This window comes from Pristiophorus japonicus, chromosome 9, assembly GCF_044704955.1.
Source record: "Pristiophorus japonicus isolate sPriJap1 chromosome 9, sPriJap1.hap1, whole genome shotgun sequence".
NCBI classification, from domain to species: Eukaryota; Metazoa; Chordata; class Chondrichthyes; family Pristiophoridae; genus Pristiophorus; species Pristiophorus japonicus.
In genome coordinates, this window is record NC_091985.1 from 53052620 (window position 1) to 53124708 (window position 72089).

The window sequence follows — 72089 nt, forward strand, 5'->3', positions numbered from 1 at the left end:
CAAAATGAAATTCAGTACCACCAACCAAAAGAGAAACAGTCGGTCCTGAGAGTTATCAGTGTTAGATCTAAATCAGCGAGCTGGCAAAATGGAAGGGATATGAAGGTACTTGCATATTGTTAACTGAATTCTAGATGGCCCCCTGATGGGAGGTAACACATTGAAGCATTGCATGGTAATGTCTTATCTTGAATTACTTTTCAGTGGTTATTCAGATGTAAGAGCAGGAACCATGAAACCTTCCAATAGAGGGAAAGAGAAAGAGACAGCATTGAAATAAATCGCCCCCTCTACCAATTGAATAATGAAGCCACAGAACAGGGGAAATCATTTGCCTTAATGCAATTTTGAAAACGTTTTTACCTTAAGCCAAACCACAACCATGCCCCCTCCTGATTTGCAATCGAACCCCGGTCCAGTTTTGGACCTGGTGAAAGGTGACAATTGCAAGTGCGTTAATTCCTATCTGCACTGAGTCTCCATGCTGTCAGTCTTAAATACATTCTCCAAACCATTTGCTACTCCAATGTTACAGCATTCTTTATTAAGGAAAAAATATTTTAAATCAATGGAAATACACAGAAAAAAATTAAGAAAATCTTAAACATGATTTCAATTTTATCGTAATTCCTGGATTTAAAATCAGTATTATTTGTAAAATCACTTAAAGGTGTTGTTAATAGTAATCTGGTAATACTTTTCAATCCGAAAAAAAATCATGAACCTTTCTATCCAACCAGAATTTTAAACGGTGACCCACCTGGGGGAAAAGACTCACAGAGGCACCTCTGAGAAGAAAAATGGCATATTTAATCAGCTCAATCCTTGGCCGAGACAGAGATTGTTTTATCCATCCACTAATGATATTCAGTCTGGAACTACTAAAGGAAATTGTCCACAAATGGAAGAATTGCCTTTGGGTTAATGATGTGTGTAGTCTGGATGAAATATAAAGTAGCTGGCCTTCTTCGTTCCTGAGTAGACTAGACAGAGCATTGTGGCCTCTGGTGTTTCTGAGTCTTATTATAACTTTATAAAGCTCTTCTGTTTGTTTCGTTACTCAAACCCCAACTAAACTGACCAGAGTATAGTCTGAAGTAAAAAGTCATATGATGAGTTCCTTAGTCTCTTGTACAATATACTTGATAGGATTTTTAAAAATATAATTCAGAAGAATAAAAAATTATAAATTATAAATTATAAATAAAAAATTATGCCTTTGGCATCTCCCAGAAGATCCTTCCATTAATTCTGCTAGCTGACTGGAACTAATGGTTGCATAGTGTTGTTTGAAACACCTCTTCAGAGCTGGTTGACTAAGACTCATTACAACTGAGTATAGCCTAGTATTAAGCTTTCATTTCTGCTGACTTTTTTGCTGAGAATTTTGTCACTTTGACTTTTTGGCAAATTTAACTAGGAGGTGATTTTAACTTGTCCTTATATAGCATCACTTATCCTTAAATATCGACAGAGATATATATAGAAATAACAAAGAAATCAAAGCTGTAAAATAATTGTCTGTATGATGAATATGATTACCAGTGTAGACCTGGTAGAACGATTACAATTCAAATGATCTTAAATTGCATGATTTAGACAATTCTTTAAGGAGATTTGGGTAATCGTATTCAAGGGGCCGAATGCTTGTTTTAGGTGACTACTAGTGACTCGGACCTGCTTCTGACACTGTTTGGATGCAGAAGATTGTCCCCTAAATTGATATGAAAGTGAAATGAAGGCTGGCCTCAGAATTTAAAATAAACTTATTTTCTAGTAATTGACTTTAATTGGATATTGTAATTTTCTATCCTTGTGTGCAGCTGAATACCCTTGGTGCATTGTCATGTTTGCCGAGAAGATACTTGGCCGGATAATTGTGATTTCAGAGACCCATAATGTTGGCTGATTGCTACTCTTCATCAACCATGTAATCTCAATGAGATCTATGGCACCTGAGAAATCTCATAACAGTATTATTCAACAGTCACTTGTCAAAGACCTTGGGCAAAATGCTGCATACACTAGCGTTCTGAAGTGATTGGCAAGGTAATGTATGGGACATTGGCTATTATGATTTGGCGAACATAAGAACATAAGAAATAGGAGCAGGAGTACACCGTTAGGTCCCTCGAGCCTGCTCTGCCATTTAATAAGATCATGGCTGGTCTGATCATGGACTCAGCTCCAATTCCCTGCCCGCACCCCATAACCCTTTATTCCCTTATCTCTCAAAAATCTGTCTATTTCCGCCTTAAATATATTATATGACCCAGCCTCCACAGCTCTCTGGGGCAGAGAATTCCATAGATTTACAACCCTCTGAGAAGAAATTCCTCCTCATCTCAGTTTTAAATTGGCGGCCCTTTATTCTGAGACTATGTCCTCTAGTTTTAGTTTCCCCTATGAGTGGAAAAAGCCTCTCTGCATCCACCTTGTCGAGCCCCCTTGTTATATGTTTCAATAAGATCACCTCTCATTCTTCTGAACTCCAATGTGTATAGGCCCAACCTATCTTCATAAGTCTATCCCCTCAGCTCCGGAATCAACCTAGTGAACCTTCTCTGAACAGCCTCCAATACAAGTATATCCTTCCTTAAAATGGAGAGCAAAACTGTAGGCAGTGCTCTAGGTGTGACCTCACCAATACTCTGTACAGTTGTAGCAGGACTTCTCTGCTTTTATACTCTATCACCCTTGCAATAAAGGCCAACATTCCATTTGCTTTCCTGATTATTTGCTGTACCTGCACACTAACGTTTTGTGATTCATGCACAAGAACCCACAGGTCCCTCTGTACTGAAGCACTTTGCAATTTTTCTACATTTAAATTATAATTTTCTTTTCTATTATTTCTGCCAAAGTTGCTAACCTCACATTTTCCCACGTTATACTCCAGCTGCCAAATTTTTGCCCACTCACTTAGCCTGTCTATGGGCCCAAGTTTCCACATGATTTGCGCCTGATTTTTAGGAGCAACTGGTGGAGAACGGACTATCTTAGAAATCGCAATTCTCCACATTTTTTTTTCTGCAGTTCTAGTCAGGTAGAACAGTTCTACTTTGGAACAGAATTTTTTCTTCAAAAGGGGGCATGTCCGGCCACTGACACCTGATTTGAAAGTTTCCACAGTGAAAACGTACTCCAAACTAAAGTAGAATGGAGCAAGTGAAGATTTTTGTAGAACTGAAAAAACCTGTTCTACACATTAAAAAATCAGGCGCAGGTTACAAATTAGGCGTCCAGAACGAGGAGGGGGGGAGGGGGGGGGAAGGGAAGTAATTAAATTCTATAATAAATCCTTATTTATACTTCTACAAATATTATACAAATAAATCCAACCTGAATAAATATTTATAAGCAAAGAAAAGATTAAATAACCATCTTCCTACCTGTGTGAAAGTGCTTCAGGCAGGCCTTTCAGGACCGAAGGCTGATCGGGCTGGCCCGAGACTTCGGGCAGGGCCTGTCCCCAGCACCAGATTTACAGGTAGGTGGCGTTGGGTCGGGTCGGGGGGAGGGAGGGAGAGAGAGGGTGGGGGGAGGGAGGGAGGGGGGGGGAGGGAGGGAGGGAGAGAGAGGGGGGGAGGGAGGGAGAGAGAGGGGGGGAGGGAGGGAGAGCGGGAGTCAGGTCGGGTCGGGTCGGGGGGCGGGAGCGCGGGTCGGGTCGGGTCCAGTCGGGGAGGCGGGGAGCGGGAACAGGAGTGCGGGTCGGGTCGGGTCGGGTCCAGTTGGGGGGGGAGGGGGGGCGGAGCGGGAACAGGAGCGCGGGTCGGGTCGGGTCTAGTCGGGGGGGCGGGGAGCGGGAACAGGAGCGCGGGTCGGGTTGGGTCCAGTTGGGGAGCGGGAACAGGAGCACGGTCGGGTCCAGTCGGGGGGGGGGGGCGGAGAGGTGGGTGTCGGGTCTGGTCCAGAGGCAGGGGGGGCGGGCGGGGCGGGTGTCGGGTCTGGTCCGGAGGCGGGGGGGGGGGGGGGCGGGGAGCGGGTGTCGGGTCTGGTCCGGAGGCGGGGGGGGGGGGGCGGGCGGGGCGGGTGTCGGGTCTGGTCCGGAGGCGGGGGGGGGGGGGAGCGGGTGTCGGGTCTGGTCCGGAGGCGGGGGGGGGGGGCGGGGAGCGAGTGTCGGGTCTGGTCCGGAGGCGGGGGGGGGGGCGGGGTAGCGGGTGTCGGGTCTGGTCCGGAGGCGGGGGGGGGGGGGAGCGGGTGTCGGGTCTGGTCCGGAGGCGGGGGGGGGGGCGGGGTAGCGGGTGTCGGGTCTGGTCCGGAGGCGGGGGGGGGGGCGGGGTAGCGGGTGTCGGGTCTGGTCCGGAGGCGGGGGGGGGGGGCGGGGTAGCGGGTGTCGGGTCTGGTCCGGAGGCGGGGGGGGGGGGGGAGCGGGTGTCGGGTCTGGTCCAGAGGCGGGGGGTGGGGGGGAGCGGGTGTCGGGTCTGGTCCAGAGGCGGGGGGGCGGGGGAGAGCGGGTGTCGGGTCTGGTCGTGGGGGGCGCAGCAGGAGCTGGCCGTGGGAGGAGCCTTATTCACGCAGCCCCAGTGAGGCCATTGGGCCAGGGCTAGGGGCTGCGTGCTTCGGGCCCCTCCCACACAGTTCGGCGCCTGGAGCTACTGCACTTGCGTGCCCACTGTAGCGCGCATGTGCAGAGGTCCCGGCACTGTTTTCAGCGCAGGGACCTGGCTCCGCCCCCCTACAGCTCGTGCTGCGCTGCGCCAAGGGCCAGAGGACCTGCAGGGAGGTGGAGAATACCGAGGATTTTCTTAGGCACACTTTGTGGTGCGAAAACGGGCGTCCAGGTCGGGACTGCGCCGTCCTAGGCGTGTGTGGAAACTTGGGCCCTATATCCCTTTGCAGATTTTTTGTGTCCTCACAATTTGCTTTCCTACCCATCTTTGTATCATCAGCAAACTTGCCTACATTACACTCAGTTCCTTCAACCAAGTCATTAATACAGATTGTAAATAGTTGAGGACCCAGCACCGATCCCTGTGGCACCCCACTAGTCACTGTTTGCCAAGCGGAGAATGACCCATTTCTCCAGACTCCTCAGATTCCTCCTCATCTCAGTTTTAAATGGGTGGCCCCTTATTCTGAGACTATGTCTCCTAGTTTTAGTTACCCCTATGAGTGGAAATATCCTCTCTGCATCCACCTTGTCTAGCCTCCTCATTAACATATATTTCAATAAGATCACCTCTCAATCTTCTGAACTCCAATGAATATAGGCCCAATCTACTCAACCTATCTTCATAAGTCAACCCTCTTATCTCCGGAATCAACCAAGTGAACCTTTGCTGAACAGCCTCCAATACAAGTATATCCTTCCTTAAATACAGAGATCAAAACTGTATGCAGTACTCTAGGTGTGGCCTCACCAATGCCCTGTACAGTTGTAGCAGCACTTCTCTGCTTTTATACTCTATCCCCCTTGCAATAAAGGATAATGTTATATATGTGGACTTGTATTTACTCTGTATAGCCACCAGAGGGCTCATCCCCTAGAGTCCCAAGAGATCCCATAATCACTTGGGAGCACAGGTACTTAAGGAGGCTTCACAGGTTGGAGAGGCACTCTGGAAACTTGCAATAAAAGACTAAGGTCACACTATACTTTGAGCTCACAATGTTCAGTCTGACTCTTTCTCCGTACACAACAACTGGCAATGAGATACAGATAGCGAACGCAAAGATGCAGAGAACAGTGGGCATCTTGGAGAAATTTTTGGTGGGAGATGATTGGGAAACTTTTGTGGAGCGACTCGACCAATACTTCATGGCCAACAAGCTGATGGGGAAGAGAGCTCTGCCAAATGAAGGGCGATCCTCCTCACCGTTTGTGGGGCACCAACATATGGCCTCATGAAGAATCTGCTCACTCCAGCGAAACCCATGGAGAAATCAAACGACGATTTGTGCACACTGGACCGAGAGCTTTTGAACCCGAAGGAAATCGTTCTGATGGCGAGGTACCGGTTCTACACTTACAAAAGATCTGAAGGCCAGGAAGTGGTGAGTTATTTCACTGAGCTAAGGCACCTTGCAGGACATTGCGAATTTGAAGGACATTTGGAGCACATGCTCAGAGACTTTTTCTTACTTGGCATTGGCCACGAAATCATACTTCGCAAACTTTTGACTGTAGAGACCCCAACCTTGAGTAAGACCATAGCGATAGCCCAGGTGTTCATTGCCACCAGTGACAATACTAAGTCAATCTCTCAGCACATGAGTGCTGCTTCAAGGACTGTGAACAAAGTGATGTTGTTTTCAAATCGTAACGTACAGGGCAAGTCACACATACCTGCAGCTGCACGCCGCAGCTGACTCAGAGTCCACCACCAAGGGTGATGAATACAAGGCCATTAACACCTTGTTGGCGCTGTGGGGGTGATCATCGTTTCCATTCATGCCAATTCAAAGAATAAAGCCTGTGGAACAATGGGACAGATCCAACGAGAGTGCAAGCGAGCTGCTAAGCCTGTTAAACCTGCAAACCACCATGTTGCAGAGGAGGACAGATCCACGGAGGATCATGATGAACCAGAGCCTCAAATAGAGGAGTCAGAGGCACATGGGATGCACACATTCACCACGAATTGTCCCCCGATAATGCTAAACATTGAACTAAATGGACTCCCGGTGTCAATGGAGCTGGACACGGGCGCGAACCAGTCCATCATGGCCAAAAAGACCTTTAAAGGTTGTGGTACAACAAGGCTTCAAGGCCAGTCTTAACTCCAGTTTGCACAAAACTAAGAACTTACACAAAAGAACTGATTCCTGTAATCGGCAGTGCTACCGAAAAGGTCTCCTACGATGGAGCGGTGCACAAGCTACCACTCTAGGTGGTACCGGGTGATGGTCCCACGCTGCTCGGCAGGAGCTGGCTGGGAAAGAGACGCTGGAACTGGGACGACATCTGAGCGCTATAGCCCACTGATGACACTTCGTGTGCCCAGGTCTTAAATAAATTTCCTTCACTGTTCGAACCAGGCATTGGGAAATTCCAAGGAGCAAAAGTGCAGATCCACCTAGTTCCGGGGGCGCGACCCGTCCATCACAAGGTGAGAGCAGTACCGTACATGATGAGAGAAAGGGTAGAAATCGAGCTAAACCGGCTGCAAAGACAGGACATCATTTCACCGATCAAGTTCAGCGGGTGGGCCAGTCCTATTGTCCCAGTCCTCAAGGGAGACGGCATCGTCAGAATCTGTGGCGATTACAAAGTAACTATCAATCGTTTCTCCCACTACCAAAGGCCGATGACCTCTTTGCAATGCTGGCGGGAGGAAAGACGTTCACGAAGCTGGATCTGACTTCAGCCTACATGACGCAGGAACTGGAGGAATCATCGAAGGCCCTCACCTGCATCATCACGCACAAGTGTCTTTTTGTTTATAACAGATGCCCGTTTGGAATCTTATCTGCTGCGGCGATATTCCAGAGAATCATGGAAAGTTTACTGAAGTCGGTCCCGCACACCGTGGTCTTCCAGGACGACATCTTGGTCACAGGTTGGAAGACAGTCGAGCACTTGCAGAACCTGGAAGAGGTTCTTAAGCGACTCAACCGTGTGGGGCTCAGGCTAAAACACTCAAAGTGCGTTTTCCTGGCCCCTGAAGTGGAATTCTTGGGAAGGAGGATTGTGGTGGACGGCATCAGGCCCACCAATGCGATGACGGAGGCAATCGAGAACGCACCAAGGCCACAGAATGTGACGGAGCTGCGGTCGTTTCCGGGACTCTTGAACTACTTTGGTAACTTCTTACCGGGTCTCACTGCTAGAAACACTTCATGTCTTACTACGAAAAGTGGGCGAATGTTTTGCGGCAAAAGACAAGAAAATGCCTTTGAAAAAGTTGAGAAAATTGTTATGCTCAAACAAATTGCTTGTGTTGTATGATCCATATAAGTGTTTGGTACTAGCATGTGATGCGTCATCATATGGCATCGGGTGTGTATTGCAACAAGCTAATGACTTCGGGAAACTGCAACCGGTTGCTTATGCATCCAGGAGTCTGTCTAAGGCTGTGAGAGCCTACAGCATGATTGAAAAAGAAGCGTTTGCGTGTGTCTATGGGGTAAAGAAAATGCAGCAATACCTGTTTGGGCTAAATTCGAAATGGAAACTGACCATAAGCCACTTATATCCCTGTTTTCCAAGAGTAAACGGATAAATACCAATGCATCGGCCCGCATCCAGAGATGGGCGCCACAGGCCAGGCACAGAAAACTGCGCCGATGCTCTCATTAGGCTGCCATTGCCCACCACGGCGGTGGAAATGACGCAGCCTACAGATCTAGCCATGGTTATGGAAGCATTTGAGAGTGAGCAATCACCTGTCACTGCCTGGCAGATCAAAACCTGGAGAAGCCAGGACTCCTTATTATCTCTAGTCAAAAGCTGTGTGCTTCACGGGAGCTGGTCCAGTGTCCCAGTGGAAATGCAGGAAGAGATAAAGCCGTTCCAGCAGCGCAAAGATGAAATGTCTATACAGGCAGATTGCCTTCTATGGGGCAATCGAGTAGTGGTCCCTAAGAAGGGCAGAGTCACCTTCATCAATGACCTCCACAGTACCCACCCAGGCATCGTAATGATGAAAGCGATAGCCAGATCCAACATCAATGCGGACTTAGAGTCCTGCGTTCACAGATGTAATACATGCTTGCAGTTAAGCAATGTACCCAGGGAGGAGCCGCTAAGTTTATGGTCTTGGCCCTCCAAACCATGGTCGAGGGTACACGTCGACTATGCAGGCCCGTTCTTGGGTAAAATGTTCCTTGTGGTTGTAGACGCGTACTCCAAGTGGATTGAATGTGAGATAATGTCAGCTAGCACGTCCGCTGCCACTACTGAAAACCTGCGGGCCATGTTTGCAACACACGGCTTACCCGATGTCCTGGTGAGTGACAACGGGCCATGTTTTCCCAGTGCTGAGTGCAAAGAATTCATGACCCGTAACGGGATCAAACATGTCACATCTGCCCCATTTAAACCAGCGTCCAATGGTCAGGCAGAGAGAGCAGTGCAGACCATCAAGCAAGGCTTGAAGAGGGTAACTGAAGGCTCACTGCAGACTCGTCTATCCCGAGTCCTGCTTAGCTACCGCACGAGACCACACTCACTCACTGGGATCCCACCTGCTGAACTGCTCATGAAAAGAGCACTAAAGACAAGGCTCTCGTTAGTTCACCCTGATCTACATGAACAGGTAGAGAGCAGGCAGCGTCAACAAAGTGCATACCATGACAGCGCAAATGTGTCACGTGAGATTGAAATCAATGATCCTGTATTTGTATTAAATTATGGACAAGGTCCCAAGTGTCTTCCGGGCACTGTCGTAGCCAAAGAGGGGAGCAGGGTGGATTGGGTCAAACCTTCAAATGGACTTACTCACCAGTAAAACTTGGACAAATCAAACTCAGATTCACGGACTATCCTGAGCAATCCACATTGGACCCTACGTTTTTTGATCCCCCAACATACACACCAGTGGCAACCGGCACCACGGTTGACCACGAAGCAGAACACATCATCCACAGCAGCCCTGCAGGGCTCAACACACCAGGTAGCCCAGCAAGGCCAGCTGCACAGCAGCCCAGCGAGGGCCCAACAAATGATTCAACAACACTAGCTTTCACACCGAGACGATCAACCACAGCAAGAAGGGCCCCAGATCGACTCACATTGTAAATAGTTACACTATTGACTTTGGGGGGGAGTGTTGTTATCTACGTGGACTTGTATTTGCTCTGTACAGCCACCAGAGGGCTCATCCTCTGGCATCCCAAGGGATCCCATAATCCTTTGGCAGCACAGGTATTTAAGGAGGCTTCACAGGTTGGAGAGGCACTCTGGAGACCTGCAATAAAAGACTAAGGTCACACTATACTTTGAGCTCACAGTGTTCAGTCTGATTCTTTCTCCATACACAACAGCTAACATTCTATTTACCTTCCTGATTACTTGCTGAAACTTGCATACTAACTTTTTGTGTTTCATGCACAAGTACCCCCAGGTCCCTTTGTACTGTAGCACTTTGCAATTTTTCTCCACTTAAATTATAATTTGCTTTTCTATTTTTTCTGCCAAAGTGGATCATCATCATCATCATAGGCAGTCCCTCGGAGTCGAGGAACATTTGCTTCCATTCTTAAAATGAGTCCTTAGGTGGCTGAAGAGTCCAATACAAGAGCTGCAGTCTCTGTCACAGGTGGGACAGATAGTCGTTGAGGGAAGGGGTGGGTGGGACTGGTTTGCCGCACACTCTTTCTGCTGCCTACGCTGATTTCTGCATGCTCTCGGCGATGAGACTTGAGGTGCTCAGTGCCCTCCGGGATGCACTTCCTCCACTTAGGGCAGTCTTTGGCCAGGGACTCCCAGGTGTCAGTGGGGATGTTGCACTTATCAGGGAGGCTTTGAGAGTGTCCTTGTAATGTTTCCTCTGCCCATCTTTGGCTTGTTTGCCGTGAAGGAGTTCCGAGTACAGAGCTTGCTTTGGGAGTCTTGTGTCAGGCATGCGAACAATGTGGCCTGCCCAGCGGAGCTGATCAAGTGTGGTCAGTACTTTAATGCTGGGGATGTTGGCCTGGCCGAGGACGCTGATGTTGGTGCGACTGTCTTCCCAGGGGATTTGTAGGATCTTGCGGAGACATCGTTGGTGATATTTCTCCAACGACTTGAGGTATCTACTGTACATGGTCTGTGTCTCTGAGCCATACAGGAGGGCGGGTATTACATAGAAACATAGAAAGAGAGGCGGGAGTGTGAGCAGCAGGAGTCCGGGGACAGCGGAGCGGCCTATAAAGGCCCAGGGTTCGTCGGAGAGGTGGGAGTGTGAGCAGCGGGTGTCCAGGGACAGCGGAGAGGCCTATAAAGGCCCAGGGTTCGTCGGAGAGGCGGGAGTGTGAGCAGCAGGAGTCCGGGGACAGCAGAGCGGCCTATAAAGGCCCAGGGTTCGTCGGAGAGGCGGGAGTGTGAGCAGCGGGTGTCCAGGGACAGCGGAGAGGCCTATAAAGGTCCAGTGTTTGTCAGCGAGGCGGGAGTGTGAGCAGCGGATGTCCAGGGACAGCGGAGAGGCCTATAAAGGTCCAGTGTTTGTCAGCGAGGCGGGAGTGTGAGCAGCGGATGTCCAGGGACAGCGGAGAGGCCTATAAAGGTCCAGTGTTTGTCAGCGAGGCGAGAGTGCGAGCAGCGGGTGTCCAGGGACAGCGGAGCGGCCTATAAAGGCCCAGGGTTCGTCGGAGGCCCAGCCGGTGCAGCTGCAGCAGCGAGGCAAAAAAGAAGTAGAAAGAAATCGAAAGGTGACGTCACAGCTAAGGAGGTAAGTGATTGGCTGGTGATTGGTAAGTAGTTTTTCTTTTTCTTTTCTTTACCAGTAAGTAACATTTAGCCTTGTTGTTGCCAAATTAAGTTAATCTCGGGGTTAAGTCATGGCAGGAGAGCTCTGACACGTGTTATGCCTCTCCTGTACTATGTGAGAAGTCAGGGACGCATCCGGTGTCCCTGACGATTACGTGTGCGGGAAGTGTATCCGCCTCCAGCTCCTGACGGACCGCATTGCCACACTGGAGCTGCGGTTGCATTCACTTTGGAGCATGCACGATGCTGAGAATGACGTGAATAGCACGTTTAGCGAGTTGGTCTCACCGCAGGTAAAGGGTACACAGCCAGATAGTAAATGGGTGACCAACAGGAAGAGCAGTGGAAGGAAGGTAGTGCAGGGGTCCCCTGCGGTCATCCCCCTGCAAAACAGATACACCGCTTCGGGTACTGTTGAGGGGGATGACTCATCAAGGAAGGGCAGCAGCAGCCAAGTTCATGGCACCGTGGGTGGCTCTGCTGCACAGGAGGGCAGGAAAAAGAGTGGGAGAGCGATAGTGATAGGGGATTCAATTGTAAGGGGAATAGATAGGCGTTTTTGCGGCCGCAACCGAGACTCCAGGATGGTATGTTGCCTCCTTGGTGCAAGGGTCAAGGATGGCTCAGAGCAGATGCAGGACATTCTGAAAAGGGACAGTGAACAGCCAGTTGTCGTGGAGCACATAGGTACCAAAGATATAGATAAAAAACGAGATGAGGTCCTACGAGATGAATTTAGGGAGCTAGGAGCTAAATTAAAAAGTAGGACCTCAAAAGTAGTAATCTCAGGATTGCGACCAGTGCCACATGCTAGTCAGAGTAACAATCGCAGGATAGCTCAGGTGAATACGTGGCTTGACGAGTGGTGCAAAAGGGAGGGATTCAAATTCCTAGGACATTGGAAGCAGTTCTGGGGGAGTACAAACCAGACGGTCTACACCTTGGCAGGACCGGAACCAATGTCCTGGGGGAAGTGTTTGCTAGTGCTGATGGGGAGGAGTTAAACTAACATGGCAAGGGGATGGGAACCTATGCAGGGAGACAGAGGGAAATAAAATGGAGGCAGAAGCAAAAGATAGTAAGGAGAATAGTAAAAGTGGAGAGCAGAGAAACCCAAGGCAAAAAACAAAAAGGGCCACATTACAGCAAAATTCTAAAGGGGCAAAGTGTGTTAAAAAGACAAGCCTAAAGGCTCTGTGCCTCAATGCGAGGAGTATTCAGAATAAGGTGGACAAATTAACAGCGCAGACAGCAGTTAACGGATAAGATGTAATTGGCATCACGGAGACATGGCTCCAGGGTGACCAAGGCTGGGAACCCAACATCCAGGGGTATTCAACATTTAGGAAGGATAGGCAGAGAGAAAAAGTGGGCGGGGTGGCATTGCTGGTTAAAGAGGAAATTAATGCAATAGTAAGGAGGGACATTAGCCTGGATGATGTGGAAGTGGTATGGGTGGAGCTGCGAAATTCCAAAGGGCAGAAAATGCTAGTGGGAGTTGTGTACAGACCACCAAACAGTAGTAGTGAGGTTGGGGACAGTGTCAAACAAGAAATAAAGGATTTGTGCAATAAAGTTATCATAGGCGACTTTAATCTACATATTGATTGGGCTAACCAAACTGGTAGGAATCCGGTGGAGGAGGATTTCCTGAAGTATATTAGGGATGGTTTTCTCGACCAATATGTCGAGGAACCAACCAGAGAGCTGGCCATCCTAGACTGGGTGATGTGTAATGAGAAGGGACTAATTAGCAATCTTGTTGTGTGAGGCCCCTTGGGGAAGAGTGACCATAATATGGTAGAATTCTTTATTAAGATGGAGAGTGACACAGTTAATTCGGAAACTAGGGTCCTGAACTTAAGGAAAGGTAACTTCGACGGTACGAGGTGTGAATTGGCTAGAATAGACTGGCAAAGGATACTTAAAGGGTTGACGGTGGATAGGCAATGGCAAATATTTAAAGATTACATGGATGAACTGCAGCAATTGTACATCCCTGTCTGGAGTAAAAATAAAACGGGGAAGGTGGCTCAACCGTGGCTAACAAGGAAAATTAAGGATAGTGTTAAAACCAAGGAAGAGGCATATAAATTGGCTAGAAAAAGTAACAAAGCTGAGGACTGGGAGAAATTTAGAATTCAACAGAGGAGGATTAAGGGTTTAATTAAGAGGGGGAAAATAGAGTACGAGAGGAAGCTTGCAGGGAACATAAAAACTGACTGCAACAGCTTCTATAAATATGCGAAGAGAAAAAGATTAGTTAAGACAAATGTAGACCCCTTGTAGTCGGATTCAGGTGAATTTATAATGGGGAACAAAGAAATGGCAGACCAATTGAACAAGTACTTCGGTCCTGTCTTCACGAAGGAAGACACGAATAACCTTCCGAATGTACTAGGGCACAGTGGGTCTAGTGAGAAGGAGGAACAGAAGGATATCCTTATTCGGCGGGAAATTGTGTTAGGGAAATTGATGGGATTGAAGGCTGATAAGTCCCTGGGGCTTGATAGTCTGCATCCCAGAGTACTTAAGGAAGTGGCCCTAGAAATAGTGGATGCATTGGTTATCATTTTCCAACAGTCTATCGACTCTGGATCGGTTCCTATGGACTGGAGGGTAGCTAATGTAACACCACTTTTTAAAAAAGGAGGGAGAGAGAAAACGGGTAATTATAGACCGGTTAGCCTGACATCAGTAGTGGGGAAAATGTTGGAATCAATCATTAAGGATGAAATAGCAGCGCATTTGGAAAGCAGTGACAGGATCGGGCCAAGTCAGCATGGATTTATGAAAGAGAAATCATGCTTGACGAATATTCTGGAACTGTTTGAGGATGTAACTAGCAGAGTGGACAAGGGAGAACCATTGGATGTGGTGTATTTGGACTTTCAAAAGGCTTTTCACAAGGTCCCGCGCAAGAGATTGGTGTGCAAAGTCAAAGCGCATGGTTTTGGGGGTAATGTACTGAAGTGGATAGAGAACTGGTTGGCAGACAGGAGCAGAGAGTCGTGACAAACGGGTCCTTTTCAGAATGGCAGGCAGTGACTATTGGAGTGCTGTAGGGCTCAGTGCTGGGACCCCAGCTCTTTACAATATACATTAATGATTTGGATGAAGGAATTGAGTGTAATATCTCCAAGTTTGCAAATGACACTAAACTGGGTGGCGGTGTGAGCTGTGAGGGGGACGCTAATAGGCTGCAGGGTGACTTGGACAGGTTAGATGAGTGGGCAAATGCATGGCAGATGCAGTATAATGTGGATAAATGTGAGGTTATCCATTTTGGGGGCAAAAACACAAAGGCAGAATATTATCTGAATGGTGGCAGATTAGGAAAAGGGGAGCTGCAACGAAACCTGGGTGTCATGATTCATCAGTCATTGAAGGTTGGCATGCAGGAACAACAAGCAGTGAAGAAGGCAAATAGTATGTTGGCCTTCATAGCTGGGGGATTTGAGTATAGGAGCAGGGAGGTCTTACTGCAGTTGTACAGAGCCTTAGTGAGGCCTCACCTGGAATATTGTGTTCAGTTTTGGTCTCCTAATCTGAGGAAGGACTTTCTTGCTATTGAGGGAGTGCAGCGAAGGTTCACCAGACTAATTCCAGGGATGGCTGGACTGTCATATGAGGAGAGACTGGATCAACTGGGCCTTTATTCACTGGAGTTTAGCAGGATGAGAGGGGATCCCATAGAAACGTATAAGATTCTGACGGGACTGGACAGGTTAGATGCGGGAAGAATGTTCCCGATATTGGGGAAGTCCAGAACCAGGGGACATAGTCTTAGGATAAGGGGTAGGTCATTTAGGACTGAGATGAGGAGAAACTTCTTCACTCAGAGAGTTGTTAACCTGTGGAATTCTCTACTGCAGAGAGTTGTTGATGACAGTTCGTTAGATATATTCAAGAGGGAGTTAGATATGGCCCTGATGGCTAAAGGGATCAAGGGGTATGGAGAGAAAGCAGGAAAGGGGTACTGAGGTGAATGATCAGCCATGAACTTATTGAATGGGGGTGCAGGCTCGAAGGGCCAAATAGCCTATTTTCTATGTTCAGAAACATAGAAACATAGAAAATAGGTGCAGGAGTAGGCCATTCGGCCCTTCAAGCCTGCACCACCATTCAATAAGATCAAGGCTGATCATTCCCTCAGTACCCCTTTCCTGCTTTCTCTCCATACCCCTTGATCCCCTTAGCCGTAAGGGCCATATCTAACTCCCTCTTGAATATATCCAATGAACAGGCATCAACAACTCTCTGCGGCAGGGAATTCCACAGGTTAACAACTCTCTGAGTGAAGAAGGTTCTCCTCATCTCAGTCCTAAATGACCTACCCCTTATCCTAAGACTATGTCCCCTGGTTCTGGACTTCCCCAATATCGGGAACATTCTTCCCGCATCTAACCTGTCCAGTCCCGTCAGAATCTTATACGTTTCTATGGGATCCCCTCTCATCCTGCTAAACTCCAGTGAATAAAGGCCCAGTTGATCCAGTCTCTCCTCATATGACAGTCCAGCCATACCTGGAATTAGTCTGGTGAACCTTCGCTGCACTCCCTCAATAGCAAGAAAGTCCTTCCTCAGATTAGGAGACCAAAACTGAACACAATATTCCAGGTGAGGCCTCACTTACAACTGCAGTAAGACCTCCCTGCTCCTATACTCAAATCCCCCAGCTATGAAAGCCAACATACCATTTGCCTTCTTCACTGCTTGTTGTTCCTGCATGCCAACCTTCAATGACTGATGAATCATGACACCCAGGTCTCGTTGCAGCTCCCCTTTTCCAAATCTGCCACCATTCAGATAATATTCTGTCTTTGTGTTTTTGCCCCCAAAATGGATAACCTCACATTTATCCACATTATACTGCATCTGCCATGCATTTGCCCACTCATCTAACCTGTCCAAGTCACCCTGCAGCCTATTAGCGTCCCCCTCACAGCTCACACCGCCACCCAGTTTAGTGTAATTTGCAAACTTGGAGATATTACACTCAATTCCTTCATCCAAATCATTAATGTATATTGTAAAGAGCTGGTATCCTAGCACTGAGCCCTACAGCATTCCACTAGTCACTGCCTGCCATTCTGAAAAGGACCCGTTTATCCCAACTCTCTGCTCCTGTCTGCCAACCAGTTCTCTATCCACTTCAGTACATTACCCCCAAAACCATGCGCTTTGACTTTGCACACCAATCTCTTGTGCGGGACCTTGTGAAAAGCCTTTTGAAAGTCCAAATACACCACATCCATTGGTTCTCCCTTGTCCTCTCTGCTAGTTACATCCTCAAAAAATTCCAGAATATTCGTCAAGCATGATTTCTCTTTCATAAATCTTATATTTTCATAAATTTATATATTCATATTCATATATATATATTCATAAATGTTATATGTTTCCATGAGATCCCCTCTCATCCTTCTAAACTCCAGTGAATAAAGGCCCAGTCGATCCAGTCTCTCCTCATATGTCAGTCCATCCATCCCATGAATCAATCTGGTGAACCTTCGCTGCACTCCCTCAAAAGCAAGAACGTCCTTCCTCAGATTAGGAGACCAAAACTGAACCCAATATTCCAGGTGGGGCCTCACCAAGGCCCTGTACAATCACAGTAAGACCTCACTGCTCCTTAACTCAAATCTCCTAGCTATGAAGGCCAATATGCCATTTGCCTTCTTCACCGCCTGCTGTAATTGCATGCCAACTTTCAATGACGATGTACCATGACACCCAGGTCTCGTTGCACGTCCCCTTTTCCTAATCTGCCACCATTCAGATAATATTCTGCCTTCACCTTTTTGCCTGTAGACCATGAGCTTGGTGGCAGTTTTGAGAGCCTGATCTTCAAACACTCTTTTACTCAAGCGGTCGAAGGCTGCACTAGCGCACTGGAGACAGTGTTGAATCTCGTCGTTAATGTCTGCTCTTGTTGATAAGAGGCTCCGAGATATGGGAAATGGTCCACGTTGTCCAGGGCCGCGCTGTGGATCTTGATGACTGGGGGGAAATGCTATGCGGCGAGGACAGGCTGGTAGAGAATCTTTCTCTTATGGATGTTTAGCGTGAGGCCCATGCTTTTGTACGCCTCAGTAAATACGTCGGCTATGTCCTGGAGTTCATTCTCTGTATGTGCGCAAACGCAGGCGTCGTCCGCGTACTGTAGTTCGACGACAGAGGTTGGGGTGGTCTTGGATGTGGCCTGGAGACGACGAAAGTTGAACAGGTTCCCACTAGTTCTGTAGTTTAGTTCCACTCCAGCAGGGAGCTTGGTGACTGTGAGATGGAGCATAGCAGCGAGCAAGATTGAGAAGATATATTATATGACCCAGCCTCCACAGCTCTCTGGGGCAGAGAATTACATAGATTTACAACCCTCTGAGAGAAGAAATTCCTCCTCAGTTTTAAATGGGTGGCCCCTTATTCTGATTCTATGTCTCCTAGTTTTACTTTCCCCTATGAGTGGAAATATCCTCTCTACATCCATCTTGTCTAGCCTCCTTATTAACTTATATGTTTCGATAAGATCACCTCTCATTCTTCTGAACTTCAATGAATATAGGCCCAACCTACTCAACCTATCTTCATAAGTCAACCCCCTCATCTCCAGAATCAACCTAGTGAACCTTTTCTGAGCCTCCAATACAAGTATATCCTTCCTTAAATACAGAGATCAAAACTATATGCAGTACTCTAGGTGTGGCATCACCAATACACTGTATAGCTGTAGTTCAATGCTTTTATACTCTCTCCCCCTTGCAAAAAAGACTAAAATTCCATTTACCTTCCTGATTACTTGCTAGAACTGCATAATAACTTTTTGTGTTTCATGCACAAGGACCCCAGGTCCCTTTGTACTGCAGCACTTTGCAATTTTTCTCCACTTAAATTATAATTTGCTTTTCTATTTTTTCTGCCAAAGCGGATCATCATCATCATCATTGGCAATCTCTCGGAATCGAGGAAGACTTGCTTCCACTCTTCAAATGAGTCCTTAGGTGATTGAACAGTCCAATACGAGAACCATAGTCTGTCACAGGTGGAACAGATAGTCGTTGAGGGACGGGGTGGGTGGGACTGGTTTCCCGCACGCTCTTTCCGCTGCCTGCGCTTGATTTCTGCATGCTCTCGGCAATGAGACTCGAGGTGCTCAGTGCCCTTCTGGGTGCACTTCCTCCACTTAGGGCGGTCTTTGGCCAGGGACTCCCAGGTGTCAGTGGGGATGTTGCACTTTATCAGGGAGGCTTTGAGGGTGTCCTTGTAATGTTTCCTCAGCCCATCTTTGGCTTGTTTGCCGTGAAGGAGTTCCAAGGAGAGCGCTTGCTTTGGGAGTCTTGTGTCAGGCATGTGAACAATGTGACCTGCCCAGTGAAGCTGATCAAGTGTGGTCAGTGCTTCAATGCTGGGAATGTTGGCCTGGTCGAGGCCGCTAACATTGGTGCGTTTGTCCTCCCAGGGGATTTGTAGGATCTTGCGGAGACATCGTTGGTGGTATTACTACAGCCCTGTAGACCATGAGCTTGGTGGCAGTATTTGAGAGCCTGGTCTTCAAACACTCTGTTTCTCAGGCGGCTGAAGGCTGCAGTAGCACACTGGAGGCGGTGTTGAATCTCATCGTCAATGTCTGCTCTTGTTGATAAGTATGGGAAATGGTCCACGTTGTCCAGGGCCGTGCCATGGATCTTGATGACTGGGGGGCAATGCTGTGTGGCGAGGACAGGCTGGTGGAGGACCTTTGTCTTACAGATGATTGGCGTGAACCCATGCTTTCGTACGCCTCAGTAGATATGTCGACTATGTCCTGGAGTTCAGCCTCTGTATGTGTGCCGATGCAGGCGTCATCCGCGTACTGAAGCTCGACGACAAAGGTTGGGGTGGTCTTGGACCTGGCTTGGAGATGACGAAGGTTGAACGGGTTCCCACTGGTTCTGTAGTTTAGTTCCACTCCAGCGGGGAGCTAGTTGACTGTGAGGTGGAGCATGGCAGCGAGGAAGATTGAGAAGAGAGTTGGAGCGATGACGCAGCCCTATTTGACCCCAGTCCGGACTTGGATTGGGTCTGTAATGGATCCGTTGGTAAGGATCACGGCCTGCATGTCATCGTGGAGCAGGCGGAGGATGGTGACGAACTTTTGGGGGCATCCGAAACGGAGGAGGACGCTCCATAGACCCTCGCGGTTGACAGTGTCAAAGCCTTTGTTAGGTCGAAGAAGGCCATGTATAAAGGCTGGCGCTGTTCCCTGCATTTTTCCTGCAGCTGTCGCGCTGCAAAAGTCATGTCCGTTGTGCCTCGTAGGGGACGAAATCCACACTGCTACTCCAGGAGGAGCTCCTCAGCCACAGGGAGAAGATGACTGAGGAAGACTCTAGCGACAACTTTCCCAGTGGCTGATAACAGGGAGATTCCTCTGTAGGGGATCAAGGGGTATGGTGAGAAAGCAGGAATAGGGTACTGAAGTTACATGTTCAGCCATGAACTCATTGAATGGCGGTGCAGGCTCGTAGGGCCGAATGACCTACTCCTGCACCTATTTTCTATGTTTCTATGTAGTTGCCGCAGTCGGACTTGTGCCCTTTTTTAAAGATAATCACGGTCACTGCATCCCTGAGATCTCCCGGCATGCTCTCCTCCCTCCAGATGAAAGCGATGAAGTCATGCATTCGTGCCAACAGTAGCTCTCCGCCATACTTCAGTGCCTCAGCAGGGATTCCATTCGCCCCCGTAGTCATCTTGTTTTTAAGCTGTCTTATGGCTTTTTCTACCTAGTGAAGTGTTGGAGTTTTGCCGAGCATGCTGCGGAATGGAGTCGAGAACACTCAGGTCAAAGGCAGAGTTTCGATTGAGGAGACTCCAATGAATATAGGCCCAACCGACTCAACCTATCCTGATAAGTCAACTACCTCATCTCCGGAATCAACCTAGTGAACGTTTTCTGAACAGCCTCCAATACAAGTATATCCTTCCTTAAATACAGAGATCAAAACTATACGCAGTACTTTAGGTGTGGCCTCACCAATACCCTGTACAGTTGTAGCAGCACTTCCCTGCTTTTATACTCTATCCCCCTTGCAATAAAAGCTAACATTCCATTCACCTTCCTGATTACTTGCTGTACCTGCATACTAACTTTTTGTGTTTCATGCACAAGGACCTCAGGCCCCTCTGTACTGCAGCATTTTGCAATTTTTCTCCATTTAAATTTTTATTTGCTTTTCTATTTTTTCTGCCAAAGTGGATAACCTCACCTTTTCCCACATTATACTCCATCTGCCAAATTTTTGCACATTCACTTAGCCTGTCTATATCCCTTTGCAGATTTTTTTGTGTCCTCCTCACAATTTGTTTTCCCACTCATCTATGTATCATCAGCAAACTTGGTTACATTACACTCAGTCCCTTCATCCAAATCATTAAAATAGATCGTAAATAGTTGAGGTCCCAGCACCGATCCCTGCGGCACCCCACTAGTTACTGTCTGCCAACCGGAAAATGACCCATTTATCCCAACTCTCTGTTCTCTGTTAGTTAGCCAATCCTCTATCCATGCTAATATATTACCCCAACCCCGTGAACTTTTATCTTATGCAGTAACCTTTTTATGTGGCACTTTATCGAATGCCTTCTGGAAATCCAAATACACAACATCCACTGGTTCCCCTTTATCTACCCTGCTCATTAGATCCTCAAAGAACTCCAGCAAATTTGGCAAACATGATTTCCTTTTCATAAAACTATGCTGATTCTGCTTGATTGAATTATGCTTTTCCAAATGTCCTGCTACTACTTCCATAATAATGGACTCCAGCATTTTCCCAATGACAGATTTTAGGCTAACTGGTCTATAGTTTCCTGCTTTCTGACTGCCTCCTTTTTTAAATAGGGGTGTTACATTTGCGGTTTTCCAATCCACTGGGACCTCCCCAGAATCCAGGGAATTTTGGTCGATTACAATCAATGCATCCATTATATTTGCAGCCACTTCTTTTAAAACCCTAGGATGTAAGCCATCAGGTCCAGGGGACTTGTCTGCCTTTAGTCCCATTATTTTACCGAGTACTACTTCTTTAGCGATAGTGATTGTATTAAGTTCCTCCCTCCCTATAGCCCCTTGATTATCCACTATTGGGATGTTTTTAGTGTCTTCTACCGTGAAGACCGATACAAAATATTTGTTCAATGTCTCTGCCATTTCCCTGTTCCCCATTATTAATTCCCCAGTCTCATCCTCTAGGGGACCAACATTTACTTTAGCCACTTTTTTCCTTTTTATGTACCTGTAGAAACTCTTACTATCTGTTTTTAGATGTCGTGCTAGTTTACTTTCATTCCCTCTCTTTATAATTTTTTTAATTGTTCCTTGCTGGCTTTGAAAAGTTTCCCAAACCTCTGGCCTCCCACTAGTTTTGGCCACATTGTATGCCCTTGTTTTCAATTTGATACCATCTTTTATTTCTTTAGTTAGCCACGGATGATTATCCATTCTCTTACAGTCTTTCTTCTCATTGGGATATATTTTTGTGGTGAGTTATGAAATAACTCCTTAAATGTCTGTCACTACTCATCAACCCTCCCATATTTTAGTCTATTTTCCCAGTCCACTTTAGCCAACTCTGCCTTCAGACCTTTGTAGTCTCCTTTATTTAAGCTTAGGACACTAGTTTGGGAGCCAACGATGTTGATTGAGGGAGGAATGTTGGCTCGGAATGGAAGAAAGCCCATAGAAACATAGAAACATAGAAAATAGGTGCAGGAGTAGGCCATTCGGTCCTTCGAGCCTGCACCACCATTCAATATGATCATGGCTGATCATGCAACTTCAGTACCCCATTCCTGCTTTCTCTCCATACCCCTTGATCCCTTTAGCCGTAAGGGCCACTTCTGACTCCCTTTTGAATATATCGAACAAACTGGACTCAACAACTTTCTGTGGTAAAGAATTCGACAGGTTCACAATTCTCTGATTGAAGAAGTTTCTCCTCATCTCGGTCGGAAATGGCTTGCCCCTTATCCTTAGACTGTGACCCCTGGTTCTGGACTTCCCCAACATCAGGAACATTTTTCCTGCATCTAACCTGTCTAATCCCATCAGAATTTTATATGTTTCTATGAGATCCCTTCTCATTCTTCGAAATTCCAGTGAATATGAGCTTAGTCGATCCAGTCTTTCTTCCTATGTCAGTCCTGCCATCCCGGGAATCAGTGTTGAACCTTCGCTGCACTCCCTCAATAGCAAGAATGTCCATCCTCAGATTAGGAAACCAAAACTGTACACAATATTCAAGGTGTGGCCTCACCAAGGCCCTGTACAACTGCAGTAAGACCTCCCTGCTCCTATACTCAAATCCTGTCGCTATGAAGGCCAACATGCCATTTGCCTTCTTCACCGCCTGCTGTACCTGCATGCCAGCTTTCAATGACTGACACCCAGGTCTCATTGCACCTCCCCTTTTCCTAATCTGTCACCATTCAGATAATATTCTGCCTTCCTGTTTTTGCTACCAAAGTGAATAACCTCCCATTTTTCTACATTATACTGCATCTGCCATGCATTTGCCTACTCACCTGACCTGTCCAAGTCACCCGCAGCCTCTTAGCATCCTCCTCACAGCTCACACTGCCACCCAGCTTGTAGTATCTATTTTTAAAAATGGCATCAAATCCAGGCAACCATAAGCCACTGGTCTAACATCAGTAACAGGTAACATATTGGAAACTATTCTAAACAGTTGGCTGGAGGAATATATATACAGCTATAAATTAATGATAAACAACCAGCAAGAACCTAGAAGGAGATGAGGCTGCCTCAGAGACCTCTTTGACTTCTTAAATTATATTACAGATAAACCATGTACCAAAACTCCCTATGATATAATTTTATTTGAACTTCCAGAAAGATCTTCTCAGGGATCCACACAACTAAACCCACAAAAATTCACAGTAAAGCAATGGATTGGATAAGAATTTGGCTCAGAAGTAGAAAGGAACGAGCTATCATGAAATCTGCACAATAAGACTGGGGGAGGTATTGATGGAAACTTTCAATTTCTAATCTACATGAATTATCTGGATATCAATATCAAATGTAAGTTGTGAAATTTGATGATGTTATTAAACTAAGGAGAGCAGGAAAGACAGAGGATGCAGGAAAAGATTCGTAGTAAGATTTATCATGATTATGTAAATAAATCTTTAAAATTATAAATTTAAAATATTACACATAAGTCAAAATGCATCATAAGTCTGCAATGAATGGAATTTCAGAGAGCTATTTGGAAAGGGCCTGTGTTATTAGGCTCATCATTTTCAATGTCTAGACAATGTGATAGAGCAATTGACAAATATATAGCCGCTACAGTAGAATACAAGTCTTCAGTGACTATTCAAAGTATTTGCAATCCATTCGTTGGGCTACATTTTCAGTGCTATATTTAATACTGGTTACCACACCACATATGGAGGGATGAGATATGAGGAAAGGTTAGAGAAGCTCTAGCTCTACCATCAGACAGAGAATTAGGTACAAAAACATTAGAGGCCCGAAATCGGTGAAACCCAAATCTACCAAATGCTGTCTAAAGGACCGCCGATGGCCACTGAGAGACCAGGCGGTACTTTGCCAGGAAGATTCCACTAAAAGTGGTGGTAGTACCGCCCGGCAGCAAAATAACGGCTTACGCCGTCAATCTGAGTGGCAGCGGGCAAGAACTCTCAATCTCAGCAGCAAAGGCTCTTGCCGCCCAAACGTCGCTGAGGATGGAGTCAGGCCCAGGGAGGGTGGAAGACCTGAAAATAAAAATTATTACTGTCATGTATCCTACATGGCTACTGTTGGTACTACCATAAGGTCTGCCACCAGAGGGCACAGCAGAGGGAGACTTGTAGCTTACCTGTACAGGTGTGCCTGGCCTAGTATAAAAGGCAGGCCACCAGGTGTGATCCTCACTCTGGAGTTAACAAATAAAGGACTAAGGTCACTATAGTTCAAGTACACCATATTGCCTCGTGGAGTCATTATTAGAGCATCCAAGGACACAACAATTCCAAAGAAAGAAAACATCGGAACACTTTCAGGGGACCCCATACAGGTAAGTCGCTATAAAAATGTTTTTTTAAAGATTTTCGCTAACCTTTTTTTGCAGGTCTTCCTACTTACCGTCGGGGTTAGATATGCCACCACGCAGCGGTCCTTCCCCCTGCTGGCGCCGACTCCCGCCGACTTCTGCCCGCACCAATCTGACTCGCTGGGTGGGAGGTCACTTTCGCTATTTGGCCGTCAGCAGCCGTCAGCGGGTGGTTTCCGGCAGTACTCCCCTCCCGCCTGCTCCAGCCCAAGTGGAAACCGGCACAGAGGGGAATTCGGAGCCAAAACTCCACGGCAGTCGGCGGCAGTGGGCGGTAAGGCCACCAATATCGGGCCTAGGGATGTTCAAAATACTATAATGGGAGACTTAGAGGAATCAGCATGGACCATATGATCTTTTGTTATTCTTGATTTTTTCTTATGGTCTTGTAGAAATTGCCAGTCATAGTCAGTTGCTACAAATACAGTTGACCTATAAAACAGTAAGCACAATTAAAAAGTAAAATCCTTTAGAATATCCTGAGGATTTGAAAGGCACTATATAAATGTAAATTATTTCCTTCTTTCTTGGAATTCACTGATTCTCACGTAAATGTGCAATTATTCAGATTATGTTTCTTTTTCAAATGCTGAAATTTGATTGTCTGTTTGTTACCTGAAATATGTGGGATTAGCTTCATATCAACATTTGTCAGCAACAATTCTTAAATGGGCTGACTTTAAAGAGATGATTCTGGTACAGTCCCATGAGGAGGAAAGGTAGGGCATCCAACGTCAGAGCTCCCTGGATGAAGAAACAGATAGAGAGAAAGATGAAGCAAAAAAAGGGGGTGTATGACAGATGTCAGGTTGATAATACAAGTGCGAACCAGGCTGAATATAGAAAGTTCAGAAGGGAAATGAAGAAAGAAATAAGTGGGGCAAAGAGAAAGTATGAGAATAGATTGGCAGCTAATATAAAAGGGAATCCAAAAGTCTTCTATAGGCATATAAATAGAAAACGAGTAGTAAGAGGAGGGGTGGAACCGATTAGGGACCAAAAATGACCTATGCATGGAGCAAGGGGGCATGGCTGAGGTACTAAATGAATACTTTGCATCTGTCTTTACCAAGGAAGAAGATGCTGCCACAGTCATAGTGACAAAGGAGGTAGTTGAGATACTGGATGGGATAAAAAGGAGGAGGTACTAAAAAGGCTGGCTGTATTTAAAGTAGATAAGCCACCAGGACCAGATGGGATGCATCCTTGGATGCTGAGGAAAGTAAAGGTGGAAATTGCAGAGCTATTGGCCATAATCTTCCAATCCTCATTGGATACAGGAGTGGTGCCAGAAAACAGCAGAATTGCAAATGTTACACCTTTGTTCAAAAAAGGGTGTAAGGATAAACCCAGCAATTACAGGCCAGTCAGTTTAACCTTGGTAGTGGGTAAGCTTTTAGAAATGATAATCCGGGAAAAATTAACAACCACTTGGACAAGTGTGGATTAATTAAGGAAAGCCAGCACTGATTTGTTAAGGCAAATCGTGTTTAACTAATTTGATTGAGATTTTTGGTAAGGTAACAGAGAGGGTTGATGACGGTAATGTGGTTGATGTGGTGTACATGGACTTCCAAAAGGCATTCGACAAACGTGCCACACAAAAGGCTTGTCAGCAAAGTTGAAGCTCATGGAATAAAGGGGACAGTGGCAGCATGCATACGAACTTGGCTAAGTAACAGGAAACAGAGAGTAGTGGTGAACGGTTGTATTTCGGACTGGAGGAAAGTACACAGTGCTCCCCAAGGGTTGGGACTAGGACTACTGCTTTTCTTAATATATATTGATGACAATTTCAAAATTTGCAGATGACACAAAACTTGGAAGTATAGTGAACAGTGAGAAGAATAGTGATAGACTTCAAGAGGGCATAGACAGGCTGGGAGAATGAGGGAGGAGGAGTGTGAAATATTCAACAAGATAAATATAGTGAGAGAGGAAGTTTAGCAGCTTTGAAAGTGGATAAATCCTCAGTCCGGGGTGAAATGTATCACAGGCTGTTAAGAGAAGCAAAAGAGGAAATAGCAGAGGCTCTGACCATTATTTTCCAATATATCTGGCTACAGGTGTGGTGCTGGAGGACTGGAGGACTGCTAATGTTGTACCTTTGTTTAAAAAGGGAGAAAGGGATAGACCAATAATTACAAGCCAGTCAGCCTAACCTCAGTGGTGGGAGAATTATTGGAAAAACTCCTGAGGGACAGGATAAATCTTCATTTGGAAAGACATGGATTAATCAAGGACAGCCAGCAAGAATTTGTTAAGGGAAGGTGGTGTCTGTGTAACTTGATTGAATTTTTCGAGGAGGGTCGATAAGGGCAGTGCGTATGACTAGTGTATATGGATTTTAGCAAAGCTTTTGATAAAACCCCACATGGCAGACTGGTCATGAAAGTAATAACCCATGGGATCCAGGGTAAAGTGGAAAGTTTGATCCAAAATTGGCTCAGAGGCAGGAAGCAAAGGGTAATGGTTGCTTGGTATTTATGTGATTGGAAGGCTGTATCCAATGGGGTTCCACAGGGCTCATTTCTGGATCCCCTGCTTTTTGTAGTATATATAGCAATGACCTGGACTTAAATGTTGGGGCGTATGATTAAGAAGTTTGTAGATGACACTGAAATAGGCTGTGTCATTGATAATGAAGAAGAAAGCTGTGGACTGCAGGAAGATATCGATGTACTGGTCAGGTGGGCAGAATAGTGACAAATAGAATTCAATCTGAATAGGTGTGAGGTAATGCATTTAGGGAGGTCTAACAAGGGAAGGGTATGACATTAAATGGTACGGCACTGAAACGTGTAGAGGAACAAAGCGACCTTGGCGTGTGGGTCCACAGATCCCTGAAGGTAGCAGGCCAGGTAGATAAGAACATAAGAACATAAGAAATAGGAATAGGAGTAGACCATACTGCCCCTCAAGCCTGCTCCGCCATTCAATAAGATTATGGTTGAGGAGGTGAAGAAAGCATATGGAATACTTGCCTTTATTAGTCGAGGCTTGGAATACAAGACCAAGGAGGTTATGCTTGAACTGTATAAAACACTGGTTAGGCCGCAGCTGGAGTACTGCGTGCAGTTTCTGGTCACCACATTACAGGAAAGATGTGATTGCACTGGAAAGGGTGTGTTGTGTATCTGTAAAGCATGCACTCCCATGTCCCGTCACCAGGGAGTGCATCCCCTGAAGTCGCAAGGGATCCCAGCATCTCTTGGGAGCACTGTATATAAGCCGGCCCCGAAGGCCTGTTCCTCACTCTGGAGTGTCTTAATAAAGACTGAGGTCACTGTTACTTTAACCTCCCTGTGTGCAGCCTCATCTGTGTTAGGAACACAATAACTGGCGACAAGTATACGAATCCAACACAAAGATGCAGCAAACTGTGGGCATCCTGGAGAAGTTCTCGGAGGGTGAGGACGGGGAAGCCTATGTCGAACGCCTAGACCAGTACATTGTAGCCAACGAGTTGGACGGAGAAGGAAGCGCTGCAAAAAGGAGAACGGTCCTCCTCACAGTCTGTGGGGCACGGAACTACAGCCTCATGAAGAATCTTCTGGCTCCGGTGAAACCCACAGATAAGTCGTATAAGGAGCTGTGTACACTGGTTCAGGAACATCTTAACCTGAGGGAGAGCGTGCTGATGGTGAGGTATCGGTTCTACACATGCCAGCGATCTGAAGGTCAGGAAGTGGTGAGCTACGTCGCCGAGCTAAGGCGACTTGCAGGACAATGTGAGTTTGATGGCTACCTGGAGCAAATGCTCAGATACTTTTTTGTACTGGGCATTGGCCACGAGACCATCGTACGAAAACTTTTGACTGTAGAGACACCGACCCTCAGTAAGGCCATTGCGATAGCACAGGCGTTTATGTCCACCAATGATAACACCAAACAAATCTCTCAGCACACAAGTGCTAGCAATGTTCATAAATTAACTGGAACTGTGTTTGCGAGCAGAAATGTACAGGGCAGGAACCACGAGTCTGCAACTGCCAGCAGGCCTCAGATGACTCAGAGTCCACAACAAAGGATGAATGCAAGGCAATTCATACCTTGTTGGAGTTGTGGAGGCTTCCATTAAGCCTACTCAAACCGCTTCAAAGGGTATGTTTGCAAGAACTGTGGAACAATGGGGCACCTCAAACGAGCTTGTAGATGAGCTGCAAGCTCTGCAAAACCTGCTAACCACCACGTGGCAGAGGTAGATCGGTCCATGGTGGATCAAAGCAATTTCGAGCCTCAGAGAGAAGAGGCAGATGCTGAAGTACACGGGGTGCACACATTTTCAACGAAATGTCCACCAAAAATGCTAAATGTAAAATTGAATGGCTTACCCATAGCCATGGAACTGGACGCTGGCGCTAGTCAATCCATCATGCGTAAAAATATGTTTGAGAGACTGTGGTGCAACAAGGCACTCAGACCAGCCTTGAGCCCCATCCACACGAAACTGAGAAGGTACACCAAAGAGCTTATCACTATCCTGGGCAGTGCCATGGTCAAGGTCACCTACGAGGGCACGGTGCACGAACTGCCACTCTGGATTGTCCTGGGCGATGGCCCCACACTGCTTGGAAGGAGCTAGCTGGGCAAAATCCGCTGGAACTGGGGTGACATCCGAGCGCTATCACATGTCGATGAGGTCTCATGTACCCAGGTTCTTAACAAATTTCCTTCCCTTTTTGAGCCAAGCATTGGAAACTTTTCTGGGGCGAAGATGCGGATCCACTTGGTCCCAGAGGCATGAAACATTCACCACAAGGCACGAACGGTACCTCACATGATGAGGGAGAGAGTGGAAATCGAGTTGGACAGTCTGCAACGCGAGGGCATCATCTCCCCAGTAGAATTCAGTGAGTGGGCCAGCCCGATTGTTCCAGTACTCAAAAGTGCTGGCACGGTCGGGATTTGCGGTGATTATAACGTAACTATTAATCATTTCTCGCTATAGTAACAATACCCTCTACCTAAGGCAGATGACCTAGTTGCGACGCTGGCAGGAGGCAAGACATTCGCCAAGCTTGATCTGACTTCGGCCTACATGACGCAGGAGCTGGAGGAGTCTTCAAAGGGCCTCACCTGCATCAACAGCACAAGGGACTGGTCATCTACAACAGATGCCCATTTGGAATTCGGTCAGCTGCAGCAATCTTCCAGAAAAACATGGAAAGCCTACTCAAGTCGGTACTACGCACGGTGGTCTTTCATGACGACATATTGGTCATGGGTCGGGACACCGTCGAGCACCTACAAAACCTGGAGGAGGTCCTCCAGCGACTGGATCACGTAGGGCTGCGGCTGAAGAGGTCGAAATGCGTCTTCATGGCAACAGAAGTGCAGTTTTTGGGGAGAAAGATCGCGGCGGACGGCATTCGGCCCACAGACGCCAAGACAGAGGCTATCAGGAATGTGCCCAGGCCACAGAACGCCATGGAGCTGCGGTCGTTCCTGGGACTACTCAACTATTTTGGTAACTTCCTACCGGGGTTAAGCACCCTCTTAGAGTCCCTACATCTGTTATTGCGCAAAGGTGAGAACTGGGTATGGGGAGAAAATGAAGTAATTGCTTTTGAGAAAGCCAGAAACATTTTATGCTCCAACAAGCTGCTTGTATTGTATAACCCATGTAAAAGACATGTGCTAACATGTGATGCGTCGTCGTACAGAGTCGGGTGTGTATTACAACAAGCTGACTTTGCGGGGAAGTTGCAACCTGTCGCCTATGCCTCCAGGAGCTTGTCTAAGGCCGAGAGGGCCGACAGCATGATTGAGAAAGAGGCATTAGGTGTGTGTTCGGGGTAAAGAAAATGCATTAGTGTCTATTTGGCCTCAAATTTGAGTAGGAACCGATCACAAGCCCCTCATATCCCTGTTCGCTGAAAACAAGGGGATAAATACCAATGCCTCAGCCCGCATACAAAGGTGGACACTCACGCTATCAGTGTATAACTATACCATCCGCCACAGGCCAGGCACCGAGAACTGTGCAGATGCTTTCAGTCGGCTACCATTGCCCACCACAGGGGTGGAAATGGCGCAGCCTGCAAACTTGTTGATGGTGGCGCAGCCCGCAGACTTGTTGATGGTCATGGAAGCGTTTGAAAATGATGAATCACCTGTCACGGCCCACCAGATTAGGACTTGGACCAGCCAAGATCCTCTGCTGTCCCTAGTAAAAAACTATGGACTGCATGGGAGCTGGGCCAGCATCCCCATTGAAATGCAAGAGCCAATCAAGCCGTTCCAGCGGCGAAAGGACGAGCAGTCCATTTAGGCAAACTGCCTGTTGTGGGGTAACCATGTAGTGCTACCCAAAAAGGGCAGGGAGACGTTCATCTTGGATCTCCACAGCACACACCCGGGTATAGTAATGATGAAAGCGATAGCCAGATCCCACGTGTGGTGGCCCGGTATCGACTCTGACTTAGAGTCCTGTGTACGGCATGCAGCGTGTGTGCTCAGTTGAGCAACGCGCCCAGAGAGGCACCACTAAGTTTGTGGTCCTGGCTCTCCAGACCATGGTCAAGGATCCATGTCGACTATGCGGGCCCCTTTCTCGGTATAATGTTCCTGGTGGTGGTGGATGCTTTTTCAAAATGGATTGAATGCGAAATAATGTCAGGAAGTACCGCCACAGCCACCATTGAAAGCCTGAGGGCCATGTTTGCCACCCACAGCTTGCCTGATATACTGGTCAGTGACAATGAGCCATGTTTCACCAGTGCCGAATTTAAAGAATTCATGATCTGCAATGGGATCAAACATATTACCTCGGCCCCGTTTAAACCAGCCTCCAATGGGCAGGCAGAGCGGGCAGTACAAACCATCAAACAGAGTCTTAAACGAGTCACAGAAGGCTCACTCCAAACCCGCCTGTCCCGAGTACTGCTCAGCTACTGCACGAGACCCCACTCACTCACAGGGGTGCCCCCGGCTGAGCTACTCATGAAAAGGACACTTAAAACCAGACTCTCGCTGGTTTACCCCAACCTGCATGATCAGCTAGAGAGAAGGCGGCAGCAACAAAATGTAAACGATGGTCGTGCTACTGTGTCACGGGAAATTGATCTGAATGACCCTGTATGTGCTAAACTATGGCTATGGTCCCAAGTGGATCGCGGGCATGGTGATAGCTAAAGAAGGGAGTAGGGTGTTTGTAGTCAAACTAGACAATGGAGAAATTTGCAGAAAGCACCTGGACCAAACGAGGCTGCGGTTCACAGACTGCCCTGAACAACCCACAGCAGACACCACCTTTTTCGAGCTCACAACACACAACCAAAGGATCAACGACACCACCCCGGACCAGGAAATCGAATCCATCGCGCCCAACAGCCCAGTAAGGCCAGGCTCACCCAGCAGCCCTGCAGGGCCAACAACACGCCAGCCCAGCGAGGGCACAGCCAACACACCAGAACAGACATTTGTACCGAGGCGGTCCACCAGGGAAAGAAAGGCTCCCAACCGCCTCACCTTGTAAATAGTTTTCACTTTGACTTTGTGGGGGAGTAATGTTGTGTATCTGTAAAGCATGCACTCCCATGTTCCACCACCAGAGAGTGCATCCCCTGAAGTCCCAAGGGATCCCAGCATCCCTTCAGAGCACTGTATATAAGCCGGCCCCTAAGGTTTGTTCCTCACTCTGGAGTGTCTTAATAAAGACTGAGGTCACTGTTACTTTGACCTCCCTGTGCGCAGTCTCATCTGTGTCAGGAACACAACAGGGTGCAGAGAAGATTTACAAGAATGTTGCTTGGACTGGAGAATTCTGGTTATGAGGAAAGATTGGAGATGCTGGGTCTGTTTTCTTTGGAACAGAGGAGGCTGAGGAGAGACCTGATTGAGGTATATAAAATTATGACGGGCCTGGATAGGAAGGGCCCATTTCCCTTGGCAGAGGGGTCAACAAGCAGGGGGCATAGATTTAAAGTAATTGGGGAAGGTATAGAGGAGATATGAAGGGAAATTTCTTCACCCAGAGGGTGGTGGGGGTCTGGAACTTTCTGCCTGAAAGGGTGGTAGAGGCAGAAAGCCTCACCACATTTAAAAAATACTTGGATGTGCACTTAAAGTGCTGTAACCTACAGGGCTATGGACCAAGAGCTGGAAAGTGGGATTAGGCTGGATAGCTCTTGGTCGGCCGGCGCAGACATGATGGGCCGAAATGGCCTCCTTCCGTGCTGTGAATTTCAATGATTCTATGATACTATGAATGAGCTGGCATGTGGCAGATGAAATTTAATGCAGAAAAATGTAAAATGATACATTTGAGTAGGAAGAACGAGGAGAGGCAAAATAAACTAAAGGGTACAATTCTGAAGGATGTGCATGAACAGAGACCTGGGGGTGTATGTGCAAAAATCATTGAAGGTGACAGGGAGGTTCAAAAAGCGGGTAAAAAAACATACGGGATCCTGGGCTTCATTACGAGAGGCATAGGGCTAGAAATTCAGGTATTAGCGAATTCGCCCGTTTTTGGGCGATAAACGTAGAGTTATTTTTTTTTAGCGTCGGGGTAGCGTTATTGCTAGAAGTCGCAAAATTCGCCACATGGTGACCAGCGATAACAATAGCGCTAAATCCAGCCTTACACGATGGAATTTGTGCACTGGAGCCAAAATTTGCAAGAGAAAAAAATGGACCTTCTGCACATGCGCAAATTTTTTTTTTCTCTTATTTTTTTTCTTCTTCCTGCGATTCTGGTCAGCTGGCAGCGTGTACCCGCGCATGTGCAGTACATCCAGGGCAAAAGCAGGTATTTTTCACAGACCAAGCAGCCACGGTGGAAGGGGACTCCAGCAGGCAGAGAGCTCAAAAGTTTAGCTATGAAGCAAACGAGGCCCTCATTGCAACTGTGTGAAAGAAGGCACTAAAAACATCCCAATAGTGGATAATCAAGGGGCTATAGGTAGGGAGGAACTTAATATAATCACTATCACTAATGAAATAGTACCAGGTAAAATAATGGGACTAAAGACGGACAAGTCCCCTGGACCTGATGCCTTACAACCTAGGGTCTTAAGAGAAGTGGCTGCAGAGATAGTGGATGCATTAGTCGTAATCTACAAAAATTCCCTGGATTCTGGGGCAATCCCAACAGATTGGAAAACTGCAAATGTAATGCTCCTATTTAAAAAAGGAGGCAGACAAAAAGCAGGAAACTATAGACCAGTTAACTTAACATCTGTTGTTGGGAAAATGCTGGAGTCCATTATTAAGAAGCAGTAGCGCGCCATTTGGAAAAGCATGATTCAATCAAGCAGAGTCAGCATGGTTTTATGAAAGGGAAATCATGTTTGACAAATTTGCTGGAGTTCTTTGAGAATGTAATGAGCAGGGTGGATAAGGGGGAAATAGTGGATGTGGTATATTTGGATTTCCAGAAGGCATTCGATAAGGTGCCACATTAAAAAGGTTACTGCACAAGATAAAAGCTCACGAGGTTGGCATGGATAGAGAATTGGCTAACTAACAGAAAATGGAGAGTCGGGATAAATGGGTCATTTTCCGGTTGGCAAGCAGTGACTAGTGGTATGCCGCAGGGATCGGTGCAGGGTACTCAACTATTTACAATTTATATTAATGACTTGGATGAAGGGACCGAGTATAATGTAGCCAAGTTTGCTGATGATACAGAGATGGGTGGGAAAGCAAATTGTAAGGAGGACACAAAAAATCTGCAAAAGGATATAGACAGGCTAAGTGAGTGGGCACAAATTTGGCAGATGGAGTATAATGTGGGAAAATGTGAGGTTATCCACTTTTGGCAGAAATAATAGAAAAACAAATTATAATTTAAATGGAGAAAAATTGCAAAGTGCTTCAGTATAGAGAGACCTGAGAGTCCTTGTGCATGAAATACATAAAGATAGTATGCAGGTACAGCAATAATCAGAAGGAAAATGTAATGTTGCCATTTATTGCAAGGGGGATAGAGTATAAAAGCAGAGAAGTCCTGCTACAACTGTACAGGGTATTGGTAAGGCCACACCTGGAATACTGTGTACAGTTTTGGTCTCCGTATTTAAGGAAGGATATACTTGCATTGGAGGCTGTTCAGCGAAGGTTCACTAGGTTGATTCCAGAGATGAGTGGGTTGACTTATGAGGATACGTTGAGTAGGTTGGGCCTATTCACATTGGAGTTCAGGAGAATGAGAGGTGATCTTATTGAAACATAAGATAATGAGGGGGCTCGACAAGATGGATGCATAGAGGATATTTCCACTCATGGGGGAAACTAAAACTAGGGGACATAATCTTAGAATAAGGGGCCGCCCATTTAAAACTGAAATTAGGAGGAATTTATGCTCTCAGAGGGTTGTAAATCTGTAGAATTCTCTGCCCCAGAGAGCTGTAGAGGCTGGGTTATTGAATATATTTAATGTGGAGATAGACAGATTTTTGAGCGATTAGGGTTATGGGGAGTGGGCAGGGATGTGGAGCTGAGTCCATGATCAAATCAGCCATGATCTCACTGAATGGCGGAGCAGGCTCGAGGGGCCAGGTGGCCTACTCCTGCTCCTATTTCTTATGTTCATGTTCTTAAACCAGATGGGGGGAATTTAATAGGAGGGGTGCTGGTAAACCCCTCCCAGCTGTGCAAAGGTGTCTGTGGACCAATGTGGCTGAGGAGGTTTCCTCAGTCGATAATAACCATCAACAATTTGGAAAAAGTTCAATGACCATTGAAGGGTCATGAGAGTAAGTAATATTTTTATTCATGCACTCCTTCATTACTTAAAATGTAAATCTGACACATGTTGGTATAGGTAGGCTTAGTGTTGTTGCACCTTAATTGACATGAATGATCGTTACACATTAATAAAACTGCTTTTTGACATCTTAAAAGATGCTTCTGCACTTCGATGTCTTCCTCATGAACCACGTGCAACTATCAGGGCCATTAAACAGAGGATTGTATTAAATGCACACAGTATGGTATAAGTGCTTTGATGCCTAATCTGTGTGTGCCAAGAGCAAAAGGGCACTCTGGTAACCATTCCAATTGCCCCATCTTTGCAGGGAAGGTTGTCGAATAATCGCCGGGAGCAGCGATGCACAGGTGGTGGTCCACCCCAAACACTGCCGTTAATGGACCTGGAGGAATGCGTGGCAGCTCTGATCGGTGCCTCAGGGAGGTCAAATACCCGTGGGGGTGCTGACCCTCCGTTCGATTGTGAGGGTAAGTCCTGCAAAATCCCCGGGCTGTGTTGGGGCAATGTGATATAGTGTCTGTGGACTAGGGTTGGGGCTGTTGTGGAGTATTACAATTTACTCAACACAGGTCTGTTTTGGAGAAAAGAATCATTTATTATAAAGAACTCGTTCGAGGGAGAGACAGCTTCTACACGAGTTCAGTAACTCGGTGACCCAGCCAGCTATTCTCTCCGAGCAGCTTCGGGGCTGCTATTTTTATACATTCAAAATACATACAAAATCATGAAACTACACGCGTAACTTTTTCATTGGTTCTTTCCCTAATGCGTCATAAGTCTTCGCCCACCTACAACAATTTAATTGGTGCATACAATTACAGCAACTTCATTGGTACATACAATTTTGTTACATCATCCCGTGCGCCTCTTACCTAATTAGTCACGTGCTACATCATTTCTGTGAATTCCTTCCCAGACTTATTTGAGATGTGTGACTATCTTCTTGACTAGGTTTGACAGACAAAGCTGGTGTGTCTCAATCCTTCTTTGTCTTCCGTTATCTCGTACCATTCTATGTGACTCCTTAGCTAGCCTCGCAGTTTGTTTTTTCTATGATTACTCTCTCCAACCCAACCAGTTGTCTGGTTTTACCACGATAAGCTGGTTTGTACTCGGACATGTGCCAGATACTATCTTCTTGAGAGTTTCTACGAACTCAGCCACAAACCTTATAAGAAATGTACACTTTTCACTTCTCTCAGCCTTGCTCGCCTAAAATCTAACTTTACTTAATTTTGCCCTAACAGGGGCAATGTCATGAAGGTTAGCAGGCAGGTACAGCAGGCGGTGAAGAAGGCAAATGGCATGTTGGCCTTCATAGCTAGGGGATTTGAGTATAGGAGCAGGGAGGTCTTACTGCAGTTGTACAGGGCCTTGGTGAGGCCTCACTTGGAATATTGCATTCAGTTTTGGTCTCCTAATCTGAGGAAGGACGTTCTTGCCATTGAGGGAGTGCAGCGAAGGTTCACCAGACTGATTCCGGGGATGGCTAGACTGACATATGAGGAGAGACTGGATCAACTGGGCCTTTATACATTGGAGTTTAGAAGGGTGAGACGGGATCTCACAGAAACTTATAAGATTCTGACAGGACTGGACAGGTTAGATGCGGGAAGAATGTTCTCGATGTTGGGGATGTCCAGAACCAGGGCACACAGTCTTAGGATAAGGGGTAGGCCATTTAGGACTGAGATGAGGAGGAACTTCTTCACTCAGAGAGTTGTTAACCTGTGGAATTCCCTCCCGCAGAGAGTTGTTGATGCCAGTTCATTGGATATATTCAAAAGGGAGTTAGATATGGCCCTTACGGCTAAAGGGATCAAGGGGTATGGAGAGAAAGCAGGAAAGGGGTACTAAGGGAATGATCAGCCATGATCTTATTGAATGGTGGTGCAGGCTCGAAGGGCCGAATGGCCTACTCCTGCACCTATTTTCTATGTTTCTATGTGTCTGTGGGCTACATAAAATGCAGTAGTGCCGATCCTTCAAATAAGCCTGTATTATGTACCTTTCCTCATGTCACCGTGTCCCCTCCCCTGCTGCTAACCACTTGTCTGTTGTTTTTTATTTCCAGATGAGCAGGCACCCCATCCACCAATGGAAGCCTCCACCTCAGCCCATCGTGTGGGGGTGCAGGAGGGGGACCACGGAGACAGCGAGGACGAGGAACCTCTATGGGAGGAGGAAACTCAGCAAGCTATTCCGGGGGGGCAGGGATGAGGTGGCCGATGCAATCGACATCTCTTTTACCTGCGGCGACCAGTAGCTCTGACCAGGAGGACACATTCTCGGGCTTTGGCCAATCTGAGGTCCTGGGTCCAAGTGACGTGCAGCCACACACTCCCAGGGTTGAATCCCATATGCCATCTCTCCGGAGGGTGAGTCAGCAAAGCCGGTCTGCTGACAGACAGGCAGACGCACACCTGGACATGGTGGGATTGTCCAGGGAGAGCATCTAGTTCAACCGACAATTCCAGGAGGTCTTGGTTGCTTTTCCCGCAAGCATTGCGACGTCACTATTGGCGGACATGAGGGAGGTCATGTCTCAGATTGTTGCGGCTGTCAATGACCACGCCCAATTGATGGTCTCGACCTTTGGCACCACAGTCCCCTATGTCACAGCAACCAGACCCACATCACCTGTGAATGGCGAGGCCGAGCAAGAGGTTCGCCACTCAGAAGCTGGGCTTTCCATAACCGAGCTTCTCCAAGGGAACCACGTATGCCAGTGTCTATTCCCCTTTTAGAGCAGGACTCTGGCCGCGTTGCTGCACGATGTCTTGGTACCACTTTGGGTACAGTCATGGCGCGAGGGAGGGGGGGTTAGGACATGGTGGGGAGGGGGGGCCACAGGTAAAAGACGTTCAGCGCAGGGGTTGTTCTTTCATTGTTTTGTTGTTGTTTTGTTGCTGATTTATTGTTGTTGTTATTTTATAAAACTTTTCAAAGCTTCCCAATTCTGTTAAGTTATTAAAAGTTCACAATGTTTAATAAATTTTATTCCAGTATCCAAATTATGTTTACAATGGTTAATAAATCTTATTCAAGTTACTGTATGTTAAATAAACTCTTTTGTTCACATTAACCATTCCCTGTAGTGTCTCATTTGCAGAATAAGAGGGGGAATAGTCAACATGGTGGGATAGGGTGGGCGTGCAACGGTGAAACATGCCGTACACTGCTCAAGCAAAGCGATAGATTACGAGCTGCTGATGTAAGGCTTTTGCAGTGGCGAGGCCTCCCCTGTGGTGGTGGTGGGGTGGTGGAGTGGGTTCATCACCAGGGTCCTCGTCCACCTCTTCATCCTCCTCCACCTTGTCTTCCTCGTGGTCCTCCTCCTTCCCCCACAGCCCCCCCGTCCCCGCTCCTCCCATCTCTCCTGAGGTAGTCCTGCAGATCCCAGTGGCAAATCCTATCCCCTCATGATGGCTAGGTGGTGTTGCATGCAGCACACCACAATGAACTCAGCGACCTGCTGAGGGAAGTATTGCAGGGAGCCTCCAGAGTGGTCCAGACATCGGAAGTGCTACTTGAGCACTCCAATTGTCTGTTCAACGATGTTGCGTGTGGCTATATGGCTGTCATTATAGCTTGTGTCTGAGGGTTCCAGAGGGGGGTCATGAGCCAGGTAGCGAGGTCGCAACCTGTGTCCCCAGCATCCAGCTCTGGCCTTGTGGCTGACGCTCGAACAGGCCTGAGACACTGCTCTCACGCAAGATGAAAGCATCATGGATGTTCCCTGGAAATTGGGTATTTATTGCCATGATGCACTGAGTATGGTCACAGACGATCTGTACGTTCAGGGAGTGGAATCCCTTTCGGTTTCAGTAAACCTCTGGGTCCTCCAAAGGTGCTCACAGTGTGATGTGCATACAATCAATGCAGCCTGAACTTTGAGGAAGGCAGCAATTCATGCATAACCCTCAGCTCTCTCATTTTGTGCCTCCCTGGTCATTGGGAACGTTATAAACGCCATCCTGCATGCGTACAGTGCAGTAATCACCTGGCGAATGCAGCTATGCGTAGCGAACTGCGAGATGGAGCAGATATTCCCTGCTGATGCCTGAAAGGAGCTGAAGGCATCGTAGGTGTTATATATGTAAACCTGTAATTACCATATTTAACCACCAGAGGGCTCATCCCTTGGCATCCCAAGGGATCCCACAATCCCTTGGGAGCATCTGCACTTAGGAGGCCTCACAGGCTGGAGAGGCACTCTGGAGATCTGCAATAAGAGACTAAGGCCATACTTTACTTTGAGCTCACAGTATCTGGTCAGACTCTTTTTTCATATACTACAACTGGCGATGAGATACAGATGACGAACCCCACCACAATGATGCAGAGAACAGTGGGCACCCTGAAGAAATTTTCGGAGGGAGATGATTGGGAAACCGTCGTGGAGCGACTCGACCAATACTTCGTGGCCAATGAGCTGGAAGGAGGAGCAAACACTGCGAAACAAAGGGCGATTTTCCTCACCGTCTGCGGGGCACCAACGTATGGCCTCATGAAAAATCTGCTTGCTCCAGCGAAACCCACAGAGAAATCATACGATGACTTGGGCACACTGGTCCGGGAGCATCTTAACCCGAAGGAAAGCATTCTGATGGCGAGGTACCGGTTCTACACATACAAGAGGTCTGAAGGCCAGAAAAAGGCGAGCTATGTCGCCGAGCTAAGAGACCTTGCAGACCATAGCGAATTTGAAGGACCTTTGGAGCATATGCTCAGGGACTTCTTTGTACTTGGCATTGGCCATGAAGTATTACTTCGCAAACTTTTGACTGTCGAGACCCCAACCTTGAGTAAAGCCATAGCGATAGCCCAGGCATTCATCGTCACCAGTGGCAATACCAAGCAAATCTCTCAGCACACGAGTGCTGCTACAAGTACTGTGAATAAAGTAATGTTGTTTTCGAATCGTAACGTACAGGGCAGGCCTCACATGCCTGCAGCTGCACGTCCGCTGGTGTCTCAGAGTCCACCATCAAGAGTGATGAATGCTAGGCCATTAACACCTTGTTGGTGCTACGGGGCTGACCATCATTTCCACTCATGCCGCCTCAAAGGGTACGTTTGCAAGGGCTGTGGAACAATGGGACACCTCCAACATATGTGCAGGTGAGCTGCAAAGCCTGCTAATCCTGCAAACCATCCGTTTTTCAAGATGGTGCTGTTAGCGCCGAGTGTCCCCTGGATCTGAGCTGGTAAGACTTGATTTTTTCGGGTGTGTTTTTGGGCCGGCCATAAAAATGGTATATCGGCAAATTATCCACCCCCGGCGATAGTGCAGCATTGCACACTGATTGACATCATCAAAAAGGCAAAAAAAACTAGCCGGTGATCATTTTTAGTGCTGGCGCAAAACCGCTGCCAAATTTTCTGCCCAGGCGCTAAATTTTGTGCGACTCGTTTACCAACCATAAAATTACTTTTTCAGCTTCGCCATGGAGCTAAATGGGTGCAAACCTGCCGAATTTCTACCCATAGAGTCCAAAAGAAGTTATCGTGAACCTTTATAAAACACTGGTTCAGCCTCAACTGGAGTATTGTGTCCAATTTTGGGCACCACACTTTAGGAAGGATATGAAGGTCTTGGAGAGGATGCAGAAAAGATTTACAAGAATGGTTCCAGGGATGAGGGACTTCAGTTATGTGGATAGACTGGAGAAGCTGTTGTTGTTCTCCTTAGAGCAGGGAAGGTTGAGAGGAGATTTGATAGAGGTGTTCAAAATCATGAGGTGTCTAGACAGAATAGATAGAGAGAAACCGTTCACATTGGCAGAAAGGTCGAGTACAAGAGGACACAGATTTAAGATGATTGGCAGAAAAACCAAAGACGACATGAGGATAAATATTTTTACGCAGCGAGTGGTTATGATCTGGAATGTAGTGCCTGAAAGGGTGGTGGAGGAAGATTCAATCGTGGCTTTTAAAAGGGAATTGGATAATTATCTGAAGGAAAAATAATTGCAGGGAAAGGGCGGAGAAGTGGATCTAGCTGAAGTGCTCTTGCAGAGAGCCGGCACAAGCTCGATGGGCCGAATGGCCTCCTTCTGTGCTGTAACCATTCTATGATTCAACTATTCTAATGAATTGGTTGCATATGTTATGTAAGGGGAGTTTTATTACAGGTTAGAAACATATTGCTAACTATTCTGGTAAAAACATTTTATTTAGGGAATGCTTTTGTTAATTGTAATCCTGAGGCCTGATGATGTAGATACATTGTCAAAGTCTTCTTCAGTATAACTACTTGTGCGTTACTTGAGTTTGTTCACAGGACTAAATTCTGCAAAGTCCCTATTAGAAATGTTATACTTTAGATTAAGTAAAAGTTATGTGTCATCAGCCCGAGAGCAGACTAGCAAAATTGCAATAACACTTGCTTGGAATCTTGCAATTAATGTATCTGTGTATCTGGACCTGTAGTAATTGAACACGCTCATTTTGTTTTTTTAAACCTTATAGTATAGACCTGAGGTTAGATTTAGGGATCCGGCTCTCTCAGTGGGAAATTGTACTTGAAAGGAACGTAGGTTGGAGATAAAGATTAAAAGTGTTGCACCAATTCTCCAACCCTTGCTTCCTTGCTCCTTGGTGGAGCATGGTGCTGCTGCATTTACCCTCTGGCTCTCTTTTAATGGACCTTCTGAATATCTCGCAGAAAATTGCATATGTATACATACAGGCATGCTCATCGAGAGAGATTTGGGGGCCCCAGCATATCACCTTCGTCGAGGCCCAGCCACAGTTTGTTGCCAATGAATTCAATTTCAAAGTTTGCTATAGCTTATAATCAAGTCAAATTTAGGAAATGAGTATTTGTAATTTTCCCCGTTTCATAAATGAATATTATAAAAAATATAAATTTCTGCATGTTATATTACTGTTGTAGTTTCCCTAATAGCTTAATTAACCCTACAGAAAACATACAAGATTTTCCGGTCTCCTGTACTCCGTTTTTCGCCGCGGAGCAGCAGCAATGACTGTGAGGTCCCCAGCGCCCCCTAGCGACCCTTGGGTCCGGTTTTGCGGCGGAGCAGAGCAGCACCCCCGAGGAAGAGCTGTGCTGGTGTGCAACGCCCCTGGTTACGACACCTGCGCAAGTTTGAGCTCCTGTCCAACCTGTCCACTCGGAAGTGCGTCCTGAAATGACCGCCTGGGAAACCACGGAAGTCCAACCATCCTGTTGGCGAAGACGTGAGTAATGGGACTCCTAAGATAAGTGTGAGTGTATGTTCTTTTAATTTTTTTAACGATTTGTGTTGTGGTGGCATGTGCAATATTTTGGGAATGTTTTTGTGCTTTTTTTCAGGTTTCTCCCCGCCTCCGTCCTCTCTTGGTGCGCTCTGACCCGATTCTTTAGCTCCGGTGTTTCCCATCCTTGCACCAAGAGAGGTGTACAAAGCCTTCCTTAGCAGTGCGCCCCCTGACGCAAGGCCCAGATGCCCAAACTTAACTAAAGCGCAAACTATTCCCGGCCGCTAACTTTCCCATCCCATCACACCACCATTGTCGCCCCAAAACATAAAAGCCTAAAATTCAGCCCACTGAACTATGGTTTCCATCAATTTTAACTTATTTCTTTTCTATTCAAAAAAAGCAATAAATTTAATAAAAACATGTTTCTGTGTTACCTCGTATGCATTCATCACTCGGTGATGCTAGGCCCATGCAAGCTAACCAATCAAGATTTATGGAATATTTTACATCTTTGTTGCTCCTCAAAGAGTGAGCTATTATCTATTAACACAGGAAAATGGAATTCTGGAGGGTCTTGGCCCGGGCTGTACTCAGTAAATAAATTAAACAGTCAAGAGTAAAGCATGCAAGATAGGTGCAGAAAAAAAAGAGGAAAATCAGTGAAAAATTGCAGAGCAAAAAGCAAGGAATTTAAAGAAATCTTTTGACTGGAAGCTACTGTTCAGCAGGAATTGTTCAAAGTCATCAGAGAAGGCAATTTGTTCAGAGAGAGACTCCCCAATATTTATGGGACCATGCGTTCAGGGTGAGGGGGAGGAGTTATGGACCGGGAACACTGAAGTACGGGGGAGGGAGATCGCGGGGCTTGGGCAATCATAGGGGGCGGGATGAGTAGGTGACGGCGGAGAGTGAAGCAGGTAACCTTGTTGGGCCTGGGGGGGCGGGGGGGGAACACTCCTGTTCCTCCTGGCCCACAATCAGTGCTTCTTTTTATCTGGCAGATTTCCCGAGGCCCAGGAATCCCGGCCGACAATTATTTAAAAATAAAAATCTTGCAAAAATGGAGGCACTGAGCCCCTTTAAAAGCTGTTCCCGACCAATCAGCTTCCTGACAGTGCATTGGCTACCAGCCACCCGTCTCACCTCCATTGAAACCGGTAGTGGACGGGTTCGCCGCGGGTTTGAACATTTTTTACATTTTAACTTTTCACCCGACCCAAACCCATGCTTTTTTGGGGGGTTAAGATTACCCCCAGAGAGTAATGAAATAGCTAACACATTACATTCTGGTGCCAATGACAATGTAATGGAGCAAGGGTGAAACAGGACTGCGTCATCGCCCCAACCCTCTCCTCAATCTTCCTCACTGCCATGCTCCACTTCACAGTCAACAAGCTCCCTGCTGGAGTGGAACTAAACTACTGAATCAATGGGAACCTGTTCAACCTTCCCTGTCTCCAGGCCCGGTCCAAGACCACCCCAACCTCTGTCATCGAGCTAAAGTACGATGATGACACCTGCGTCTGCGCACATACAGACGCTGAACTCCAGGTCATAGTCGACGTATTTGCTGAGGCATACGAAAGCATGGGCCTTACGCTAAACATCCGTAAGACAAAGGTCCTCCACCAGCCTGTCCTTGCCACACAGCACTGCCCCCCAGTCATCAAGATCCACGGCGTGGCCCTGGACAACATGGACCACTTCCCATACCTCGGGAGCCTCTTATCAACAAGAGCAGGCATTGACGATGAGACTCAACACCGCCTCCAGTGCACCAGTGCAGCCTTCGGCCATCTGAGAAACAGAGTGTTTGAAGGCTAGGCCCTCAAAACTGCCACCAAGCTCATGGTCGACAGGGTTGTAGTAATACCCACCCTCCTGTGTGGCTCAGAGACATGGACCATGTACAGTAGACACCTCAAGTCGCTGGAGAAATACCACCAACGATGTTTCCGCAAGATCCTACAAATCCACTGGGAGGCCAGACGCACCAACATTAGCGTCCTCGACCAGGCCAACAGCCCCAGTATTGAAGCACTGAACTCACTTGATCAACTCTGCTGGGCAGGCCACATTGTTCGCATGCCAGACACAAGACTCCCAAAGCAAGCGCTCTACTCGGAACTCCTTCACGGCAAATGAGCCAAAGGTGGGCAGCAGAAATGTTACAAGCTTCCCTGATAAAGTGCAAATGTTACAAGAACCCTCAAAGCTTCCCTGATAAAGTGCAACATCCCAACTGACACCTGGGAGTCCCTGGCTAAAGATCGCCCTAAGTGGAGGAAGTGCACCTGAGAGGGCGCTGAGCACTTCGAGTCTCATCGCTGAGAGCAGGCAGAAATGAAGCGCAGGCAGCGGAAAGAGCATGCGGCAAACCAGTCCCACCCTCCCTTACCCTCAACGACTATCTGTCCCACCTGTGACAGAGACTGTGGTTCCCGTATTGGACTGTTCAGCCACCTAAGAACTAATTTTAAGAGTGGAAGCAAGTCTTCCTCAATTCCGGGGGACTGCCTATGATGATGATGAATGGAGCAGGACCAGTTGAGTCTGAAGCTGAAGAATTGATGAAGTTGGTAATCCTCCTATTGTTAGTCTGGATGAAGCGCAGGAGAAGGAAGAGCACAAAGAGGAAAAAGAAGCACCTCATGTTTCTTTTAAGAAAATTATTTCAAGTGCACAACCTCAAAATCAGGATGACATGGACAAACTTATGCTTTATAACTGATCAATAAAATTCCAGCCAAAGAGATATCAAAGGAAAGCTGTTTCCTGGTTCACTTCTCTCCAACACTCTTCCTAATGGAGAGAAATGTGATGTGACTGGACAGCAATGCTGCAGCAAGCTGTTTATGGCACACTGTGTTGAATTTTCCCACAGGTTGCAGCTACTCAAGGTTTTCTTCAAACCAAAGCCATGCCAATTGGATGGCCGCTGGCAACAGCTGTATAAGCGAATCCCTGACCATAAAAAAGTAATGCGCGCAAAAACTGCTACACGAAATGGATGGATGCAAAAAGGAGATTGAAAGGTGATAAAGGCATCAACTCATTAACTTTAAAAGGATAATTAGAGGGAGATTCTTAAAAGTATTTTAGATGTCACTTTGTTTCTTGAAGTATGAGAATTAGCTTTCCATGACACAAGCTGCAAGCTGGGTGATAAATCCAATGGTAATTGCTTAGGTTTTATGGAATTGTTAGCCAAGTATGATCAGATTCAGGTGACTATGTTAACTGGGTGAAAAAGGCTCAGGCGCAAAATGAAAGACTTCACGTACAGTACTTGTCACCTGAGAGCCAAATTGAATTTATTGGAGCATGTAGCGAGCATGATGTAAAAACAATCCCAGATGAGGTTAAAGAGGCTAAGTACTTTTCAATAATTTGCGATGCAACACCAGACAGTTCACACAACAAACACATAGCACTATTGATCAGCTACATTCATCAAGTATCTGGAGGAAACTTTGTGATTCAGGAATATTTCTTGTGCTTTAGAAATTGGTGAGATGATTCAAAACATCATAACTGAACATGAATTAGATTCTGAACTCTGTTGTGGACAAGCTTAGGATCATGTGCCAACTTGTCCAAATTAGCTGCCATGTTTCCTACATTACAATAGTGATTACACTTCCAAAAAGTACTTCATTGGCTGTAAAGCACTTTGGAACATCCGGAAGTTAAGAAAGACGCAATATAAATGCTAGTCTTTTTTTCTTTTTCTTTATTAGTGCTTAGTGCTTAGTGCTTCACCCAGTAAAACCACTCTGCCTCACTCACTACTTCCTCCCGAATGGGTGTCTCAGGCTGGTGCTGGAGTATCAGATGAGATACCATAACAGAGTTAGAGAGGAGTTGGCAACAATTCTGGATCTGGATTACACTAGGGTAGTCATTGAATGACTGGCTTCTTCTTCCCAGGCAATCCAAGGATATGAAAAACAGAAGATCCAATATAAAATGAAAAGCACTATAGTGCACTTGTACAAGACCTTTCTTAATCCGCATCATGAAGACTGGGGCCGGAATTCGGTAGCGCCCCCGTTTGGGGACAGTAACCAAGTCAATGGCGGGACTTCCTACGCCAGGCGTGGAAGTACCGCTCCAGCAGCGAAATTGGGGTTACCAACCCCGAGAGGAAGTGGAGTGCATTGTCACGCACTTCGCTTCCTCTCGGGAATGGAAGTGGGGCGCTAACCACGGGAATTTACCAGCACTATGAAGAGTGGCACATAGCGCTGGTGGTAGCACAGAGCTCTCCCTTCCATTAAAGGGGAGGGCACGCTGCAAACTCTGCAATGGGGCAAGGGGCCACCACTTCTCCACTGGGGAGCTGGTTGCAATGGCAGCAGTCCGGCACAGAAGCGGAGTGTTGGGCTGCAACATCGTGGCATGGACCCCACGAATTCCACAAGGCAAGGCCACGACCGGTAAGTCAGCCATGGAAAAGAAATGGTGCGACGCACAGCCCCTTTAATTTTCGTCCCGTGAGGCTGGCGTGGACATCGCACCCGACGGCCTCACACGGCACAACCGAAGTTTCACTCTGGGGCGATGATGATGATACCAGCAGAAGTGGGGCGCTGCCAGTTTGTGGAATTTCGCAGAAGGCAGTAGCGGCCCCGCGCCCCGGGCAAGAAATCGTTTGTGCCCCGTGAGCGTCCCCTGTAATGGGAGGCGCAAATAACATGAATTTCTTCCCCTTTGTGTCTAGTTTTGGCCCCCTCATGTGCTGAATGATTATAGAGTTCCTGGAAAATGTTCAGAGGAGGACCAGTAAATCATATCTCATTACCCAATAAACCCCACTTCCTCCTAACATAAGCTTTCCTGCCCTCAACTCTGGACCTCCTATGTTCCCTGCCTCCATACTGGTCTCCACCTCTCCTTGCATTCTGGATTTCTCTCTCTTTTAATTTTGTGGCAATTTATATATTTTTTTATATGTTCTGGGATGTGGGCATCACTGGCACTTATTGCCCATTCCTAATTGCCCTTGAGAAGATAGTGGTGAACCGCCTTCTTGAACCGCTGCAGTCCGTGTGGTGAATGTGCTCCCACAGTGCTGTTAGGGAGGGAGTTCCAGGATTTTGACCCAGCGATAATGAAAGAATAGCGATACTTCCAAGTCAGGATGATATGTGACTTGGGGCGGGCTGGGGAGGTGATGTTGTTCCCACGCGCATGCTGCCCTTGTCCTTTGAGGTGGTAGAGTTTGCGGGATTGGGAGGTATTGCCGAAGAAACCTTGATGAGTTACTGCAGTGCATCTTGTAGATGGTACACACTGCAGCTGGTGGTGGAGGGAGTGAATGTTGAAGGTGGTAGATGGGGTGCCAATCCCCTCCAAGTCACACACAATGCATAAATGAAAAAAAATTAAAACATTCACACAGACTGCTAAATACAAAGATCAATGTAATTTAGCCAAAGTAAATCTATTTTAAAATGAAATTAAGAATATTTAGTTTAATCATAGAAAAAAAAATTACAGAAAAAATTCCAACACAGAAGGAGGCCATTCGGACATTTGTGTCACATTTAGCTAGAGTACAAAATTGCAATACAATTATTTCACTCGAGTAAGTTTAAAAAATAAATTGATAAAGGGACCAAACAAAATGCAAATAAGAAGGAGGTAATTTGTGGATTATTTTTAAACGAATAGTTTAAAACCGTGTTTATAATTATATGTTTCAGAGCAATGCCATGGGAGATCATCCAATGTTTTAAGAAAGCAAACACATGCTACCTTTCAAAATGTTCCAGAACAGGGCTTGGAACAGATTATCGTGCTGTAATTGCTAAACAAGCGCTTCCTTGCCAGAGGCTTGTGCATTGCAACAATGATCCTTTGTCATCACTTGTATTACTTTCATAAACAAGTATCTGATTCCCATTTTTCAACAAGGTACTCATTTTTGTATCATATGTGGTTTCTTGATTTACTGTACACCTGTAAGAAACCCAGTCGAAGTCAACAAGTAGTAGCAAGTTTCAGATTAGTATAGAAACCCATTATAGAACTCTAAAACAACACCCGATCCTTTCTCTGGATTCTACTATGCTCTTTCCCCCACCCCAAGTAATAGTATCTCATGAGGTCAGCAACTGAAAGCAAAATCAGATCCCTATTTGTCACTTGGACCAGAAGGACGTGCGATCTTAAAACAATCTTGAATTTCTCCTGGCAACTAGTACATACCCTGCATATCGCCCGCAGCACAAACCCCTGCCTGGATCCACCCTGAATCACCATCCATTTTTAGGCCAGATTTGGAGTGATAAACAGAATTAAATACATTCGGGTTACCGCCTCAAATCTGCTACAAACTTGTATTCTCCTCTCAAAAACCACAAATTCCCTTGAAGGCCATTCCACCACATTTAATTTAGGCCCAAGACCAGCCCCAAAAAATTACCGCCACTATGTGAGCTGCTGAAAAGTATCCCTGAGGCAGATACCACACTGAGGAGGAGGCCATTCTCTAAGCTGCTACTAAAGATTGATTTTTTTAATATTTCAGGGTTGAGCCAAGACTTTTGCAATCACTTTTAATTAAGTCTGCTCAAAATACTAAACATGGATTTCTCAATTGGAATACCCTCATTTTGACAATGTAGAGGAGGAGGATGAAGACATGGAAAATATTAGGTTGGAGGCGCTTAGAGTCAGGCATTGCTGAAGTTGCCTTTTCCCTGTACTTGCTTACAGGGTCTACAGACCAATAAGGTTTATTTAAGTATACCCATAGCACCGAGAATGCCCAAGAAGGTGAAGAAATGGAACAGGAAAGCCAGCAATCAGTTGACAAAGCAAGGAGAGCACAACAGATATCCCAGAAGTTTCAATAAATAAAGGTTGACACCAAATAAAGTCACTTCACACCTGCCTATTCTACCCTTCCCCATACACACACACCTTACAAAATCCCTGGGGGAGAAATTCAGTCGAGCCTCATTTGGGGCAGTAAACCAGGCGGAGCAGTAATTTTAGCGTCTTGAAAAGTTTGAGCCCTCCACCCAGAAATTCGTCAGAATCGGGCGAGTAGCTGACAAGAGTGCTAAATTAGCTGTTGCACACCAGAGCTGGGGGTGCAATAACGAAAGTTTGGTCGGTAAATCTGGCGGACCCATTGCGCATGCGCGGAACTCCAAGTCAGACCCTGGCAACAGCCGAGTCTTAAAGGCGCGACATAGTAATGCACCCATTAAAGTTTTCAAAATCACTTGTTTTCAACCTGCACTGTTATTTCTGTCTGCTGCTGCAAACTCGGAGGCTCACGCATCGTGCGTTGTATAAACATTGCGCTGACTGTGACCTCCGAGGGAAGTGCTTCTTCATCCCTTTAAGTAGCCACCAGTTAACAACCAAGCAAGCCTGTACCGATTGTTTTTTCAGACATTGTTCTTGGCGGCCGCACCTAATTTCCCCCCCTCCCCGCCCCCGGTCCCGACCCGCCCTCCCTCCGCCTCCCCGACCCGACCCGTGCTCCCGACCCCGACCCGCGCTCCATCCCGACCCGACCTGCGCTCCCGACCCCGGACCCCCCAACCCGACCCAACCCGACCTGTAAATCTGATGCTGGGGATGGGCCCTGCCCGAAGTCTTGGGCCCGGTCCGTTCAGCCTCCCTCCCCCTTCTCCTCCCCCCTTCCCCTTTTCCTACCCCCCTTCTCTCCCTCCTCTTCTCTCCCCCCTCCCCTTCTCCCCCTTCCCTCCCCCTTCTCCCCCATCCCTCCCCCTCTGCCTCCCTCCCTCCCCTCCCCCTCTGACCCTTCCCTCCCCCTGCCCCCCCCTCTCTCCCTCTACCCCCCTCCTCCCCCTTCGCTCGCTGTCAGAAACACAGACACTGACAGACAGAGAGTGAGAGACACACAGACAGACAGACAGACAGAGAGATAGAGACAGTGACAGAGACACACTGGGGGGGCGGGGGGCATCCCAGCACGCTGTTGGACAGCTCCCGGTGCTGCAGTCGGTAAGTAGAAAATGTTTTATTTATTGATTTAAAAAACAAATTATTTCTTATTAATTTTTTTTGATTGATTTATTGGTTGATTTATTGATGTTTTTATCATTTATTATTGATGATGGCTCTTTATTTGTAAAACTGAAGTGTTTAATGTTTGTAAACTTCCCCCCCCCCCCGCCATCCCTTCCCTACGCCTGATTTGTAAGCTACGCTTGATTTTCTAAAGTGTAGACAAGGTTTTTTCGAGCGTACAAAAATCTTCACTTACTCCATTCTAAGTTAGTTTGGAGTAAGTTTTCACTGCCGAAACTTTGAAAACAGGCGTAAGTGGCCGGACACACCCCCTTTTGAAAAAAAAATTCTGTTCCAAAGTGAAACTGTTCTAACTGACTAGAACTGGAGCAAACTAAATGCCGAGAATTTGAATTTTTCTAAGATATTCCGTTCCACACCAGTTGCTCCAAAAAATCAGGAGCAACTGAGGCCGAAACTTGGGCTCATAGAAACTTACAGGATGGAAGGAGACCATTTCAGCCCATCATGTCCACGCCAGCCAACGAAGAGCTATCCAGCCTAATCCCACTTTCCAGCTCTTGGACCGTAGCCCTGCAGGTTACAGCACTTTAAGTGCACATCCAAGTACTATTGTAAAAGTGGTAGGGCTTTCTGCCTCTACCACCTTTTCAGGCAGTGAGTTTCAGACCCCCACCACCCGCATTCCCCTCATATGTCCTCTTACCCTCCCCCTAATTACTTTAAATTTATGTCCCTGGTTGTTGACCCCTCTGCCAAGGGAACCAGGTCCTTCGTATCCACTCTATCCAGACCCCTCATAATTTTATACACCTCAATCAGCTCTCCCCTCAGCCTCCTCTGTTCCAAAGAAAACAGACCTAGCATCTCCAATCTTTCCTCACAACCAAAATTCTCCAGTCCAGACAACATTCTTGTGAATCCCCTCTACACCCTTTCCAATGCAATCACATCTATCCTAAAATGTGGTGACCAGAACTGCACACAGTACTCTAGCTCCAGTGTTTTATACAGTTCAAGCATAACCCCCCCCTGCTCTTGTATTCCATGCCTCGACTAATAAAGGCAAGTATTCCATGTGCCTTCTTAACCACCATATCTACCGGACCTGCTATCTTCAGGGATCTGTGGACCCCCAATCCAAGGTCCCTTTGTTCCTCTGTACTTTTCAGTGTCGTACCATTTAATGCGTATTCCCTTGCCTTGTTAGACCTTCCCAAATGCATTACCTCACACTTATCCGGATTGAATTCTATTTGCCACTATTCTGTCCACCTGACTAGTACATTGATATCTTCCTGCAGTCCGCAGCTTTCTTCTTCATTATCAACCACACAGCCTATTTTAGTGTCATCTGCAAATTTCTTAATCATAACTCAACATTCAAGTCCAAGTCATTGATATACACTACAAAAAGCAATGGAGCCAACACTGAGCCCTGCGGAACCCCACTGGATACAGCCTTCCAGTAACAAAAACACCCATCAATCATTGCCACTTTGCCCTGGATCCCATGGACTTTTACTTTCGTGACCAGTCTGCCATGTGGGACTTTATCAAAAGCCTGCTAAAATCCATACTCTACATCATACGCACTGCCCTCATCGACCCTCCTGGTTACCTACTCAAAAAATTAAATCAAGTTAGAAAGACACAACCTTCCCTTCACAAATCCTTGCTGACTGTCATTGATTAATCCATGTCTTTCCAAATGAAGATTTATCCCGTCGCCCGGGAGTTTTTCCAATAATTCTCCCACCACTGAGGTTAGGCTGACTGGCCTGAAGGGGTCAAGTTTTGGGCCGTGCCTAGAACGGCGCAGCCCCGACCTGGACGCATGTTTTTCGTGCCTAAAAGTGCGACAGAAAAATACCTCCAGATTCTCCGGCTCCCTGCAGGTCCCTGGGAGCTCGATGCGGCGCGCAGACAGCAGTGGGGGGCGGAGCCACAGAGTCGCGCCGATTCTACGAGTGGTGGAGGGTGGGGCTAATTTAAATGAGACAACATCGTGCCGGCAGCCTTGCACATGCGCGTTGGAGCACGCGCGCACGCACAGTAGCCCATAAACATTGGCACTCTGCCATTTTTAAAGGGACTTAAAGAAAAGTATTCATTTGTCTGTTGAACCCATGGTAAGGCTTGGGATTGAATTTTGGTGATTTTTTGGTGTCTGAAGGAGTGCTTTTTAAGCACTGTTGAAGAAATCACCTGCTGAAATCAGTGAGTGCTGCTTTTCACTGCTAAACTTCCAGAACAGGTGCTGCATAGGTGCATGCAAAATAAGGACTGTGTGTTTTGAAAAATCAGAGTGTCAATTCAATACAGCAATGGAACAACATCCACCAAGAACAAAGAATTTCTTGCATGAGAAAATGGAGATATTAGTCAACGTTATTGAGCAGAGATGGCAGGAGCTAGATACCAGCAACAGAGGTCACATAAAAGTGCCACCTAAAAAAATGAAGAGACGCTGGAACCAAGTTGCAGAAGATTACTGCGCAGTGGTGCATACCATGAGATCTGGAAGCCAGTGTATTATGGTCACTCTTCCCCAAGGGGCCTCGCACAACAAGATTGCGAATTAGTCCTTTCTCATTACACATCACCCAGTCTAAGATGGCCAGCCCTCTAGTTGGTTCCTCGGCATATTGGTCTCGAAAACCATCCCTAATACACTCCTGGAAATCCTCCTCCACCTTATTGCTACTAGTTTGGTTAGCCCAATCTATATGTAGATTAACGTCGCCCATGATAACTGCTGTACCCTTATTGCACGCATCCCTAATTTCTTGTTTGATGCTGTCCCCAACCTCACTACTACTGTTTGGTGGTCTGTACACAACTCCCACTAGCGTTTTCTTCCCTGTGGTATTCCGCAGCTCCACCCATACCGATTCCACATCATCTAAGCTAATGTCCTTCCTTACTATTGCGTTAATTTCCTCTTTAACCGTCAACGCTACCCCACCTCCTTTTCCTTTCTGTCTATCCTTCCTGAATGTTGAAAAACCCTGGATGTCTCCGTGATGCCAATTATATCATATTCGTTAATTGCTGCCTACGCAGTTAATTCGTCCACCTTATTTCGAAAACTCCTCGCATTGAGGCACAGAGCCTTCAGGCTTGTCTTTTTAACACATTTTGCCCCTTTAGAATTTTGCTGTAATGTGGCCCTTTTTAATTTTTGCCTTGGATTTCTCTGCCCTCCACTTTTACTTTTCTTCTTTCTATCTTTTGCTTCTGCCCCCATTCTACCTCCCTCTGTCTCCCTGCATAGGTTCCCATCCCCCTGCCATATTAGTTTAACCTCTCCCCAACAGCACTAGCAAACACTCCCCCTCAGACATTGGTTCCGATCCTGAAGGACCCGATGTGCCAGTCCTGAACTCCAATTGAGGGGGTGGAAGATGACTGTGCCTGGATTTTTTTAACATGTGGTGACCGTTGCACAGCAGTCATCACACGGGCTTGACAGAGTTAGGTCTTGGTCCAGTGGCAAGGATTGACCAGGACGACTGGAGACCTGCTCTGTTGCATGGACCTAGTGCGCACACATATCACAGTGCGGGCTGGCCCATGCTGCCCCTGGGCTCTTGCCTCTTCTGGGCCCCATAACCTCATTCGCCACACCTCCGCCACGATCTCCCGCTGCTCCTCCGCCACAAACATTCGCCGCACCTCCGCCACGATTCCTCACCGCTCCTCCGCCACAAAAACACTCACCGCACCTCCGCACCAAACATTCGCCGAACCTCCATCATGATCACCAAATCTCAGCCACAATCCCTCATCACTCCTCCGCCCCGATCATTCATCGCAAGTCCGCCACAACCTTCATGCTACTCTTCTATACCAGGACCCCACCGATGTTCCTGCCCACGCTCCAAATGGAGACCTGGGTCCTGGTGACGTCACCCAGTCGCCACCCCAAAGCCGTCGCACATTTGTGTCCGCTTGCGCTGGAAGCTGCAGTGGCTCGCTCCAGCTGTTTTTATAGCCCGGACCTGCGGCGATGTTCTCTCGCAGCTCGGGGTGGCCCACGATGTCCCAGGGCCCAGAGCTCCAGCTGTTTTTATAGCCCGGTCCTGCGGAGATGTTCTCTCGCAGCTCGGGGTGGCCCACGATGTCTCAGGGCCCAGAGCTCCAGCTGTTTTTATAGCCCGGACCTGCGGAGATGTTCTCTCGCAGTTCGGGGTGGCCCACAATGTCCCAGGGCCCAGAGCTCCAGCTGTTTTTATAGCCCGGACCTGCGGAGATGTTCTCTCGCAGCTCGGGGTGGCCCACGATGTCCCAGGGCCCAGAGCTCCAGCTGTTTTTATAGCCCGGTCCTGCGGAGATGTTCTCTCGCAGCTCGGGGTGGCCCACGATGTCCCAGGGCCCAGAGCTCCAGCTGTTTTTATAGCCCGGACCTGCGGAGATGTTCTCTCACAGCTCGGGGTGGCCCACAATGTCTCAGGGCCCAGAGCTCCAGCTGTTTTTATAGCCCGGTCCTGCGGAGATGTTCTCTTGCAGCTCGGGGTGGCCCACAATGTCCCAGGGCCCAGAGCTCCAGCTGTTTTTATAGCCCGGACCTGCGGAGATGTTCTCTCGCAGCTCGGGGTGGCCCATGATGTCCCAGGGCCCAGAGCTCCAGCTGTTTTTATAGCCCGGACCTGCGGCGATGTTCTCTCGCAGCTCGGGGTGGCCCACAATGTCCCAGGGCCCAGAGCTCCAGCTGTTTTTATAGCCAACAAGTGGAACACATGGAGAATCCAGAAGAATGGACGTCCTTGGGGATCTGTTCTTGCTTCAACTCTTTTAAACATATTTATAAATGATCTGCCTCCAACAATCTCTAGACCATTCAAGTGTGCAGGTGACAGCTTAATTACCTGAAGTTTTTTTAAATGCTTCAGCAGAATTGTATTTCTCTCCCTCCCAGCAACAGCAATCCAATGAAAGTTCGTTTTCTTGTTCCAGACCACTCTGCCGGGCTATTGGGGGTTTTAGGAGGAACAAACATGGCCGGCCACCTTGCTGCAATTGCACTGCAACATATATATCTTTAACTAAACAGTTTTTATCATTCTTGCCTTTATGGTATCCAAAGAATTAAGGCTTTGCATTTAACCTTTTTTATTCACTTACTGGCGTACAGTTTCAGTACAGAAAAAAAGTTATCGAGGTTCGTTAATCCCAAACTTAAGTTTTAAAAGCCTAAATCTTGTAAGTAGAATGGAAATCTGAGGGAGGTTAGGAGTTCCACAGATTAGTGGTCCTCAGAAAGTTCTGAGGTTGCAAGCTAGTTGCTGCTTTACTCTTGGGCCTAGAAATTGGCCTCCTTAGCGACCCGGAAGGCGATAACAGGACACTAACAGGGTTCCGACCGGGAGCGGCGATAACATCAGCTCCCGCCATATTCGGTGGGAGGTTTGCGTCGGCAGTACCATGTTACGCCCCGACCTCCTATGCCCGTAGAGCGTGATGTCATCGCTGTGCGCATCACCCGGTAGCTCCCCGCACCCGAACTTCGGTTCCCTCCCCTGCAGCATCGTCGGGCGAAAACACCGGCAGCTGCAGGAGGCGTCCATTGGGAGGCCGGGCGCTTCGGGGGCGATACTTAAAGGAGAGGTGGCCGAGGTACGTACAAAAAAAAAAATCATTTCTCTTTCAGGTTTTTGGCCTGTCTTCTTTGCTGGAGTGCATCGGGCTGATTGAGTGAGATCACGGCTGTCGTTAGGGAGAAGAGACTTGTTTTTTGCAGAGCTTGCAGTGATGGCCCTTCCCTTTAAGGGAGGAAAGGAGCTTGTCAATGCGACATCACTGCATGGCCCAGTGTGCAACGTTGCTCAGCTTACCGCCCCACCTGCTGCCGATTGTGCTCCAGGAAGGAAGTGGAGCGCCTGATTTAGTGCTCTACTCCCTTCCTGGAGCGCTACGTCCGAATTTTTTTAAAGTAGAAAAAGATTAGCGCCTGGCACTAATTTTGTCAACTCTTAAAAGTTAACGCCCCAGATGGGAGGCTCCTGAATTGCTTTGTTTATTTGCCTTTATATGTCTGGTATCCCAGCTGGGTTACTATCATTCATCCAACAATCCATCCGACTCAGATCAGGGTAAATCATTCTGCACCTTCTGTGACATGCCCAAGTAATGCTTTTCTTTATGCACAGCAGTTTGCCCTGCAGCACAACTGGTGTCAAACCCTTGGTGGTGACTTGCACGTGTCCTGTGCTATTCTATTGAAAATCCTATTAACACCAGAGCTATTATGTTTGCAGACAATGATTTATGACAATGATTTATTGTTATTCTCAGACATTTGTAACTTGAGATGGCTTACTGGATTTTGATACTTTAACTATTTGCTGTTGGAGATATGATACAGCCACACTCCCACTCATTATGAGTGTCACATATATGATGCAGGCACATAACTTGATCCAGGACAAGAGATGGAATATCTCTGTCTTGCTACACCATCGGCTATATCCATTCAAAACCGTGTGTAGAAGCCTAGAAGCCTAAGAGCAGCGTTGATTTTCCATTGGTTTATCAATAGAGTTACTATCACCAACACAGTGAGCTGCCAGATTTTAGCTGAGTTATTAGGGCGAGGCGCTGAGCGGATGCCAAATGCTTCCCTAAAGAAAATTCTGAGTCACCTTTGGTTGCTCTCTAACATACTTTAGTCACTGTTTGCAATGCAGCACTAGTAGAGGGCAAGGAGCAGGCTTTTTACTCACCCTCGGGAGCAGAGAGTAAACTCACCAGTTAGCCGTCCAAAAGTTAAAATCGACTCCATACAAATACATTGCCTCCATGCTTTGCTTCATACCTCCCTGACGGTGCTCCTGTTCACACTTCTTTTTTCATACATAGTAATAAAATTTGCAAAGGTGAGTTTACAGTCCTGGTCCCAGAATATGTCTTCCTCATTTGCATTGACTGAGACTGCTTTTACTTTCTGTGGTACCTCCAGCAGGAGAATTGCAGCTCTTTTTTCACAGGAGGGTGCACTCCTGCTCAATTAAGCAATCCTCCTTTGCACCATTTCCCACAGCAAGGCCTCTGAAGCATCCTCAGTAAGTGGATGAATCTTCCTAACACTCCTGTACGTGTTTCCCAAGACGCATATTATACAAAATCTGGAAACAGCAATCACCAAGAAATAAAACAATTGATCCACATCAAAACGTTACCATCCATTTAAGGGAAAGCAGCAGTCCTTTAAGAACTGTTGCCTCATCAAATTTCCCACCACATGCCAATACAGATTCCCGACTAGGTTCCCTGCTCCCATTATTCGCATCATGTCCTTCATCATCAAAGACATATTCCTTTGGCATCTCAGCCTCTAACATAAGGCTATACATATATATATGTGTGTGTGTGTGTGTGTGTGTGTGTATCATTACTCTCAATACCAGTATCAAAATGTACGGAGTCAGTATGAGTGCAGTAATTGTCATGCAATGCCTGCTGAGACTCATTTTGTGCGTTATTAAGCTGGCATTATTTCTCCATCCCTTTCAAGCTGGCACTCCTGCCCCTCTGAGCACCTCACACTGGCACTTGTTCTGCCCTCACTCAAACCGGCACTTTTATCTCCCTCCCTCCCCCATTCACTTTATGCTGGCATTATCCTCTAACCCCATCCTAAAGCACCACTCCCAACTTCTGCCCCACCTCTCTCTCCGTAATTGCTATCCTTTCCCCCCATTTACTCTCCCTACCAATCCCCTCAATTTCCCTCTACACCTTCCCATGAAACCACCTTTCCTATTTGAGTCCTGCTGTGACTGGAAGGGATTCCAGCCACTGCATACTATGTGCAGATCAAGTTCTATTCCCTCATTCAGATTCCACAGTCACTCGTCTTTCTTCCAATCCCTTCCAATTTTTCCTGAACCCTTAATATTCTCTTTGTCTCCTCAAACTCAATGGGGCAGAACTTCCGACGTCCTGGGCCCGTATGAAGTTTGTACGGACCCGGGAAAGCATCGGAAAAGCTGGTTTTCAGTGCACAATGTGCATGTACTGAATACAGGCTTTTCCGATCTGTCAAGCTGGAGCTTGATAGATGATCTGCAGATCGGGAGCGAGGACATTTGTACGTGGAAGTTTGGGCTATTTACCCATATCTTGTACGGCAAATGTCCTCAAAACTCTTGCGCCTGAAAAAGCAGGTGCATAGCCTACTTTTACAGGCGTAAGAGTTTAAAAACATAGAAAAAACATGATTAAAATAAAAATTTAAAAAACACAATTATGTTAAAAACCCTGCCCACTCAGATAATATTATTTTAAACCCTAACCCTAACTTTCTTTTTAAATCGGGAATTTTTTTTCTTTAAAAAACATGTGTAACATTTTTAATTTCTATTAGTTTATTGTGTGAGGTGTTTTTTAAATGTTTTATGTATTTTTGGTGAGTTTTGGGGTTTTTCTCATTCGTTGTAATAGGAGTTTCGATTTACGAAACTCCTATTACAATGAATGAGTAAATATTTCCCTGTGATTGGGTGTCCAGGCACACATGACTCTTGCGGACGTCCCGACGTGTACGCGCTGCGCGTCGCAGGGAGAGGAAGCCTGTGGATCGGGAGTTCCAGCAGCTTCAGGTAAGTGCGCATTTTATTTCTATTCTTTATTGATTTGTCCATGGGAAGTCCTCCTCAGATTTTCTGCCCCTTTGTATCACAGCTGCAGTTTATTCCAGGTAACCTCTACCCGTGGCTTGATCTAATCAAAGTTGGTGTTGCAGCTGGATTTGAATCCATTTTCTGCTACTGGAAATGTGTTTAAATAAAAGTAGCAAAATAGAATTGGATGGTTTTAAAAAATTGCTTATCCTGCACTAGGTATAATTTATTCAGTTTCAACAATTTTATGCTGATTTATTTTGAATGAAATTTGAAAAAATGCTCAAATCTATGTTGCAAATATCACAAGCGAAACAAATCCAACTTGCAGAAAACCAATCTGTTCCAGCTTTAAGAAAGGGAGTCTTTTATTGAGTAGCTTCGAAGCTGGGAAGCACTCATTTTAAACAGATGAGCAGTGCACAAAGAGTGAGAAGCCAAGAAAACACAGGTAATTTGTCACTAAACCAATTAAGGTTAATTTCCACTAAATTCTTGGATATAATGCGTATAATGCATATAAAAATAAAATCATTTAAAAAAATTATTTTGCTTACTTTGCAGTCCAGCCATGGTACAAGTGAGAAACACACCAACAGTCCTATTGGGTAGTGGATGCTTATACAACTCACAGATCCAACTTCATGCATATTCACAGTGCTGTTGCTTGTATTTTGGTGACATCCTTTACTATAAATTTCTGATATAACTGGGTCCTGTATTATAGGACAAAATCAATAACTGAGTGAAACACTAGACCTTATTACAGATGTATTTAATGAGACCATTTAAAGAAAATATCATTATGTGTGAGGTTGCCATCAACACTTGTTTATCAGGGATATGCACTTCTCTGATCAGCGTTTCATGCACCACAGTCGTGCTGACCGCCACAGCTATAACCTCTTGATATATCCAGTAAAGGACTCACTAGCTGAAGAAAGCATGCATTTCAGAGATATTTTGCAGCAGGTGCCAAGTATGCAGTGCCACCAACAGTGCATTGCGCATAATGCCATGGCTACCATAAAGGATATTAGCAAGGCTCTGGTTAAACTATTCCCACTGTTACGAGTTGCCCATATTTGGTTAGGATTAGTACTGCTTTCATTTTTCCATGAATACATCAGTTTGGATGGTGCTGGGATTAGTATTAACACTTAACAGTCACTTCATTTAAATGGGTGATTCATTTACACATTTGCTGTTAGTGTTCAGGACTAGTTTCAAAGATCTAGGGGCCAATTTTCAGAAGCCCACCTCCCGCTGCCACCAACTGCCGCCCACTCCCGCCGACATTCCTCCTGCAGATCCGCGCAGTGCCACTTTGGAGGTGAGCTGGAGCAGGCGGGAGGGGAGAGTCACCGGGAACCGCCTGCTGACGTCAGCGGACGGCCGAGTGGCGCAACTGAGCTCCTGCCTGCCAGGCTCCCAGATTCCTGTGGGCGGGAGTCAACGGGATTCGGCGGCAGAATGGGGGTGGACCGCTGGCTACAGACTGGTCTGTCCCCGACAATAAGTCTGAAGAACCTGAAAAAAAGGTTCAACAGCGACTTACCTCCATGGGGCCCCCTGAAGGTCTTCGGATAGTTTTTGTATTTTGATTTGTGATTTTTCTTTTCAGGTCTTTGACACTCCATGGGCCTGACTCCATCCTCGGCGGCACTTGGGCGGCAAGCACCTCTGCCACCGAGAATGCGACCTCGTGCCCGCTGCCGCCCAGATTGGCGGTGTACGTCTTCCATTTGCTGCCCGCCGACCTGCGAGGGACCTTCTTCCTGAATATCCCGCCCAAAGTACCGACCGGTAACTCGGTGACCATCGGCGGCACTTTGGGCAGCACTTGGGCAGGCGGAGGCCTTGCTGAAAATCGACCCCGTAGTCTAGTGACTGTAACCCAAATGTTCTAACTCCCAAGGAAACTAACTGTGTAGAAAATAACTATTTTTTAATCAGTGTATCTTTTCTACCAATTTTTTGTTCAGAGCACTTTAGTTTCCAACTATATGTTGGGTATTTTATGTGTGCTATGGTTAGGGATCAACATGGGTGAGGAAAAACAAGCTGTGATCACTTCAGCTCCTTTTATAAGTTTGGAAAAATGATGGCATGCCATAGAATCTCATCTCTCCCAATTTAAACTCTGAATAGGAAAAACAACCAACATAATTTATTTTAAGTAATTCCAGTAATACTTTTTGTCTGGTAATATAAATTTTTAACGTTTTTCCTGAATATATTTTTATGTCAACCATATTTATACCTCCTAGAATCACTTTCTATAATTTTTTCCATGTGAGATTTATTGTTTGGTCTGATTATTTCAGACCACTCTTTCATTAATATGACAGAATGATGTTAGTGTGATGAGCAGATTTAAGTTTATTTATATGATGGCATTTTGTTCATTCTGCAAAGAAGCCAGGAAATAACTCAGTGCTAAAAAGTATCTGGGAGATAAATGTCACTGATTCTTATCTTTCCAACTATTATGTAGTTTTACTTCCATGAGGGTATATGGTGTATCACACTGATTCTTTGCTATGCAGGTTATGGCGTGATGAGTATATATGTAAACATTAGTTGACACTGATGAAGGCAGGCAAAAAACTTCAAGTGTTTGTGTACTCCAGAAAACACCCTGTGTATAGAGCATGCCACTAAAAGCAGGCCTGATGGATACAAAAATAACAATTTCCTTTGCCAGTCTAAACCTTGTGGTGCAGAATTCATTTTATCTGGTTGTCTTGAAACACCTAAGAAGCAATCTACGGATACTTCCGTGAATCTTTCAGTACTTTGTTTTAAATAATAACAACATTATTTTTGCTAGCTGTCATGTGTCAGGTCAAGGGGTTGGTGAGTGGCTGCCATTAATCAGGAAATGTTTTGGTTACCAAGATATACAACTATCTTCTTAAGTTTACAAAAGATGGGATGAACCTTTTTTCCATTTACAAAAAACAAAATAGATGTGGTGAGAAAACGAAAGGAGAGAATGCTGCAAAAGTTTTAAAGCACAAAACTTCTTTAGCAGTCTTTAGTTATGGGCTAGACTTTCCCTAAAGCCCCTCATCGCCCAATTGCCGCCCAGAAACACCGCTAACGTTCTGCAACTAACGCTGGCAAAAATTTACAAAATAAAGGTAAGAAATACCGCCCGGAGAGAAAATGGATCTGACACCAGGATTCTCAACGGTTTCTCAGCAATTAAAGCTGAAACTAGGGAAAACGGGTGGTTCTTACCGGAATGGATGGTGATTATTTAAAATTTAGTCCAAGACTGCAGTTGGGCCTACGGAGGGGAGAAAACTTAAAAAAATAAAAAGTCATAATGCATTCTCAAGACACTGTTTAATACAATCGCCATTTTAGAATTTAAAAAATAATAATAAAAAACCTCTAACGTACCTTTCTTTGCAGGGTACTCACCTGCCACCCTGTTTCAGGCAGATTTTCATGGGCGGTTTCCTCGGCGATGTGTATGGGCCCCTGTTGAGGCCAGACTTAGATCCTGGTGGTTTTCTCGGCGGTACACGTGGGCGGTTGCTCCCCACTGGTCTTTTCAAAATGTAGGTGGAACTCTTTAAAAAATAAGGGGGAAACTTTCGCCGGGTGGTTTCTCATTAAAAAACAGCTGTACTGCCGAGAAAACCCCTCTGTATTTAAATGTATGATAATACGATGCCATCAAATTTTCAGATCTCTTTGACCTTCCCTCCTTAATTTGCATAAATTGTAAAATAATAACGTAACTTGCATCAAATTAATAGGGTCAGATTAAGGAACATTTTTAGAGTTTTGATTATGAACTGATGACCTAATATTCATTATGAAATGTGATGGCAATCTACTGTTGTGTTGTGCTTTTACATAAACACCAGCTTCTCTTCCGTTTTAGTTGCAACAAATATTGAGGAAAAAAATGCTTCAGTGAGAGCTATTAGGACATCATCTTCCTCTGGTAAGCGCAGTAATAATTTATGGTTTTTGTCGGCCAATTTTTCTATTCCACACTTTCTCATATTTGTATGTTTTTAAATCATTTCTATTTTAAAAGTAACAACTGTACCTTACCCTGAATTAGAACTGAACCTTAGAGTGAAATGCTACCTAGTCTGCAAATCTTAAATATGAAGTCTACTTCATTTCGAATATATGACATGCCAGATATTTATAAACCTTATCCATTCTTATAGAATAAGGACACATGTGAAATTCATATCGACTGATGAATATCAGGCCAACATGGTTTGCAAAAACATTGCGATTTCTGATTTTTCCACAAATATTTTTGAAGGAAGATTTGTGTCTAGGATATATTTCAGAAAGGATAGTAATGGGGAACATGGAGATGGCAGAAACTCTGAACAAATATTTTGTATCAGTTTTTACGGTAGAGGATACTAACAATATCCCAACAGTGGATAGTCAAGGGGCTATGGGGGGGAGGAACTTAACACAATCACAATCACTAAGGAGATGGTACTCAGTAAGATGATGGGACTAAAGGCAGATAAATCCCCTGGACCTGATGGCTTGCATCCTAGGGCCTTAAGAGAAGTAGCAGCAGGAATTGTGGATGTATTGGTTGTAATTTAACAAAATTCCCTGGATTCTGGGGAGGTCCCAGCAGATTGGAAAACTGCAAATGTAATGCCCCTATTTAAAAAAGGAGGCAGACAAAAAGCAGGAAACTAAAGACCAGTCAGCCTAACATCTGTGGTTGGGAAAATGTTGGAGTCCATTATTAAAGAAGCAGTAGCAGGACATTTGGAAAAACAAAATTCGGTAAGGCAGAGTCAGCATGGATTTATGAAGGGGAAATCATGTTTGACAAATTTGCTGGAGTTCTTTGAGGATGTAATGAACAGGGTGGATAAAGGGGAACCAGTGGATGTGGTGTATTTGGAATTCCAGAAGGCATTTGAAAAGGTGCCACATAAAAGGTTACTGCACAAGATAAAAGTTCACAGGGGTGGGGGTAATATATCAGCATGGATAGAGGATTGGCTATCGAACAGAAAACAGGGAGTAGGGATAAATGGTTCATTCTCTGGTTGGCAACCAGTAACTAGTTGGGTGCCGCAAGGATCAGTGCTGGGACCCCAACTATTTATAATCTATATTAACGACTTGGAAGAAGGGACTGAGTGTAATGTTGCCAAGTTTTCTGATAATACAAAGATGGGAGGAGAAGCAATGTGTGAGGAGGACACACAAAATCTGCAATAGGACATAGGCAGGCTAAGTGAGTGGGCAAAAATTTGGCAGATGGAGTATAATGTTGGAAAGTGTGAGGTCATGCACTTTGGCAGAAAAAAATCAAAGAGCAAGTTATTATTTAAATGGAGAAAGATTGCAAAGTGCTGCAGTACAGCGGGACCTCGGGGTACTTGTGCATGAAACACAGAAGGATAGTATGCAGGTACAGCAAGTGATCAGGAAGGCCAATGGTATCTTGGCCTTTATTGCAAAGGGGATGGAGTATAAAAGCAGGGAAGTCTTGCTACAGCAAGGTATTGGTGAGGCCACACCTGGAATACCGCGTGCAGTTTTGGTTTCCATATTTACAAAAGGATATACTTGCTTTGGAGGCAGTTCAGAGAAGGTTCACTAGGTTGATTCCGGGGATGAGGGGGTTGATTTATGAGGAAAGGTTGAGTAGGTTGGGCCTCTACTCATTGGAGTTCAGAAGAATGAGAGGCGATCTTATCGAAACGTATAAGATTATGAGGGGGCTTGACAAGGTGGGTTCAGAGAGGATGGTCCCATTGCTGGGGGAGACTAGAACTAGAGGGCATGATCTTAGAATAAGTGGCTGCCCATTTAAAACATAGATGAGGAGAAAATTCTTCTCTGAGGGTTATAAATCTGTGGAATTCGCTGCCTCAGTGAGCTGTGTAAGCTGGGACATTGAATAAATTTAAGACAGAAATAGACAGCTTCTTAAACGATTAGGGGATAAGGGGTTATGGGGAGCGCACGGGGAAGTGGAGCTGAGTCCATGATCAGATCAGCCATGATCTTATTGAATGGCGGAGCAGGCTCGAGGGGCCGTATGGCCTACTCCTGTTCCTATTACTTATGTTCTTATGTTTTCCAACTCTCAAGAAATACCATGCAGTCATAAATCTCCCCATCTCTATCACTCCATGCTATATCGAGAGTCTTGTTTCTTTCTCACGAATTGCAAGTTTGTTACGCAACTGCTTCTCAATAATTTGTAATGGATATCTACCCCCTTCTTCATTTTTGAAAGTCATTCTCTTCCCTGAGTCTTCCTTTTTAGGTCCTTTTGGACCATATCATACTATTCTCCATATGACAACATGGACAGCTTACCTGCTGCCAGACTTCTGCCAGGATTGCTCCAAAAAGATGTATGAGAATTAGCTGTGTTGACTCGCCCTTGATTTTTTTTCCTTCAATAGTGAATTGTCTAGCCTCCAGTTAACACCTCTACGGCTGGATTTTCGGGAGGTTTGCGACTGGGCTTTCGCCGCGTTTTGACCCTCTGCAGCGAAAACCCGGTCGCTGAGCCAGGTCGCAATTTTCGGTTCCTTATTTGCGGCAGCGCTTGGAAGCACCGACGGGGAGAGCTGCGCCGGACGTGTAATCACTCGGATTGCAATACCATCTGAGTTTCAGCACTCATCTGACCCGTACTCCACGCCCCAAAGACCGCCATGTAAAATCTAGCGGTGCAGCTCTGCCAGCAGTGGTAAATTGGAAATCCTGAAAAAAAGGTTTTATTTCATCGATTTGTTCGGTAAGGGTGCTGGTAATGTCTTTTGAATGTTTTTTTGATTTTTTTTTTCCCTTTCCAAGGCCATCTCACTGCACTCCTGACCTCACACTAAAGTAGGCGAGGATCGCGTTTTTGCACCGCAAAACGTGGTGCAACGCCTCCCTTTGCGATGCACTGACACCAAGTGCCGAAAGTTAGGCCTTAAATCGATCACGCAGCGAAAACAGTAATTTTCACGTATCACTTACGTTTTCGTCCAAAAAAGTAGCAACTCGAAAATCAAGCCCTTTATATGTATCTCCCTCATCTCCTTCTCCATGTGCTACTTGCAGAGTCAAAAATTTATTATTTTTCTCTGACTGAGTGCAAGATAGTTATTCCTCAAGAATTTTTTCAGAGGAAGAAGACCTCGCAGCAGAGGCACAAGACGCGAGTGGATATCTCCACTGAAAGGCCTGCAGCCAACTGGCCCAAAATTTAACTCCAGGTGGATTCCCCATTCAGGCCTGAGTTAAAATTACAGTCGGGTCTCAATGACGTCATCGGGCCACAACATGCATATGTAAAGAAGGACTTTGTTGGCTCTGGACGTGTGTCCTTGCTGTCCGCTCAGGGGAGAAGGTTAAAATTCCATATGTTGCAAACATGATAGCTTTCGGCCAGGGCAATTTTAACGGCCCACCCACCAAGCTTTTGCTGAGCAAGTAGAGTTAAAATTGCCCTCAGGTTAATCACATCTGTTATTTTCTATATCACTGGCTGATTTCAAATACCAACTTATAAGATATCCAGTTTACACCAGCCTCTTATGCTTGGTAGTCTCAGTCAATCAACAGCAGCACATTACGCACTTTATCTCAAAACACAATGGCTAAACATAACTCAATCCTAAAATCCCTTCCATGAAGAAAAAAAAGATCAACAATTCAAATGTGTGACAGTCACCTGGTACATAATACAGCACCTCCTCAATACATCGGCAAACAAGGAACATTAGAGTTCAAACACGGGACTAAGTTAAAAGTAGGGAGATAAACCTCCTTGTCAAATTTTCCTCTCTGGCAGAATCCCAATCTAAAGTCAGAAAGTAGACTGCCCATTCTTACTACCCTGAATTATACTGTGGGGTCATTGCTGCTGATTAATTTTTGACTAATTAACATTTTAGGCACTGTCACCGAGCTCTCCTGGGGGAATGGAGCCTGGCTCTGTTTGGGCTCAAGCATCTTCAAGCACACAACAGTATGGCCGGCTGCTTTCAGCATTGCCAGAAATGTTTTCTTTTAATTTGTCACCAAAACCTGCCTCAGCCTATGTAATCAGTTGCCCTGTGATTGATTATATAGACCAAGGCAACCAGTTAACTTTTAAATATCTTCCCGTACAATGACATTCTTGGCACCTAGTATTGATAGGGCATGAAAAATAGACAGGTCCGATTATGCATTTCTGGCATAGAGCCTTACTTGGGTTGAGCCCTATAAACCCATGCATGGTTGTGAGGGTCTGAATTCCTTTGGGAGTTCCCATAACACTGTATAGTTTAGGTAAGGAGAAAGAATTACTGAGGAGACAACAAATATAGCCCCTTATGTCCATATACAGCTGTACCCAAGGACCTGCATTTACAGACCCATGCAGTCCTTTCAGTCAAGCATTAGGTGCCTCCACTTTATGAACCCAAATTTGGCCAGGAGTTGTTCCATTTCTTTTGGAGCAACTTGATTTTTTTGGAGTATCTTAAAAATCGCAATTCTGCACATTTAATTTGCGCCAGTGTAAGTGAGTTAGTTAGGATTTTTTTTAGTTTCGTTTTTTTTTCAAAAGGGGGCGTTACCAGCCACCTACACCTGTTTTGGCCATTTAAGCCAGTTTGGACAGTTAATAGTTGCTCCAAACTAACTTAGGCCAGCGTATGTGGTCACTTGTGGACAGCACAGAAAACCCTTGCGGAGAGTTAAGAAATCAGCGCAGGTAAGTACATTCTAAAGCACCAAGCACTAAACAAAGCACAAAAATAAGCATTCAATAACAAATAAAAAATACAAGGAAGCTGAGAGGACCTGCACCTAGCACCAAGACTTACAAATCACTAAACACAGCACAAAAAGTAATAAACATTCAATAAAAAATAAAGAATTGAAGTATATAATTCAATTAACAAATAAATAACTGAAGTAAATCCTACCTTCAACTAAACTTGGCAGAGGCCGGCCTGTGCGGGAGGCTATTTGGCCTAGGATAGGGGCGGTAAGTTGCACACCGGGAGGCTAGGCTCAACGCGGCATCTGTGAACGGAGGAGGGAGGGAGAGGCTGAATGCGGCATCAGTGAAGGGGGAGTGGGGGGGAGAGAGAGATCCACAGCGGGCCCGCCCCAGCCGGTGCGGGAGTCCCTTCGGCCAGGGATAGGGGCGGCGTGCTTCGGGCCTCTCCCACACAGCCTGCAGGGCACACTCACAGATTCTGGGGGCGAGAAGCTACTGCGCATGCGTGCACACTCTAGCGCGCATGTGCAGAGGTCCCGGCACTGTTTTCAGTGCCAGGACCTGGCTCCGCCCCCCCACTGCTTTTGCCATGCCACACCAAGCCAAGGCCTACGACGGTCCACGGAGCGGGGAGAATTTCGAGCTACATTTTCGGCGCTGTTTTAACCAGAGGGCCAAATTTTAGCCCTATGAAGGAGTTGCAACACTGCTGTACTGTTTCTTGGAGGCCAACTGTAGGCAGCTTGCACCACAGAGATAGGTCATCACATGGACTCAAATGCCACAGCATCAGATCCTTCTAAATCACTGCTAGTGGCGTATGCCAAATCAATCGATTGGCTGTCCATCAAGCAACTAAAAGAAGGCTTGTTTGCAAGGGGTAACATGTACAGGGCATAGCAGATGGCTCCAGGGTATTATACAGCCTGGGCACTACTTCCTGACAGCCAAGGTACACTGCTGTTCCTTGGGGAGGATGCCATGAAATGCCAAATAGGGTGACCTTTACACCCATCTCATTCACTGCCTGTTATTAAACAGCAGGGAGGTGCTCTGTTACCTGCCCATAGGCTCCTTTTCATGCCACAAGATTAAATGTCACTTTACTTCCCTATCCCTTCCCCACCCCTGGCCTTGGCAAAGGCTGACAATGATTTAAAATTCATGTTAACGTGTTATAAAGACTGAAACAATATTTGCTCCTTTACATAAGCATTTACCTTTAATTGCACACACCCTTACGAATTTGAGCTGCTGGCAAGATTATGCGCATCCTCCATTAAACTAGCAGTTGATGCGGGGCCAAAGCTGTGCTGGGAGCGCTGCTAAATATTCAAATAAACTGACCCCACAAGATTGTGCACAGTTACCTGCGGGCTAGCTTGGGCCATCCAGCCAATCCTGGCACAGATTTTGCCAGTCTCACAAAATCAGGGCTAGTGACTCTTACTGGCTGTGGCAACAAACGTGTCTGCACCCTTCCAGTACCTCACCCGAACACATTTTCTTCATTTGAGAGCTCGTACAGTGAATGACCGTGGAGGGCATTACAACCAAGTCCAATCCATTTTTCACCCAATGTCCATCTGTGTATAATTTCCAGGCAGGCCCTTCTGAAGAACAAGTTCAAATGTTGTCTGACCTGCTGTGTATTTCCTGCTTTTTCTGTTTATTATTTCACCTTTCCATTATTTGCAGTATTTTGCATTTTATTACTACAGATGGAGTCAGCTGATAGAATGATATTCACCCTATCATTCTGAGATCTAACACAGCATGATGAAGCTACGCTGGAATAAAAGTTAAAAGAGAAAAGAGAGAAAAAAGCAAACTAACAATTAGACTGGACTAATAAATCTTGAATTCATTTTTATTAAATATGATCACACCTGCCTGTCAATTAATGAACTAGTGAGTTATACAAGAGCTTATGAGAGGAGCACACCACTTCAGTACTCCATGTTATAACTTGATTAGGAGAGACAACCAATTCATTCGGGACTGTTTTTAAAAAATTTAAATACCAACTAGATTTGTATAGAGGGGTTATAACAACCTCAGAAAAGGGTAGCAGTGATTAGCAGCCCCAAGAATGATGATGGGGGATATCTACCATCGGATGGGTAGAGGTGTCTTAAAAGTGTCAGCACCCTCAGCTACATCTGGGAACATAATGCCAGCTTTGGAGAAAGTAGCAATGGGCTTGTCAAAAGCCAGTAGAAGATATCAGAATCTTATCCAATCAAGACCAGACAATCTTTAAGTTCAATATGATCTATGCAATTGAATCTTTCTTTATTCATTCTTTCATCCTGTTTTGGAAAAATTCTATGTAAACTATTCAAACTGCAACAACTCCTTTGTGTAATTGAATGGAATAAACATGAAACATTTCATCACAGATTGACTCATTTTAACAGAACCAGCCTAATTCTTCTCATTACATTCTCCTTAGCAAGCATCCTGATTATACTGTGATGACTCACAGGATAGTATTGTACAAAGTTACAGCAAAGCTAGATAGTTGAGCTTGTAGCAAGTCAGACTGATTGCTTTCATGTGAACAGAATATTTTGTATATGTTTTTTGGAAAGACTCTTGATCATTGATGGATGCAGGTTATTTTCTGCCTGTCAACATATACCTGATATTTCGAGAGTAACTCTGTGTTCCTTCATCTTTCCTCATAAATTGTGACTTTGGTGCATTCTGTAATCTATGGCTTCCTATGTTTTTAATCACTGTTCAAGTGTAATATTTTGACGAATGGACTGTCAGTAGTATTTGAGGAAATGTACTTACAAATTTAAATATCAGTCTGCTAAACTGCTATTTTAGGAGAGCATTAAATGGTCACACTGTATGTAAACTCACTCATGTACCAAACAATTGCAAATAATTTCCCTCGTTATTCACAGAATTCCTTTTTTGTTTATCCCCGGGTAATAAATTCTAACTTTGGAGATAAAAACAAAGACCGTGAATGCTGGAAATCTGAAATAAAAACATAAAATAATGGTGATACGACAGATCACTCAACACCTTAAAGGAAACAGGCAGAGACCTCCACAGAAAACATTAAGCTGTCTTTTCTCCTTCAGACACTAATGGACCTGATGGTGTATCTCCCAGGATTTTCTGTTTTTTTTAAGCTCTAATATTTGATTACTAAATTCCTTTGCCAATTTAAGTACATTCTACTAATTAACACAAATGTTCCAATTCAATTCAAACTAAAAGGCACCATTATTAATGATTTTTCAGCACCTTCCGGTACTTGATATTACAGTAATAATATTCCTCGATCAATGCTTCATTTGAGCCATTATCCTATTTATTTTTATGGCATTTGGAAATTAATTGAATATTTTTAAGAGCATAATCAATTGATCTGAATCCCTTCAAAATGATAGCTTTTTGAAATGTACTCTACTGAATATTAAAGATTCGTCTACTAAAGAATGCAGCTTCGAAGCTTTTAATTGCCATGTATCCGTTTTGGGATCAATTAATAACAGTTTAAATAAGAATAATAAGATAATTACTGAAGTAGAAAAATAGCATGTTGGAGAAAGTGCGTTTGATTTTTTTAATTATTCTTTTTTTTAAGGTACAAAACAAAAGGAAAGGTAAAACAGAAAGGGAGAGGGGTAAACATTGATCATGCAGGCACCAGATTGCACTTGGATAATTCATCCCTGCATACTTGAATCATATGTAAGCATAAATCTAGACAAACACCTGACTAAAATATTACAAAGACGACATAACAGCTTCCTTAAGGGCCCAAATTTCCCCAGCCGCCTAGAGTGGCATAGTTAGCTGTGGTACACCGACTTTGTGGGGCAAAAAACACGCTGTACATTTGCCTCTTAATTTGGCCGCACCTTCATTGTTCTGGTCCCGTGGCGCTGCAAAGCCTGCGGGGGGCGGAGCTTCGGCCGCACTTGCTCAGCCCAGTCGGCAGGGGGGCGGGGCTTGGGCCCTGCATCTCCTCGAGTGCTGGCAGGGGGACTCATGTCCATTTCAGCGTGCGCGCATGCACAATGCGCGTTTCAGTGTGCGCGCATGGAGCAGGAAGCTTGGCAAAGGGAGAGCGTCCTCAGTGCCTCAGTAGCATTGGCAATGGACCATATACAAAGGTAAGGTGTGAATATTGATTGTTGGGTGGCTGAGGGAGTGGAAAGGAGTGCTGCATAGGTGGAAGAAAGGTGAGAAATTCAAGATGTCCTGAGTGTGTCCAATACACCAATGATGCAAGAGCGTGCAACAAGAACAAAGAATTTCCTCCATGAGGAAGTGGAGAAACGAG